The following is a 72,089-nucleotide window of genomic DNA, read 5'->3' on the forward strand; positions in this document are numbered from 1 at the left end:
TACAAACAGGAGATTCTATTAATTATTTAAGATATAAAATAGAGCTACAAAAAATTAGACCCCAAAAGGTGCAAATTAGGAGAGATAGACTACAGACTCTTAATGACTTTCAAAGATTATTTGCAGATATTTCTCATCTATGGACTATTGTTGGGGTAAAAAATGATGAACTGACTACTTTGTTCAAAACCTTAGAAGGTGACAAGGACTTAAATAGTCCAAAAGAATTATCACCTGAAGCTGAGAAAGAATTGGCCTTGGTAGAAAAGAAAGTACATGAACGGCACGTGGATCGTATTGATCCAAAACTGGATTGCATTTTGGTTATTTTACCTTCAATGCATTCTCCTACTGGAATATTATTGCAGAGAGAAGATATTATATTGGAATGGATATTTTTACCAAATAATAAATTAAAAACTTATGTGGAAAAATCTCTGACTTGATTTGGAAAGGAAAATTGAGACTTCGTCAATTAGCAGGAATAGACCCAGCAGAAATTGCCGTACCTTTAACTAAGGAGGACATTGAAAAATTATGGACAGAATGTGAACCTTGGCAAAGAGCTTGCAGTAATTTTTTGGGAGAAATTAACAGCAAATATCCCAAAAGTATCGGGAAGTCGTGGCACATGCCTTTAATCCCAGCCCTCGAGAGGCAGAGGGAGGTGGATCTCTGTGAGTTCAAGGCTAGCCTGGGCTACAGAGTGAGCTTCAGGTAAGGCCCAAAGCTACACAGAGAAACCCTGTCTCTGAAAAAAAAATTATCCCAAAAGAGATAGAACTGATCTTATCAAGAGAGCTGAGTGGATCTTGCCTCGAATTGTGCAGCAAAAACCTATATCTGGAGTTCATACATTTTATACAGATGCCAACAAACAAGGAAAGGCAGGTTACAAATCAGAAAATGCCAACAAACAAGGAAAGGCAGGTTACAAATCAGAAAATTTAAGTAAAGTGGTTCAAAGTCCTTATAATTCAGCTCAAAAATCAGAATTCTATGCTATTCTGTTGGTATTAATGGATTTTTCAGAAACTCTCAACATAGTAACTGACTCTCAATATGCTGAAAGAGTAGTATTACATATTGAGACTGCAGAATTTATCCCTGATGCTTCAGAATTAACTTCACTATTTATTCAATTACAAATCACAATCAGGAAAAGGAGTCATCCTTTATATATAACTCACATTTGATCCCATACTGGTCTGCCAGGCCCTCTAGCACAAGGCAATGATGAGACTGATAAATTATTGATAGGAAATGTGCTGAAGGCCTCAGAATTTCATAAATAACATCATGTCAATAATAAAGGTTTAAAAAAGGATTTTTCCATAACCTGGCAACAAGCCAAAGAAATAGTAAAGAAATGTCCTACTTGTTCCTTCTACAATCAAACACCATTACCAGCAGGATGTAACCCAAAGGATACTCAGAGGAATAAAATCTGGCTGATGGACATGTTTCACTTTGCAGAATTTGGAAAATTGAAATATGTACACCACACCATCGATACTTATTCAGGATTTCAATGGGCAACTGCTTTGAGTTCTGAAAAAGCTGATTCTGTAATCACTCATTTGCTAGAAGTTATGGCCATCATGGATATACCTGCACAAATCAAAACTGACAATGCTCCATCATATGTTTCTGTTAAAATGAAACAGTTTTTTGCTTATTATAATATAAAGCATATTACAGGTATGCCACATAATCCTACAGGTCAAGCAGTTATAGAAAGATCAAACAGAACTCTAAAGGATATGCTAAATAAACAGAAAGGGGTAAGAAAACCCCCCAGAAATAGACTGCATAATGCTCTATTAACTTTGAATTTTCTCAGTGCCAATGAGAAAGGAACAACAGCTGCAGAGAGATATTGGGTAATAGAAAAAACTATAGAATTAAATCAGCCTATATACTTTAAGGATGTGCTGACCTCAGAATGGAAACCAGGGTATGTATTACGTTGGGGACAAGGTTTTGCTTTTGTTTCTACAGGAGAAGATAAGCTGTGGATACCATCAAAATTTATAAAGGTTTGATTTTAACAAGAGAGACCTCTTAATTAGAGGATGTGATAGTTCATCAACCAGCATGAACATCCAATTTAAACTAACTTGTACCAGTAACACATGCCTTTTAATTTAATCAGATAATAACTTGCCAAACAGGAATATCCCCAAAATTAGTCTTGGGGAAAGGTTTTTTGTTTTTCTCTTTTAGGAGAATGAAGGTTAAGGAATCTGAAGAACACTGGACAAATGAGACAACTGAAGAAAAGGGACAAATCATCTATCCCAGGAAACAGAGTGAAACGGTGTATGGGTATATATTATCTAAAAAATTATATGTCTTCCTAAATGTTTGTTTCTGCTTTTCTTTAAGGATTTAACACTATTGGTCTTCTAATAGTCCCAGTTCAATTAAAATTTAAAGCTGACTTTGGAGTTGGAGAATGGCTCTCTCCATCTTTAAACTCAAGCATGTTGTTAAAAGGAAAATGCAAACTCCCTGCATCATGCCAGAATAAAAGAGCCATCTTCTGCTATGGGACTGGACAAAAGCCAAATTAATTAAGGGACTATTCTATTACTAATCTCAACTCTTTGATTCCATTCTGATTCTTTAAACTTTCCTTGAAGTATGAATTTTATATCAAAATTTACAAGATTAATATATATAGATAAATAGATATATATACATTTTAAACTTTGTTAAGATATGAATGGTCATATAGAGTACTAACTAATTCTAGAAAAAAAGGTTTCAATTAGCTGCATATAGATGTCTTTGTGTTCGAGTCTCTTATCAGTTTTCTGCAGGAAATCACGGCCAGGCCTAACATCAACTGAAGTCTCCAGGAAGAAGATGAGGCCCCACAACAACAACAATTCCACATGTACAATAATAATATCACTAAGCTGACAACCATCATCTACAGATCAGCTTTGAACTACAAAGTGTTCAGAACAATTTTGAGATGACTACCTGAGATGATCCAGTTTCAAAGACTACTTGAAAAAGGACTTGAGATAAACCCTGAACTTTGGCATTATACACAAACTGGATAATGAAGGATATGATTACCTTTCCTAGAATTTGACAATTAACCTAAAATTTTTCTTTCAGGATAAAGATAACTTCGCCCATACCCAGCAGGAAGCAATTTTAAGAATATGACGCCCACATTCCCAAAGAGGTGGTTTTGGGCAGGTGGTTTTTTGGTCCTTTTAATGGGTATTGGGTCTGGGTTAATTTTCATTGTTTAGGGGGGTTGGTTACAAGTTGTTGTTAAGGGTTAGGAAAAAAGCTAAGCAAAGTAGATTAGATTTAAGGTTCTTGTTTAAAAAAAAGAAAGAAAAGAAAAGAAAGAAAAGAAAAAGACAATTACTAGTTTTAATTACTTTACCTTGGATTGGATTGTTTTATATTGTATACAAATTTAAAATTGATATTGTTAGAAAATGCTATATGTATACCATTCATTTAACAATGTAATGCAATTTTCTGATCCTTGAATGTTATTATTACCAACTATTAGGATATAAAGAAATGAAAGTTAGTAGTTAGACATTACAATAGAACGTATAGTCATATTAGATATGTTTCAAAAATTGAGCAGATATATTTTAGATAGGTCATCTTCAAACCCTTCAGAGATCTACAGAATATGGCATTTAAAATGTTTTAATAACTTGGAAAATTTTTCTTTTTTGAGACATGTCGGCTCCTGGCAGTACCAATCTACTTCAGAGAAAATATGGGCATTGAAGAAACTGCATGTGGAGTTAACTTTCATTGTGGCAAAAGTTAGCCACTGGACAAAAAAGTATCCTCGAATCAACAGGACAAAATGGACAGACAGAACACGAAACAAAGGACTACTGATTCTTGCCAAAACAAGTATGGTTATGGCTTGCATCTTCTGAGGCCAGGACAATATGGCACCATCCCTGAAGTGGCCTTCGCAATCTGGGAAAGGTACAGTGCCCTTTTCTTCAAAGGTAGCTGAACAGGCAGTGGGCCTATGGCTTCTGTTGTGCAATGGAACAGCAGCTGAAACAGTTATTCTTGAAGAGTAACTAAACTCTCACCTCTCAATAGTAGACTGACATATAATAGAGGGATGTGGAGAAGAAGGGGATGCTGAGATGAAGCCATATATACACAGACAAGAAGAATAGACAGCTGAATTCAAAAACCGTCAACAATTTCCAGAATTTAAAATCCTGAATCATGACATGACACTAGTGGAATTCAGGTGTTTATGGTACATGGACTGCTCTCACCCAATGTGAAGTTGAACTGTTGACCTTGTGTACATCCTACTTCACAAATGAGTCTGTCAGATACACTAAGCCTATAGGCTGAAGATGATGCCCCAACACTTCGGAGAAACCTCAGGTGACTGTCCAGGCAGCTGGCTGTTTCTGTCAACTCACAAATTTTTTGGAAGTTGCTTGCATGCACTTCCTGTTTTTATTTTTGTTAGCTAATATTATTTCCTTCTTGGGTCTCTGAGGGAGTTGAAGATTAGTTAGTTATAGTTGAAGATTACTTAGTTATAGTTGAAGATTAGTTAGTTATAGTTGAAGATTAATTAGGATAGAAAGTGAATTAGATACATTTTGGACTTACCAAAATAGCTTATATAATGGAATTATTTTCTCTGATTTGTCAAATACAAATGGACTAGACATTGTTTAGGTATTTATTACTTGTATATTATTGTATATAGTTATTGTACTTTTGTATATAGTTTTTATGTTAATTATAACCTTTTGCTTTTTTCTTTTTATTAAAATAGAAAAGGGGAAATATGGTGGTATTTTATTTTTACTGAAATGTGATTTTAGTTGTATGTTAATAAATAAAGTTGCCTGGGGGTCAGAGCTATTAGAGCCATAGCAAGAGTGTGGCGGTGGTGGTGCACGCCTTTAACCCCAGCACTTGGTAGAAGAGCTAGGTAGAGCTCTGTGTGTTCAGGGATACATCCAGCATTGGAGACATATGCCTTTAAGACCTGGAGGGCTGTACAGACAGGCAGTGATGAGGCAGTCATGTGTTTGGGTTTACAACCAATGAGAAGGCAGTACAGAAAGACTATATTAAAGACAAACACACAGGAAGTAGGTCTCTTTCGATGAGGTAGGAGCACCGCAGGAGGAAGAGTAAAATTTTAGCTCTGAGCTCTGACCTCTTGGCTTTCTCTTTTACATCTGGTAAAGAGGCATGGTGTCTTGATGGGGGGGGCAGGAGGGATCTGAAGTGGGAAAAATGGAAGGAGAGAGTACTAGGAGAAAGAACTGAAATCTGGGGGCATCTCTGGTGTGAACTAGCAACGTAGTGCAACTGGGGAAACTCCCAGGCATCTATGAGGGTGATCCTAGCTAAGACTCCTAGCAATGGGAGATACAAAGACTAAACCAGCCATCACCTGTAACTAGACAAGACTTCCAGGTGAAGGACTGGGACACCAACCCAGCCACAAACCTTTTGACCTATAACTTTACCTGTCTACAAGATGTGCTGGGATGAAGAGGGTGCAGAAGTTGTGGGAGTGACCAACTAATGACTTGCCTTGCTTGAGACCCATGCCATGAGAGGGAGCTCACCCCTGGGGGCCAGGATAACCCAGAGACCTATGATAGAACCAAACACAACTGGAAAGCAACAGTCAATGAAATGATTCCCATGGTATTCTGCTACACTCCTAGATTTGTGCCCAGCCCAACTGTCATCAGAGAAGTTTCACCCAGCAACTGATGGAAACCATTGCAGAGACTCACAGCCAAATATTAGCCAGAGCTTAGAGAATCCTGAGGAAGAGGGGTAGGAAAGATTGTAGGAGCCACTAGTGTCAAGGGCACCAAAAGAAAACCCACACAACCAACTAACCTTGGCTCACAGAGACTAAACTGACAACCAGGAAGCCTGCAAGGGACTGACCTAGGCCCTCTGCATATATGGTACAGTTGTGTAACTTAGTCTTCTTGTGTGACTCCTAACAGTGGGAACAAGGGCTGTCTCTGACTCTGTTGCCTGCTTTTGGGACCAATTCCTCCTACTGGATTGCCTAATCCAGCCTTAATAGAAAAGAGGTACTTAGTCTAACTGCAGCTTGATGTACCTTGGCTGGCTGATATCCATGGGAAGCCTACACTTTTCTGAAGAGAAACAGAGGAGGAGTGGATAGAGCTTGGGAAAAGAGAGAAGGTGAGGATGAGGGACTAGGGGAAGATGAGTGAGGGGAAACTTTGGTCCAGATGTAAAACCAAACCAAAACAACAATAACAACAAAAATGTATTCTGCACCCAAATCATCCTAGCACAGAAAAATGATGCAGAATGAAATTGTGATGGTTGGAACACGGATCATGATTTCGTGGATAGACCATCCTAAAATCTTTTTGGTGGGAAGCAATGCAATTCAAGTTGCAGATACTGTATCTTCTGTTATGTTGGTCAAAGCTGAACTGGGGACATTAGAACAAAACAAGTCCTCAAAAACAATTTTGCTTACTCAGGAGGCTGTGGCAAGAGAATGGCAAGTCTAAGGTCTGGGCAATTTTGATGGTCTCTTAATAAAATCTGAAAACAGGAATATTATTCAGGCATCAAGGGTATGCTTAGCATTCACAAGACCCTGATATAACAACTAGAACTGTACAAAGAAAGAGAAACAACACAAAAAAATAAAAATAGACAAGGTGCCCTTGTACATTTAAATGCATATAATTGTTATATCATGCTATGGTGAGTTTGTGAATACAAGTGTGTGTGTGTGTGTGTGTGTGTGTGTGTGTGTGTGTGTGTGTGTGTGTGTGTCTGCAAGTACATAGGCATGTGTAAAGAACATTTCTAAAATCTCTCAATTAATTAAAGCAAAGATATCAAGAAAGAATTAGCAGAGGAGAATTAAGAAGTCTCACAGAAATATTTTTATCTCAGAGAAAATGGGCCACCACCCATGGCTGCTTCTCCCCAGGAGAAAACCTGCTTAGCAAATCCTCATAGGCCCTGAAACTTATAAGGCAGGTTCACAGAGACATTTTCTTTCTCACTTCAGTGAGAGAAACACTAAATATTCTAAACCGCTGCTCTAAATTTGTCAAAGAGACAGAAGAAACAACAGGCACATTAGATGCACAGTCATCTGAACAGAACAGACAGCAAGAAACCAGTCTCCTAGGGGAAAATCTTGAAAAATAATCAGTGTACAACAAATATTATTAAGTGGTAAAGGCAAAAACAGTAAAGAAGAGATAGAAAATATATATATTTTAGACTGTAAGCAGGCTAGCAAAACAAGACAAGGAAGGAACTGCAAAGGACTTAGAAAATAACTGAGTGGCAGTAAGAAGTAATTGGAACCTAGCAGAGAAGAATTGGAGTATAATGCACACAGAGTAAGCAATAAGGATGGTAAAAGAGGAAAAGACAGCACTTCTCGTATTTTGAACACTTGTTGTATTGCTCCTATTAAATTTCAAATGGAAACAAAAGTCTCTACAATGAGTAGATGTATAAAACTCATCCTTTGCCCAAGAAGCTGAGTTGGGTTTAGATTCTCTCTGGCCTTCAACCCCATGTTCTGCCCATCGCTACATTTGGTCATGAAGAAGAGTCCTTAAACCTCTTTTGAAGGGAGAACATGAAGCATGGTAATTGTTCATGGCATCACTGACCAGGCACAAGGAGGTTATAAGTTAAAGCCATGTGCCCCAGGGATCCTCTAGTTACCAAGCACAAAATGTGACTTTATCTTGAAGCTTTGAAGTTTTCCTAACTTGGGTAAAAATGATTCCCTGAGAGGGTGTGACCAGTTAGAGTGATGTGGAAGATAACAACAGTGTACAGGGGCAAATGAGTATGTAGAATAATTATTCTTGCCCAGCACCTGTGATTTTTGCCCTTTGGAAGCAAATTTCTCAATGTCTGGAGAATTTTTAATTGACTTAGTAGGGAAGGGTATAACTGACATCTAGTGAGTAGAGATCAGAAAGATGCTAGTTAAATATACTCCAGTGTACAGGAAAGCCCAACTACAGTGTTACTCTAAGCCCTGAAGTCACTAATACCACCAAAGGGAACCCACAGCATAGATATTAAATAAAACAGTATTGAAGGGTTAGAAGACCCAAGCTTGTGGCAAAGGGTTGATGTAAAGAACTGAGCTGTGAGAGAGAAATGTATCTTTATTGTTGTGGGTAAGTGTGCAGTAAGAAAAACAGACAAAGCCACAGAGACAAAGCTAGTAAGAAATCTTGTTCCATACTCTACATAATACTCTTAGATGGATTTTGTATTTATAAAGAGTGTTGAGTGAAGAAGTTGGCCCCACATGTGTGTAATTGATTTAGGGCATGCAAAGAGAGAAGAGAGGTTATATCCAGGAGTAATAAGTAAAACAAGGACATCCAGAGGAGCTGGAAAATCATAGCATGGCATGTTTATAGACATAGAAATATACTCTGAAATCTCACTGATTAAAGGTATATTCCTAGTGCATGGAGAAATCCATAGAGTGCAATAGAAGTTCCAAGTTATATTCAAATATGTATAGAAAGTAGATGCATTGAAAGGTGTCATTTTAAATTAATAAGGATATAGTGCTGCAAGAGGTCTCAATGAGGAAAAAAATAAAGCTTACTATGTTGTTGTAAACTCAAATGAATGAATGTTGTTCATACCTGCTAGGCAAGGATTCTACCACTATATCCCTACTCCACTCCTTCTGAATGTAAAGTATCTAACTACTAAACTCTAAGGTCCTAGAAGAAAGCAAGAAGGAAAAGACAAGAAGATAAATTTTAGCATCACAATCATTTGGGTATAACTGCAAAGGCTTCTTTCCAGATTTTTTTATTTAAATATAACACTGGTTGCTCCTTTTATTCTCACCCAGGTTACTGTGAATCAAAGCCTCTATACAAATTTCAAAGTTACATCTTAAAATGACTGCAGTGGTAAAATGTCAACCCCTGTATGCCCTTTGATGAGAAATGTTTCTGCAAATTCTTCCCTTTATTAAAGTAGCAAGCATACCTAGCTACTCTGAGTCTGTATCAATATTCCTGCAGTGATGACATAAGACGCAAAGACAGGGCTGAGGAATCCCCAGAAAAAGCCATTTTGACATATCCTAAAACAGCTTAAGACACACTAAAATTTACAAAAACTTCACAGTGAATATATGAAGTATTACGTCTTGTGGTGATATTTTACTTGTGCTCTAATAAATAAAGCTTACTTGGAGATCAGAGGATAAAGCTAGACACTATATTAAACATAGAAATCAGGCAGTGGTGGCACACACCTTTAATACTAGCATTTGGGAGGCAGAGATTCATCTGGATCATTGTGAATTCAAGGCCACACCAAGAACAGAGCCAGGCATGGTGGCACACACCTTTAATCCCAGCAGTAGTTAACCACAGAGGTCTGGAGGTCTGTATAGACAGACAGGAAGTGATAGAGCTAGGCAGAAAGAGGAAAATGATGTAGTAGGTGGAGAGGGGAAGTAAGAGGGCAGGGCCAGAAAGGCATATAGGTGTGGGTATTCAGGAAGTAGGTCTCTTTGGAGGTTGAGGAGTTGGTGAGGTGAGGTTGGCTGTGGCTTGTCCTATTCCTCTGATCTCTATGCAAGCTTTATTGATTAGAGCACAAATAAAGTATCACCACAACTTGTAAATTTTTTATCATATGGGATGTTTTTGTGACAACTGGAATTACTTACTCTAGAGAGTTCCTTAGTTTTCTTTGAATATTTATGAATGTCACTTCTCATAATTTGCCATTCACCTCAATTTTCCTTTAAAATTGAGTTCCAAACCAGATGCAGTGACACATACCTGTAATCCAAACACTTGGGAAGCTGAAGCAATAGGGTTACTGCAAGTTCAAGACCAGCCTCAGCTAAAAAGCAAGACTCCATCTCAATAGTAATAATAATGAAAATAATAATAATGATACAAACAGAAAGTTCTAATAAATTCATAAAGCAAACCTTGGGAACCCAGTTACCAAGTTGTCTTTCATACAACCACAAACACATACAAGAACTTGAAAGTTTGCTGCAAACTAGAGAGGTCAGGCTTTAAGATATAAGTTACACTAACACAGAGTAATCTATAACACATATTAAATACATTTGAAAATAGCCTATTTAATATTCTGTCCCAAAATTGCATGTGATCCAAGTAATTAACATTAAGCCTATTATTTAATAACCACTCCTCGAAACACTTCATGCTGGCTACTCACTTTTATATATAACTATTACCACATCATTTAAATATTAACATTAACACAAACATGTTCATGTGAAAGCAAAGTACAGCATATATCCAAAAGTGGTTTTATTAATCAGGCTTTCCCTGTTTCTAAAAGCTATCCTGCTAGCAAATGCAGCCCCATTGCCCCTCTGTGGTATCTTTCCCAGAATTTCCCAAACACCTGTAGGAAATAACCTTATTTGATTGTATTTATTGCATCATTTATCAAATTGATTTGATTATTGAATACTCTAATTTTCTTACAAACGGATTTTTAAAGAACCTCACACAATATTCACTGGATAGTGAGGATGAACTGAATGTATTACTGTATAATACAAACTTCCCAGTTTGTCAAGGACACTCAAAATAAGCTTATATGAGCAGACCTTGATCTGTACTTAATGCCATATTTCATATATTTAATACTTTTAGGATATTTGTGCTATTGTACCAGTGGATGTTCTCACCATGCATATAGTTATTGTGGATTTCAGAGTTCACAGCTGGATAAGAATGATGGCTACATTTCCCCTCCAGCACCTTCCAGCACTATGAAAGCTAGTCAAAAGGGATGAAGATCCCAGGTTAATACCAGCTTGACTTCTTTGTGTTCAATGACTCAAATATGTGGTTTTAGCAGGGTCTTACCGTCAATTTCTTATCTTCATGTAAAAGCAGTGGCAATAGCCCATAATTGGGGTCTATGGAACCTCACTGTTCAATGAATCCAGTGGAAGTAATCCACTCCTGGCATTTTAGGGACATTTATATCACAACCCCTCCTTCCAAGATTAAGGGATCATTATGAAAAAGAGGTCAGAAAGACTCTAAGAGCCAAAGCCAGTGGATAACTACAAGTATATGGTGTTTTCTGAACTCAGCAAGGCAGATCCACATAGTATACACAGTGGTTCCAACACCCTGGAGAAGACCTGTGGAAGCTCAAGCAAGACAAAAACCCAGTCTGGAAGTGAGTAGTAGGCATGAAGTCCAGCCTCTAGATGAAGGTGTATTGGTAGTTGGTAGCTTCTGGGAGTTGGTTTTAAGAGTATAGACACTGGTAGGTCTAACACACTCTAGTGAATAGCCATACACCTGAAAGTGTACATAGGCAGTACCAAGTATACTTAATAAGTCTTAAGAAAATGAATGAGGACACAAGGTCTGATGGGTGGAAAAATCCAAGATGGATCTGGGGAAAGTTGAGAGAGAGGGTTAGTATGTGCAAAATACAATGTATGAAATTCACAAAAACTTAGTAAAATTTAAAAATATATATATTCCAAGAGATGGTTTGTTCGAAGTGATTCCTAATTAACTGCTGTTATTTTTCCTCCAGAAATATTTGTACTAGAGAAAAATAGTTACAATCCCTCCTTTGATATTGAAGGAATTCAAAGGAAGCACCTAAGGATTTCTGGCCTCCTCAAATCTCAGCAGGCCATAAATGACCTGCTCAGTGTGTATTAGGACATGGACATTGTAGTCAATGGTTCATTCGCTTTTTAGTAAATGCAACAAGGTACACTTTCCATAGTGTACAAAGTGCTCAGTAAATGAGTGAGCTGTTCAATAAAGCAATTTTAGATGCCCTTGCCAAAAAGGAGAGCCACAAAAATTGAAAATGTTCCTAAGAGGGAAAAATGATTGATTTTAGGTTGGCACTGGAAACAAAACATCATGAATAGTGAGATATGCATCTTGGTAAATCTAATACATAAAAGTTATATTTTTTAATTAAGAAAGAAGCTAAGAATGTTTTTGAATATAATTTTTGAAGTATGGCATTATTACCATAAATTCCATTTTTAAACATGAAATAAACACCTAATGTTGACTGGTTAAAAGGAATATCAGAGAGACAAAGACAAGCAAAGTTTAGATAATTTTATATTCTTTGTCATTACATTGTCATTTAAAAGGTCAGCAGAATAAACAAGAATATACCAGAATTCATTTTTATATCATCACAAATTTCTCACATATCTCTTGAATTATTCTGTGCTAAATATTAAGTTATAATCTGACTCTCAAGATTCAAATTAAGCTTTAGAGCCACAAAAGAGGAGGTGTCACAGATTTTCAACCATCTATGTATTTGAAGAGATAAGAATATGTTGCACTAAAAATTAAAATCCAATCACTATACTACTTCTATACATAAATATGTTTTTTCTTTATTAAGAAATTTTTTATTCATTTTACATACCAACCCAGATCCCCCTCTTTCCTCCTGTTTCCCTCAGTCATCACCCCTAGCCCACTCCCCATTCCCTCCTCTGAAAAGGTAAGCCTCCCATGGGGAGTCAATAAAGCCTGGTGCATTCAGTTGAGGCAGGTCCAAGCCCCTCTCCTTGCATCAAGGCTGTGCAAGGTGTCCCATAAATACTTCTTAATCAGCAGTTACTGATTAATTCCATGCTAATGACAATGTAGGGATCCATGTCTGTGGGGTGCAAACACATCTCCACCATGGCCCCTGCCCCAGTAGAACTTATAATCAATTATGTATTAAAATAGCTAGAATGAAATAGTTAAACCTGTCAGCACAGCATAGGTTCTTGATACTCATAGAAAAGGTATAAATGAAAGCTTTGTGGATCCCAAATGTCAGACTTTCTCTCCAGTCCTTAGCATGGATACATAAATGGGGCTTGGGGGACCAGACTTCAGTTCCCACAGAAGCTAACTAGCTGTCCGAAGTGAAGCAGAGAGGAACAAAATAATGGCTGATAAGTCCACTTAAAATTAACTCCTGAATTGTGTGTCAATAACAGTAACACCATAATAAATTAGAAAGAAAAGAAGTGGGCTGAGCTATCTGTGTCCAAAAATAATCTTACTGCATACCTACTACATCTGTGACAACTGTCCTTATCAATGGAGGCAACAAAGTAAGTACAGAATGGGTTAAAAAACAAAACCAAAGTCATGAAACACGCTTGTAGAAAGGAGAGTGAGTTGAAAAGGATGGGAGCTGGATAAGAGAGATAATAACAGATTCCATTATATGTATTTTATTGTCAGCATTTCAAGTCAAATATTTTTTTTTTGTTTTTTTCGAGACAGGGTTTCTCTGTGTAGCTTTGCGCCTTTCCTGAGACTCACTTGGTAGCCCATCAAGTCAATTATTAAAAATGAAAAAAAAAAGGACCAAAGGCTACTATCCACATTTTGAAGCAAGATCTTGATTTAGTGAGAGAAAAAAGTAACCCAATGTTAATGTTTATCAAGGTGGATTCTCAGTAGATGGAACAGAGAAGAGTACTGGTTACTCTTTACACAGAATAGTCTAGAAACATAACTCTGGTGCTCAGAGTAACCAAAGTTGCCAAATGTTGTGAAACTATTTTCTCTGAATTAAAATGTTCTCTACAAGAGGAGAAAGTCTCAGATGCAGGAAGTTAAGAATAGTTACCAGAGTTGGGGGTCTCATAGCAGTACAAGGTTTGCAAGACTCTCCCCAAGGTTATATAATAACAAGAAAAACCCATCACAAGGAGAGAAATATGTCCAAAGGAGCTGAATACACGTGGTTCAGGAAGATCCCAGGATTGAACCTTCTTCCTACATTGTCACTCACGATGAGCTAGGTTTTCCCATGGTACAACTGTCCAAGAGTCTCCAATAAGTAAGCCCAATAAATTCATTGATTCACCAAGATATACATGGGTAGGCTTATTTTTCTGATCTGTCTTCAGTGCCCTATCTGAGGAAAACAGACATTTGTTCATGTTTTTCCAGGAAGCCACCCATCATCAGAAGATGAACATGTCAAACAAATAGGAAGGGTCATGTAAAGGCCTTGAGGTGGCAGTGATGTCAGTAACTTTGGGAAACAGGAGGAAGGCCACTGTGTTCAGACTGCAAACATGGCAGATAAAGGTAGAAATGAGGTTAAGGTGTGCACGGAATGTGAACAGTTAGTTAGAAGGAGACTCTGGCTCAGAACCAAATGTGAGTTGCCACTGTCAGGAAACGGACTTGAGATATTAATGAGATTTGTCTAGTTGAAGGGAAGGAAATAAATGTGAGATTCTCTATAATGACTTAGCTGTCTGATTTTATTATTTTGTTTTGTTTTATGTCTCTGATACTTCTTAGCACAATCAAAGAAAGAGCAATACATATTCAGAACTCTCCCCACCAAATCATCCATGGCTTGGGATGCAGCTCAGTGGTAGAAGCCTTACCTTGATCTACAGGAGGACCTGGCTGTTCCATAGCCAATAGTGGAAAAAAACAGAACCACCCTTCTTGGACCTCTTCTGCCACAAGAATGTATTCATGGAGATCATGGAATCCATCTGACCATCTGACCATCACAACAGACCCTTACCTATCTGTCCACTTAATTTTGGCAATCTCACCAGAAATTAGAAAGAATAACTGAACTAGTCACCTATGACTCTAAGTGAAAGAAAAACATCTGAAATGTCTGAAAGAGTATTTAAAATGTGTGACTAAAATGACATTTAAATCTATGGTGGCCACAGTCTGAGACAGCTTAAAGTTACAAAAAGTGTAAGAATGTGAAAATGTACATTTTCAGATGCCTGTCTGATGAAGGTGTTCAAGCATGGCTTGGGTAAGAGGTGAGACCTCATCAAGCAAGCTGATCTCACTCTACACACACACTAATTCATGAGGTGTTAACAGTGTGGGAATTAGCCCAGGAAATAGCTGCTCATTTTATTAAGTAGAAAGCTACTCTCATTATGACAAAAAATATGAACTACATCATGACAGAAGACAATCAGATAGTTATGGAGGTGGGTGTTATAAGGACAATGTGCCTTCCAAGTGTTCTGTTCTATCAAAGTTTAAAACACTAAGTAAGGAGTCAAACTTTAGCTTGTTTCTTCAAACAAGGGTGTTTCTCTTCTTCAATTTCCTCAGCTATTCACTAAGGAAAATTCCATTTCACTTCTTCCCAAGGGGTATCTTTTATAGTTGCTCATTTCTTCTAACTGCTAAATATGTTTTTCTCAACTCTGTGTTTATAGACCTCAAAACAATCACTTGAAAATTTCAAGGTACGGGAAAAAAATCAATGCATCCTCATTTCACTTATTGGAAGTCTCCTAGAAGGTCATTAGAGTGCAAAGTCCAATCTCCTGAATATCATTCCTTGAGTTCTTGGAGTCATCATGCAATTTTCTATTGAACTTGTATAAATGAAAACAAAAAACAAACCCAAGCCTGGGCATTTAATTGGATCTCATTACTTTCAAAAGGCCTTTTCCAAACTACTGCACACAATAATGCTCCCTCTTTTGAAATCCCCCAGTAACTATCGCCTGTATTTTCTCTTGTCAACTTATTTTATGTCTCATTCTTTGTATATTTTTATAATTATATAATTTCATATTTGGATCTATCCAGATTTTGAAGTCCTTTGTGATAAAACATGAAGAATTAAATATCTATGAATGCCTTGCAGTCACCCTGAGCACTCTTTAGAATATTTTATTCCACCATGAGAATATGTTGATTAGATTTTCTAGATTATACATAAAGTGAAGAGCTGCCTGTCACTAGGTACAAGTATAGTTTCCCAAGCAACAAAGACTTCCAGGAAAATATTCACCCAGTCCTGAATAAGTTCTTTTATGAAGATAGTCATAATCTTCATACAACTGGAGGCAAATGGTGTGCATTGAAGTAGAATTGTATGGAGCCCAGTGTATACACTTAGACCTTGGTGAACTGGATTCACATCTGTAGTCCACAGTTACTGTTTCTGTGACTTTCTGAAAGTTACAAGGCTTTCCACAGCTCCATATCCACATATACCCCCAATCTGTACAAAAAAGATGACACTGTCTTCTTCAAGTTATTATGATAGTGAAAAAAAACACAGTTAAAACATCTGGACATCCTGGTAGTGAGGTAGACATCCTGGAACCTACTCAGATACTAGGGTCCTCATGGGCACTATCAGCTAACACTTGACATTAGCCACATGGTCTTATGGACAGAAAAAAAAAAGCTTGTGGCTAAGCTATTTGATTTGCATTTTTAAGATAGAACAGAGCTTCCAACCCAAATTCACTACATATGTGAATCCTGTTCTCTCTCTCTCTCTCTCTCTCTCTCTCTCTCTCTCTCTCTCTCTCTCTCTCTCTCTCTTTCTCTCTCTCTCCCTCCCTCTCTCTCTCTCTCTCTCTCTCTCTCTCTCTCTCTCTCTCTCTCTCTCTCTCTCTCTCTGTGTGTGTGTGTGTGTGTGTGTGTGTGTGTGTGTGTGTGTGATAACTTTCCTCATAAACTCACCTTACTGCTTCTGTTTTGGTTTTATTCTTATTCAGACCAATTTCTCCATGTTTTATCTTATTTCATTTTATTTGCAAAGCTGTTATGCTTCTAAAGGATAAAATATTGACTAATTCCCAAAGGACTGTGAAGCTGTGTGAGCATGCATTTGATCAAAAGCAAAAGTAGAAAAGAATTCATAAGGAAAGGTATCCGTTGACTGTAGACAAATTCGAAACAGTCTTAGTAAATAAGAAACACAGAACCAAATACAGAGTTACAGCCAAAGAGATCAGAGTGAGAGCCACAACTACCTTATCTGACCACGTCACTGCCATCGCTTCCCCCGAGAGAGACCTTCTTCCTGTGTTACTGTCTTTTTATTGCCTTTCTATTCTGCCTTCAAATTGGCTCTAAACCCAACCACATGACTTCCTTGTCACTGCCTGTCTATACAGACTTCCAGGTCTCTATGGTTGGTACTGGGATTAAAGGTTCATGTTACCACACTTGGCTGTGTCCTTGACCACAGAGACTCTGCCTGCTATGTGATCAGATTAAGGGCATGTGCTACCACTGCCTGACTTCTGCTTAATGACTTGTTTTATCTCTGATCTCCAGGCAATTTTATTTATTAACATACAAATAAAATCACATTTCAGCACAAGTAAAATATCACCACAGCTGACTTGTATTAAATCTTGAGTTGATTGTCACACTATCAAATAAAAATGTGCAGCTTCAGAAGTGGCTTACAACAAGGAAATATTCTCATGTGTTAAATGAAATTGGATCATATAAGATTGCTCTTATGGCAAAAGAAAAGAACTACCAGAAATCAGAAAATGGCTTTCAATGTTTTTCTAACAATATCTCTCTTATCCATCCTTCATTCATTAATGTTCTCATTTGACTGAAATTAACAGGAAATTGGTGTTTCAAGAAAAAGGCTGAGATTTTAATTTCAGCCCTATGACTTAAAAATGACATCATCTCAGACCTGAGATATAGCTCAGAGGTTAATACACTGACTGCTTTTTGAGATGACCAAGGTTCAATCCCTAGCACCCACATGGCTACTCACAACCCTCTGAAAAAAAACAGGAACCATGGGATCTGACACCTTTTTCTAGCTTTTGCAGGCATTGTGTGCATGGGAAGCACAGATATACATGCAGACAAAACATCCATACACATTAAAAATAAAATGAAAAATTAGTGAATTTTATCATAGGAACATATAATATTATACACATGGGACTACTCAGACTTCCTAGAGGCTGAAACTTTGATATGGTATGTGATCTGCAAATTAATGGTTTTAAACCTTGAACACAATAACTTTTTAATGCTTTTATGACTGACTAATGCCTTTTATAATTTTTCAGAAGACAAAGCAAATGTTGATTTTAACAGATTTGCACTTTAAATATCTGGTTTTTATTTTAGTGATGTTTAAATAAGACAAATGCAGTAACTATTTTAAAAAATAGAGCAAATGACCACATACTAGTAAAGAAAAGATTTTAATCAGTGTTTTTTATCTTAGCCATTCTGACAAGTGTAAGATGGTATCTCAGAATCATTTTGATTTGCATCTCCCTGATGGCTAAGGATGTTGAGCAATTCTGTTGAGAATTCTCTGTTTAGATCTTACCCTATTTTTTAATTGGATTATTTGGTATTTTGATGTCTAGTTTCTTGAGTTCTTTATATATTTTGGAGATCAGCCCTCTGTCAGATGTGGGGTCAGTGAAGATCTTTTCCCATTCTGTAGGCTGCCATTTTGTCTTATTTACCACATCCTTTGCCTTACAGAAGTTTTTCAGTTTCAGGATGTCCCATTTACTAATTGTTGCTTTCAATGGGGAACACTCCTCTACTGCTGGTGGGAGTATAAACTTGCACAGCCACTTTGGAAATCAGTATGTTGGTTCCTCAAAAAATTGGTAATCAGTCTACCTCAAGACCCAGCAAAAACAGTCTTGAGCATATACCCAAAAGATGCACAATTATACCACAAGGACATACACTCAACTATGTTCATAGCAGCATTGTTCATAATAGCCAGAACCTAGAAACAAACTAGACACCCCTCAAAGAATGGATAAAGAAAATGTGGTACATTTACACAATGGAGTATTACTCAGCTGTTTAAAAAAAACAATGACATCATGAAATTTGCAGGCAAATGGATGGAACTAGAAAAAAAAACTATCCTGGGTGAGGTAACTCAGACCCAGAAAGACAAACATGGTATGTACTCACTCATAAGTGGATATTAAACATAAAGCAAAGGATAACCAGGTTACAAACCACAACACCAGAGAAGCTAGGTAAAATGGAGGACCCTAAGAGGGGCATGCATGGTTCACCCTAGGAAGGGGAATAGATAAGATCTCCTGGGTGAACTAGGAGGGACAAATGAGAACATGAGGGAATGGGATGGTTGAGTTGGGGGAAGGACAGAGAGGGAGAGTAAGGAAAGAGATATTTTGATAGAGGGAGTCATTATGGGGTTAGGGAGAAACCTGGTACTAGCAAAATTTCCAGGAATCCACAAAGATGACCCCAACTAAGATTCCAAGCAATAGTGGACAGGGTGCCTGAACTGGCCTTCCTCTGTAATCAGATTGATGACTTCCCTAATTGTCATCATAGAACCTGCATCCAGTAACTGATGGAAGCAGATCCAGAGATCCACAGCTAAGCACTGGGCTAAGCTTCTGGAGGCCACTAGAAGAAAGGGAGGAGAGGTTATAGGAGAAAGGGGGATCAATATCATGATGGGGAAACCCATAGAGACAGCTGACCTGAGCTAGTGGGGCTCACAGACTCTGGACTGACAGCTGGAGAACCTCCATGGGCCCTCTGAATATGGGTGACAGTTGTGTGGCTTGGGCAGTTGATGGGGAACCTGGCAGTGGGACCAGGATCTATCCCTGGTGCATGAACTGGCTTTTTGGAGCCCAATCCCTATGGAGGGACACCTTGCTCAGCCTTGACACAGTGGGGAGGGACCTGGCCCTGACTCAACTTCATATGCCAGACTTTATTAATTCCCCATGGTAGGCCTTACCCTCTCTGAGGAATGAATGGGGGAATGGGGGGAGGTGAGGAAGGAGTAGGAAGAGAGGAGGGAGGGGGAACTGTGGTTGATATGTAAAATGAAAAAAGAACTTTTAAATAGAAAAAATACATTTCAGTTTAAAAAAATGAAAAGATTTTCATTTATAAAAGTCAGATGCTGGAAAAGATTCACAATTAATGGCTCTCTCTTTTCAGCTATGACTTTATATGGATCAGCTTATTTGATAAATACAATTATCCTTTGATTTGAAATTTTCACTGAGGAAAATAGGAATGAACAGGCAGGGCACAGATCTTTAGAAAAATGAATTTATTCTGCACAATCTGCATTGTGAGTCCATATCTTCATATATCTATACTCACTCATACATTGTATAGCAGCTGAGTAAACTCTAATGTAAACTGTGGAATCTGGATTATGAACACACATCTGTATTGAGTTACCCATTATAACAGATGAATCTCTCTGCTGCAAGATGTTTTTTGGTAATTGAAAGGCTTTGCATCTGTTGTGTAAGGGATGTCCAGGATATTTCAGCACCATCTTCTTTGTTTTCTGTACACCTAACAATACCCTACAACATAAAGTTCATTTTCAAATACAATCTCAGTGAAAAGAGAGATTTATCTCACACTTGATGTAGCAGGACATACCCCATGTTATCTACGGGGGGGGGGGGACATCACAACTGCCCATGATTCCACCCAAGTTTTATTTCCTCAAATAGGGGGGGACATACTTTTTGAACAATCATCCAACTATATAACTGTGCTCTGTATACATTTTGATGTGTAGGCAAAAAAATGTTTTTCAATAGTCTTGATTTGAAGCTAAGCAATTACCTTACTTCCCTCAATACACTAGCTTCATCAAGATAGGGACACAAAGAGACAAATAAAGCTAGTACTGATACATTGTTTAACAAAAATGTACAAATATGTACAACTGGCCCTACTATGTGTTTATAGCACTGTGTAGTTGATTGATTCCATGGGAAAGATGTCTTTCAGGAGGGTTTTTTTGTGCCTTAGGAAAGAACAATGGCAATATTTTAAAAAATTGTTTAGATGAAATATGTACAAAGGTACTAAGAACCTTGTTTAAGCTCACTCCACATATTTTCATTGGTGCTTTAAAATCTTGTCAATCAAATAGATCAAAAGATTCAAGTCATGAAGTTAGTTGTGGTTTGCAATGTATCTTTCACAGTTAGAAATGTTTCTTCTTTCTTAAGATATTCTCTTATGAATGTATGTTAAAGATGTCTGTACATTCTCACTCACATAGTATTGATAGATTATTAATTCTTCCATGTAGGCTGCTTTTTCAAATCACTAGTAAAAACACTCTGTTCTTAATGCAGCTTTAAATACCTATGAAACATGGTCCATGTATTTTCCAATATTATATATAACAGTAACACAAAATGTCATATACTATATGAAAATTTAAATAATGAACTACTTTTGAGAATAACAGACTTCAAGTATTAATGGGATAATTGAAAGGTCATAACTTTGTGAACAGAAAGTGCCTTTCACACACATAATTAATAACAAAAGAGGTTATTTGGGACTCAAATTTTTATCAGCAACTCTAGGTTACATTATGTTACCCATATTGAAACATGATAGATATTCCTAATCAAAAGAGCTAGATTTCTCATTAAGTACTCATTAAACTTCCACACCTTAGGATAACCTTAAGAGATTCATTGACATTAATGAGAATAACTCTTATTAATGATAATTGAAATTGTATGCATGCAGCAAAGATAATATAGAAAGCTGTAAACACACACACACACACACACACACACACACACACACACAGTTAGGATGTTATATTCCACTACCAAGGTAAAAGACACAATTGTTGATTTGTTAAAATGAAACTGTCTGCAGAAATGCCATACATAGAATTACAAGTAGTTGAAAAAGCCTTTATACATTTAAAAATATTTAAATGTTTGATGATAATTAATTCAGATTTTAAAAGATGAATAAATATCTGTATTTTAGAAAAATAATTACTGAAATTATTTTGCAACAAACACAAATTCCTGAATATATTTAGTTACTAATACAGTTGATGAATTAATAAAACACTGAACTCTCCTATTCCTTTCTGTCTAACTAATTTTTAGTGTTGCTTATGCTATTTAAAATTCATCCATGCTGAAAACGATTGGCCATGGAAGAAAACATTATAAACACCAAATAAAACCTATAGTCATAAAAGCATGCCTATTTACTTCCTCTTGTTCTGAGCATAAGTTGTTTTTTAAATAAATGATTGTCTTGTGAGAACAAAGCTCCTACATTTTTATAGAACAACAAGTTAATCATTTGATGGTGACTGTGTGACCATGGAAGGTCTCAAACCTGGTCTCCATGGTGATTGTTTAACCACAGAATGTCCCTACCTGAGGGCAGTCAATGAGAAACAGTGATGGGCAACCATCCCTTTAGAAGTGAGATTAAACTATGATTTCTGGAAAGTCCCTAGAAATGAGCCAATCAGAAATCCCCTGCTATTGTAATCTTGTGGTTTTTGCCTTTAAAAGCTGTGCACAATTCAGGCTGGGCACTTCCTCCAGCCTCCACTGCATTGGATGTGTTAGACAAAGTCACTGCCTAGGCTTGTACTGTTCTTGGATATCCCGAATTAAAGCTTTGCTTTTACATTCTGGTATGCTCATCTTTGGTGGTCTCTCTGGGGGTCACAATCTGGGTACAACAGTCTAAAGCATATTTCTATTTAATGTGCAATTGAAATTTCCCTAGGCTTCTGGTAGACCTAGTCATGAATATTACTGTCTTTTGGGAATTTCTTTCTCCTTGTTACCTGAATTGTTCTGATACACTCCCAAGTTCATTTCTTTCTGAGCCCTTTTAGGGGATGAAAAAAATAAGGTCACCATCTAAGAAGAAATTATAATGTGAGGAGACCTTCTACGTACCAAATAGTCATTTGCTTCTTGCTCACTTTGAGCATTGAGAATCACTGGAATATAAAAGGCAGTTGTTCCTGAACTGACTTACCTCAGCAATCAGATCAGTGAATACTATAGCCAGATTTCCTGTATCCTGGACTACCAGCGGCGGTCAGGACAAATCTCTCCCACTTGTATGCCCCAAGTAAACACACAGAGGCTTATATTAATTATAACTGCATGGCCATGGCTCAAGCCTTTTGCTTGCTAGACTTCATATCTTAAATTAGCCCACAACTATTAATCTATGTATCACCACGTTTCAGGGCTTTACCTGAATCCCATTACAAGTTGCTCCTTGGGCAGCTTGCTGGCATCTTCCTCTGACTTCTTCCTGTCTCTCTCTTTGAATTTCCTGCCTGCCTCTAAGCTGCCTTGTCATAGGCCAAAGAACTTTATTTATGAACCAATCAGAGCAACACATATTCACAGCGTACAGAAAGACGTTATTTGTAGCTGAAAGTTTTTCTGTGTCCCACCCAGTCCTGCAGCCACTCAGACCCAAATAAACACACAGAGGCTTATATTAATTAAAACTGCTTGGCCATTAACTTGGGCTTATTACTGACTAGCTCTTACACTTAAAATCAGCCCATTTCTGTTAACCTATATGTCACCACATGTTCTGTGGCTTTACCTGTGTGCCATTACATGCTGCTCCCTGGACGGTGGGCCGGTGTCTCCTGGCTCAGCCATCCTCTTCCCAGAATTCTCCTTGTCTGTTTATCCCACCTATACTTCCTGCCTTGCTATTGGCCAATCAGCATTTTATTAAACTAGTGTACAAGAGCATTATCCCACAGCATTTTCCCTTTTCGGTTTAATTAAAAAAGGAAGGTTTTAACTTTAACATAGTAAAATTACATATAACAAAATTATCAAGCAGTAATTATAGTTACAAAATACCCTAACTGTCATCATAGGGCCTTCATCCAGTAACTGATGGAAGCAGATGCAGAGATCCACAGCCAAGCACCAGGCTGAGCTCTAGGAGTCTAGTCGAAGAGAGAGACGAGAGATTCTCTGAGGAAGGGGCATCAAGATCATGAGGGGGAAACCTACAGAGACAACCAAACCAAGCTAGTGGGAACTCATGAACTTTAGACCAACAGCTGTGGAGCCTCCATGGGACTGGACTAAGCCCTTTGCATAAGCATGATAGTTGTGTAGCTTGATTTGTTTAAGGGGTCCCTGGCAGTGGGATCAGGATTTATCCCTGGTGCATGATTTGGCTTTTTGGAGCCCAGTGCCTATGTTGGAACACCTCACACAGGGGGAGAGGCTTGGATCTGCCTCAACTGAAACCACCAGGCTCTGCTGACTCCCATGGGAGGTTTTGCCTTGAAGGAGGTGGAAATATGGAGTGTGGGGGGACTGAGGGGCAGAAGGAGGGAAGAGAGGGGATCTGTGGTTGGTATGTAAAATGAATAAAAAATTTCTTAATAAAAATAAGCAATAAAGGGCAGTTTTTCCAGTTGCCAAGACATTCTTACATATAATTAACTGAAATATACTCTGTGGGTAATTTTTGTCTAAAAAGCCTAGTTATGAAAGCTGAATAGAATCAGTTCAGTTCCTCTTGGGCAGAGCAGACCTTAAATGCAGGATGACTTGCTTCTGTGCTATTGTCTCTCATTCCCCATGAACATGTAAAGCACCTTCAACCACCACTCTAGTATGGACAGGTGTCAGGGAGGTGCACTTCAGTTTCAGTGAGGCACCTGGAATTAATTGCAGTCTTCTACTGTGATTTTCAGTGTTGAGTATGGGGAGCTTATTATTCCTTGGGAATTGATAGTGTTCTTTCCTCTATTAATACAACCTAGGATTGCATTAGCTCTTTTGTTTGCACCATCACCTCAGATAACCCTCCATATCCTATATATATATTACCAGGAGGGAATTGAAAAGAACTTTTAACAGACTATCTAATCTAACCCCAATCCTTTGATCAAATAGTCCTTTTATATAAATGGGTCATTAAAAACCCTTCCAGTTTTTGAAGAACTAAAAATAAGGAGGAAAATGTAATTGCTCCAACTTCCCTTAATTCATTCTTTGCTTGTGAATTCTGTATCTCTTAGTGAGCTACAACCATGTGTCCTACCAGAGAAATTAATATACCACAACCTTCATCCTTGAACTCAGTTGCCATGTTTCTAAGATAATCAAATGAACACTGTATGCCAGAACAGTGATACAGGTGTGTGATGGTGACCTGAAAACACAGAGAAGAGACATTGAAACCAGCCTAACTCAGACAAAAGACCATAGAGCACTACAGAAAATCTCATTCTGAGTTAGATCTTAAATACAAGTGAGAATCTTCCCATTTCATACTGTTTTGTACTTTGAACAGTGTTACGGTGCTAGAGAAGCATATGTAGGAGAAAAGAATGTAGAAGAAGAGAGACTGGACAGGATGATGCCTGGATAAGTCATCTAGGGCTGCTGTTCACAAGTTCAGCAATGAGAGAGAAGGGAAAAGAAGTTGGAGGTGTGAGAGATCCACAGAGATGTCAGGCATGGCGTATAGATAATAATAAACCCTCCCTGTCTTGCTTCAGCCAGGAGATTGTTATTTATTATCAGATGAGAAGCAGAAGCAGAGGTTTTGTCAGCAGGGCAATAACAGGTGGAGTATGACTTGGATTTAGTGTAAGATAGAACAGTGTAAAGGATGTCTATGAAATATAAGCCCAGCTGGTTCCCAGCCTTCCCCAGAGGTCAAAATACAGCATACAGCTCTCCATCTGCATCAATAAAGCCACCCATGAGGGAATATGCTTGATGTGGATGAGATTACCCACAGGAAGTACATGGTGTGGAGCAGAAATGAAAAATCAGCAACACCTGGGGAACAGAACGATTGCCTAAGGAAGAGAAGGCTACAGACCAAACTTGACAAGCCCCTGAAAGTTAAGGACTGAATATGTTTTTCTGCTGCATAACAAAGGCAACTGAATAGACATGGAAATGAAACATAGGGAGGTCAAAGTAGTTATTCAGTCAAAGTTTCTGTATTTATCTATATTTCTGAACCCTTCACTGTCTCAAAGACTTGAATTACAAAATGTGTACTTTATTCCCAGATAATGCATTTTCTAAGAAATCATCTAAACTATCATTAAAAACAACAAAAAACCTTTTTTGTGTATATTTTTCATATTTAAGGTACCCCTTGACATTAAAATTATTTTCCAAAATTTTCCAGTAAAGCTTAGAGGAGGCTGTGTTCAGATAGGGACTTTGAAATAATGTATGGAATCTTTGCACAATGAGAAGCTCTAAATACTAAGTGTTCCAGATTCTCATCCCCCAAATGTCCAGGAATCCTAACCTGTGCCAGCTTTGCATCTCTGCCATATCCAGGAACCTCTGGCTATTCCAGCCTTGGACCCTGTGATGTCCTAGAAGCCCTAACTGTGCCATCCTCCAGTTCCTACAATGTCTAGCTCTTTGCAGGAACTGCTGTCCAATAAGACTCTTGTTTAAAACATCTGTTTTGGAGATAGACATAACAATACATACCTTTCATCTGAGCACTCTGGAGGCAGGAGTAAGTACATCTCTTTAAGTTCAAGTCCAATATGGTCTACATGACAAGTTCTAGGACAGCCAGGGTTACATGGTATGGTGGTATTCTATTTGTACTGAAATGTGATTTTAATTGTATGTTAATAAATAAAGTTGCCCGGGGGTCAGAGCTATTAGAGCCATAGCAAGAGTGTGGTGGTGGTGGTTCACACCTTTAATCCCAGCACTTGGTAGAAGAGCTAGGTAGATCTCTGTGTGTTCAGGGATACAGCCAGCATTGGAGACATATGCCTTTAAGACCTGGGGGGCGGTACTTACAGGCAGTGATGAGGCAGTCACGTGTTTGGGTTTACAACCAATGAGAAGACAGAACAAAAAGACTATGAAAAGACATACACACAGGAAGTAGCTCTCTTTCGGGGAGGTAGGACCACCGCAGGAGGAAGGGTAAGATTTTAGCTCTGAGCTCTGACCTCTTGGCTTTCTCTTTTACACTGGTTCTGTGTTTCTTATTTAATAAGATGGTTGGTTACATCTACAACATGGTGACACCCCACCTCAAAAAAGGGAAAAGAAGTATGGGGGAGGGAGAGTAAAAGGAGATGAGAAAAAGGAGAAGGGGAAGAGGAAGAAGAGGAAAGAAAAGAGGGAGGGGAGGGAAGAGGACAGGGGAGGAGAGGAGAGGGAGGGGAGAGGAGAGGAGAGGAGAGGAGAGGAGAGGAGAGGAGAGGAGAGGAAGAAGGAGGGGAGTGGAGGGGAGAACATGAGAGGAGAGGGGAGGAGAGGAGGGGAGGGGAGGAGAGGGGAGGGGAGGAGAAAGGAGAGGAGAGAGGGGAGGAGAGGAGGAGAGTGGAGGAGGGGAGGAGAGGGGAGGGGAGGAGAGGAGGAGAGGGGAGGAGAGGAGGAGAGGGGAGGAGGGGAGGAGAGGGGAGGGGAGGAGAGGAGGAGAGGGGAGAGGAGGGGAGGGGAGTGGAGGAGGGGAGGGAAGGAGAGGGGAGGGGAGGGGAGGAGAGGAGAGGGGAGGGGAGGGGAGGAGAGGGGAGGGGAGGGGAGGGGAGGAGAGGGGAGGGGAGGGGAGGGGAGGACAGGAGAGAAGAAGAGGACAGGAGGGGAGGGGAGGACAGGAGAGGAGGACAAAGGAGGGGAGGGGAGGGGAGGGGAGGGGAGGGGAGGGGAGGGGAGGGGAGGGGAGGGGAGGGGAGGGGAGGGGAGGAAGAAATATCTCTTCTGTAGTAACCTGGACAAAAAGACTGAGACATTTCTTTTTTTTTCTTTTATTTTATTTTACAATACCATTCAGTTCTACATATCAGCCACAGATTCCCTTGTTCTCCCCCCTCCTGCCCCCCTCCCCTTCCCCCCAGCCCACCCCCCATTCCCACCTCCTCCAGGGCAAAGCCTACCCCAAGGACTGAGATCAACCTGGTAGACTCAGTCCAGGCAGGTCCAGTCCCCTCCTCTCAGATTGAGCCAAGCGTCCCTGCATAAGCTCCAGGTTTCAAACAGCCAACTCATGCAATGAGCACAGGACCCAGTCCCACTGCCTGGATGCCTCCCAAACAGATCAAGGCAATCAACTGTCTCACCTCTTCAGAGGGCCTGATCCAGTTGGGGGCCCCTCAGCCTTTGGTTCATAGTTCATGTGTTTCCATTCGTTTGGCTATTTGTTCCTGTGCTTTATCCAACCTTGGTTTCAACAATTCTTGCTCATATAAACCCTCTTCTTTCTCACTAATTAGACTCCCGGAGCTCCACCCAGGGCCTAGCCATGGATGTCTGCATCCAGATTCCTCAGTCCTTGGATGGGGTTTTTGGCATGACTATTAGGGTGTTTGGCCATCCCATCACCAGAGTAGGTCAGCTCCGGCTGTCTCTTGACCATTGCCAGCAGTCTATTCTTGCTTCCCACTTTAAACAACCAACCTGGTCCTTTCACCCTTTCACATTTTTATGAACCATTTTTTCTAAAACCAAACCATTAATATTTCTATCATGAGACATTTCTGATCCAGTAATATAGAATTGCTGAAGGAGGGCCTTAAAGGACCCAAACTTTAACTCATTCTTCCTTTCAAATACACCTGTTTTTCTTTTTATTTCTCTATTTTCCTTATTCTGATTCTCTGCCTGTCATTTTCTGGCCCATAGTCTCTTCTCTTCCTTGTGCTTGGCATGCTAAATATCTGCCTGCATCTTAATCCCATTTCCTTTTCAACCTGGATGTGCATGGAATCAAAACATATTTTTGCTCTGTCAATATTCTTTATGTTTCTTTTATTTAAATGTAGACATCATGAACATTGTAGAAGCTCAGGATAGTGGGAACCAGACATGGTGACACAGCTGTCTGGAGTCCAGCCTCTGTCACTGATCGCACAGGCTGCAAAGTAGCTCTCGTAGCCCAAATCTTCTGTCTACACAGCGCAATGACAGGAACTCAAAGCACCTCTGTCATCACTAAACTAGGTAAAAGACATGCACATATATGCTACATTAAATAAGCTAAATATAAATGCAAAGTATAAAAAAAGACAGAATATTTTGAATTTCTCCCAAACTAAAATGCAATACAAACCGAATTGTTTTGTTATAAAAAAAAAAGAACATTTAAAATAGATATTTCATTTTTAAATTAGAAAAATAAACGTGGTAGAAGCATCCTAGTATACTATTCAGTATAAGGCCAGGGCATATAAATGTTTGGAAACTTAAATTTCCCATCCTCAAATAGGAACCTGATTGACTGTTAGTTGAAATTTAATGCTTAACTGAATGTGTCTCCAGGTTCACAAGCTAAGAAACAAAAGACCCAAAGGAAATATGGCATCTAGCAAGATTTAAAACAGCTCAAGCATGGTTGTACCAACAAGATCAAGTCATTACATCAATATCCTGGCCCCACTAAGGTTCCTAAGCTCCAGAGCTGCCCAGGCCTCCTTGCAAGTCCCCCTCTGTAGACCAATGCGCTGATGTTAGAGCTTTTGGTAGAAGAGCAATATTGAGCACTTGTTTCAGGAAAGTAAGTATGAGATATCAGATGAGATGTTGTGAAGGCATCAGGGAAATACCATGAACTTTATAGAGAAGTGGGATTGTGATAATCACTCAGGCCTCCAGCAAAAAGGAAAAAGGAGTATGGGGACCCAATTTAGGATTAAAAAACAGTGCAAGTTGATTTGAAGTCAAAAGGACAGTGGAATTTCTCCAAACCACTTCAGGCATGGCAAAGGCTGTACCGAGCCAAAATTGTGAGGACTGTTGAAGCTCAGTGGCCACAATAGATGGGTCAAGGACTCGGCGCCATTGCTCCTTCATGGCCGTGAGACTCAGGGAGCTTTGTGACCTTTCAGAACCCAGCTTTCTCTTCTGTAAACATACATCCTTGGTCACGTACCCATAGTCACTCTTCCGTCAAGGTTGCAGGAAGAATTTGTCTTGATAAGCTCATAGAAGACAGTTGTTCTTATTAAAAGGGCCGATTCTGGCTTTGTATCTGGTTTCCCTAGCTGTGGCTCCCCTCTTCACTGCTCAGCTGTCCTCTAAACCCATAAGCTTTCATCATCTCTTTCTTGCCACCAAACTCATACTTCTTATCTCTATATGTTCCCATACTTATCAAAACTAAAAAAAAAATGCATCCTTTATTATTTTTTGTATCTCTACTTTAGCCCTTGTGCCATAAATGGCAAGAAGGCAGTAGTAGTCGCCACCTAGTTCAGGTTTGACACACTGATTGAATTTAACTCAGTATTTGGCTGCTGAAGGGCTGGAGATCTAATAATAACATCCAGGATTATAGTGACAGATAAGTACATAATAGTTGGATTCCTTCATGACAAATGTGCATAAGTGTTATAAATGTTTAAATAATTTCATGAGATGTATCTTTCTGTGACTAATTATTAGAGGAATTTCAACCAAGAGATCATTAACCGGGACTATGATCTCTTCATGGTGACCACTCTGGGCCTCAGTTCCATTATGCACAAAATGGAAATCACAATGACAACAAACACAAGAACATGGTAGAAACTGTATCATATAGAAATCATCTTAAAATATATATTTATTGAAGAGTAAACATTTTTAAACCAAATGTGACAGGTAATCTCAAAACACAGAACAAATTAGGTGCAATTTTATGGATTGTACAATCTGCTTGGTACCTGTACTTCGAATTCAAATAGCCCTTTTTAATAATAATAAAAAAAAACCAGAAACCAGATATTGTGGTAAATGCTGAAAGATCAAAGAGACAAAAGAACAAGTCACAGCCACCTCTTACCTCTAAGATTCCTCAACCTGAAAAGCTTCACCTGAAAGGACCTTAGTTCCTGTCTCCTCACACCTTATATACCATTCTCTGCCCAGCCATCATTCCTGGGATTAAAGGCATGTGTGGTTCCCAAGCAAAGGCATGAGATCTCAAGTGCTTAGATTAAAGGTGTGTGCCACCACTGCCAGGCTCTGTTTCTTTCCTAGGCTAAATCAATCTCATGTAGTCCAGGGTGGCTTTGAACTCACAGAGATCCAGATGGATCTTCTGTCTCCCGAGTGCTAGGATTAAAGGTGTGTGCCACCACTGCCTGGCATCTACGTTTAATCTAGTGACTTGTTCTGTTCTTTGATATTCAGGTAAATTTTTTAGAGCACTCAATGTATCACCAGAGGTGTCCTGAAGATTCCAGGGAACACAGTGGGTCATCATGTCAAAACTTGCTATGTCTAGACTATTACTCATTAATAAAACATAGAAGGTACAGAGCAGGTATTCATCCACTCCTTTCTCGCTGTACACAACTGAAGTTACTTAATAACTTCTAGACCAAAGGGCAGGGGAGAAAAGGAAAGAGGAACATTCCTTTGTGGAGTTTCAAGTCCTCATCTTAGGACTGTAAAAAGAAATAAGCACTGATATTGGCAATTTTTCAGAGCTTTAAATTGTTGATATTGTGATGAAATAGAGATTTATGTGACTAAAGACAAAGGCTAGACATAAAGGAGGGAACTTGTATAAAGTATGATCCAAATCTGTAGGTAAAAACACAAAACTAAACTTACACAGTTGAGGTGTAACAGTCCCACCTAGGAGTGAGAGCTGGTATTGGATAATACTCTATGTTGCAGAGCTACCACCCCAACCCCAGTTAAAAAAAAAAACAGCCAACAAGAAACATTGTTTTAGTTACTTTTTTAGCTTTATCATGTTATAATTGACCTAAAGCTACACATATCCATAATGTACAATGTGTTGTTTTGATATGCATTTACTAATTGCCATATTGAGCTAATTTGCATATCTATCATCTCAAGTGGTTAGTGTGTGTGTGTACATGTGTGCATGCCTATGCGCTGAGGATATTGAAGATAAAATCACTCAAATTTAGGAGTGCATAGTACAGCATTTTTATTATATTTTTATTACTAAAAACAATTTTCAAATTTAAACATTTTGATCATTTCTTCTACTCCCCCAAGTCCTTCCAGATCCTCTCTCTCTTTCTCTCTCTCTCTTTCTCTCTCTCTCTCTACCTACCCAACTTTAAGTTCTTTCTAACAAAAATACATAAAATCCCAATACAATAAACCCCCTAAAACAAAGAAAACAAAATAAAACCATACCCAAAAAAGAAAGAGAGAGGAAGGAAGGAAGGAAGGAAGGGAGGGAGGGAGGGAGGGAGGAAGGAAGGAAGGAAGGAAGGAAGGAAGGAAGGAAGGAAGGAAGGAAGACACCAAACTGTAACCAAATAAAAGCACACACATGGCAGGGCAGTGGTGGCCCACACTTTTAATCCCAGCACTTGGGAGGCAGAGGCAGGTGGATCTCTGTGAGTTAGAGGCCACCTTGGTCTACAGAGTGAGTTGCACAACAGACAGGACTACACAGAGAAACCCTGTCTCATAAAACAAACAAAAAAGCACAGAGAGAGAGAGAGAGAGAGAGAAAGAGAGAGAGAGAGAGGGAGCCTATGGTATGGTGGTTAGCTACTCCTGAACAAGAAACCTGTCTGAGAGTGCTTGAGGTACCCAGTGTTACTCTATTGGAGAAATCTGAATATCCCTCTCCCAGCAGGTATAAATGACAGTTGAGTTGTTAAACTTTACCCTAATGGTTACATTTTCATCCATTCATTCATTTTTTAAACTATAACAAAATAAAACATAATAAGATAAAATAAAAACAATTACATCAAAGTTGGACAAGACAAATTAACAGAAGAAAAAGAGCCCAAAAGAAGGCCCAACTCATTCCCACACTCAGGAATCTCATAAAAACACTACATTGAAAGCCATAATTTATATGCAGAGGACCTGGTACAGACCTGTGCAGGCCCTGCAGGTGATGCTTCAGTCTCTGTGACTTCATATAAGCTTTGCTCATGTTAACCAGACTGAAGTAATCCAGACTCAGAAAGACAAACATGGTATGTACTCACTCATAAGTGGTTATTAAATGTAAAGCAAAGGATAATCAGACTATAATCCATAGCCCCAGAGAAGCTAGGAAACAAGGAGGGCCCAAAGGGGGGTGCACAGATCTTTCTGCTGTCTGCTATAGAGAGAAATGCCCCAGGCCAGTTATCAAATGCTAAGCAATGGTAAAAATGGACTGAAAACAATCAAGTGGCATGTTGGAGCTCCAGTCAATATCATAATCCAAGGATTTCTGTATCATATCTGAGAAGACTCCCATTGCCTGGTAAACAACAAGCAATTGACATCACTCCAGGTTCACCATTATCTTTACTAAAAGCAAATAGCATCAAGCACATCAAAACTCAGAAGTGAACATAGGAACAGGTAGAGTAAAAGGCCACAACACCAACAGAGGCAAAGTATACCCAGTAATTGAAATGAACTATACCTAGGCAAACTGGGTGTTTTAACAACCCTGAATAATGCTGATGGTGCCATCCATGTTATGACAGGGTGACCCCTATGTTCACTTGCTCTATTTCACCTTCTCAGTTAGAAGAAAACATTGAAAGCTGCCCTCAGGAACGAAAAAAGGGGGGGTGGCTAAAAACTCCAGCTACAAATGGCACCCAACGTGTTGGCAAGAGTTTCCACCTAAAACAAATAAAAAGATTCTAAAACGGAGCTTAAAACAGTTCCTAGTTGTTTCTTTCAAGTTAGTGGCAGCCTGCGTGTTTGACCTACTATCTACTATGGTGGGTTCCTGGTGTGCATGCTCGACCTGCAGTATGGTGGGAATGAGGCCTCAGCAAATGGCACATTAAGCTGTGTGGTGGATTTAGCCTTTGCTAGTACAAAACAAAAAAAGAGGTTTCTGGGCTACATGCTAATTTGATAAAAGCATAGACCCACAATGGCTCCCAGAGCTGGCAAAAAACATACCACCATCATGATGGGAAGCTGAAGTGGGTGGAACCAGCAGCCACAGAGCCGTTTCAGTCTTGGAATGTTGCAGTTTAAAGCAATAGGCTCAAGGTAATATAAAAAAATAAGCCACATAAAGATGGCTACCACACAGAGAATCTGGATTATGTTCTCTTTAATATTCATAACTGAAGAAAAACATTTGATTGCAAAAGCTGTTAAGTTATGCCAAAATGTTTATTTTAAAGGTACCTTGACTTCAAAATTTGGATGTAAGGATATGTTGCTTTGGAAAGGAGGCTCTGCTTTTGTTTCCACAGAAAGCCAGAGGCTATGGATTTGTTTCAGATTAAGATACATCAGGTTTGACCAGCCAAGACCCCCTAAAAGGTCTCTGATGACACCAAGTCTCAGATGATCCAACATCCAGAACTGTTTCAAGGCAACTGGCTCAAACGATACACCCTCACAGACTACTCCACAATCCTAAAATTTTCTTTATGTCCCCATAAGATATAGCACCCCTCTCCAACAGGAAGTAGTAAGAAAAGCTACGCCCAAATTCCCAAATATACCAAGCTGACTTTGGAGATGTGTAAAAGTTAAAACTTTCCTCTTTAAAAAAAAAAAAAGAAGAAGAAAAGAAAAGGAGAAGTGCTGTGGGATGGTCTGTATGTCAAATTACTATGATTGGTCAATAAATAAAACACTGATTGGCCAGTGGCTAGGCAGGAAGTATAGGCGGGACTAACAGAGAGGAGAAAAAAAAGAACAGGAAGGCAGAAGGAGTCACTGCGAGCTGCCACCATGACAAGCAGCATGTGAAGATGCCAGTAAGCCATGAGCCACATGGCAAGGTATAGATTTATAGAAATTAGTTAATTTAAGATATAAGAACAGTTAGCAAGAAGCCTGCCACGGCCATATAGTTTGTAAATAATATAAGCATCTGTGTGTTTATTTTACAAGTAGGCTGTCAGACTGCCGGGGCTTGGAGGGACCCGGAGAGAAAACTCCAGCTACATAAGATGAGCAGTATTGAACACAAAAGATAGGCATGAACTCTTCTTTTTTATATGTGGGTTGGCAACACATAGTAGTATGAACTAAGGCCAATATTATGAGTAATTTTACAGTAGGATGTATTGGATCAGGACCATGGAGCACTCGTTACCTTTCAGAAAGAAAATAGAGATGCCAGGTGCAGAGCAGGTAGAAATGAAACAGATACATAGGACATGCGCAGCCAGACTAATGTCTTCATGGTGATTGTTTTAGTTTTCTTTCTGTTGCTGGATACACTATAACTAAAAGCAATGAGGAGAAAAAAAAATTTATTTGTTTTACAGGTTGAAGTTGACCATTAAGGGAAGTCAAGGTAAAAATTCAAGTCAAGAAGCTAGAAGGAGGAACTGAAGCAGTGACCACAGAGGAGCAATACATACTGGTTTGCAGAGCTAGCTTTCTTATATACCTCAAGCCTACCTGCCCAAGGAGAGCACCAGCCACAGTGGATTGGGACTTTCTTCATCAATTAACAGTCAATAAAATGTCCACAGACCAATCTGATGGAGGCAATTCCTCAGTTGAGGTTCTATTTAACTGCTTATGTGTAGCTGAAAGTTTTCCTGTGCCCACCTGGCTCCCATGTCCTCATGGTCCTGCAGCCTCTCAGACCCAAATGAATACATAGAGGCTTACATTATGAACTGTATGGCCTATTGGTTCAGGCTTTTTGCTAAGTAGATCTTACATCTTAAATTAACCCATTTCTATGAATCTATACTTTGCCATGTGACTCATGGCATATCAGTATCTTTACATCTTGCTTCTCATGGTGGAGGCTGGCAGCATCCTCTCTGTTCTACCTTTCAACTTCTTCCTCTCTAGTTAGAATGTCCTGTCTAACCCTATTCTGTCTCACCTTTGGCCAAACAGCTTTATTTATCAACCAATTAGAGCAACATATTTTTCACAGCATAAAAAAAGACATCCCCCATCACTTATGTCAGTTGATAACCAAGATCAGTCATCTCACTGACCCTAGCAGAGATTATATTCCCTACCTTCCAGCTCTTTAATTTTTCTTCAACTGCATAATCAATGGAAATCTTCCCCATCATTGAACTTGGATCAAACATCCATTTATGTATTTACTCAATAGTGTTTGTGGACCCAAGCACTAAACACAACAGAACAACAAACATACCAATAATTTAGTGTGTGTAGAAGTTGCATTCTGTTGAGTATGAACTAAGAATAAATAAGATAACATAAAAGAGCTTTGATAAAGTTTCCAGTTATATTAAAAAGGAGGTAGCAAAAAAGAAGAAAATAACAGTTATTACACCCTTTGTAGAAGTGAGAGATTATTTTAGTTAAGTAAAAAGATAGCCATGTGAGTATGAATAGAATGCACCCTCAGCAAATAAATCACTCTGTGCAAAGGCCACATGATGGAAATTTGTTCAAGAAAGAGGAGGAAGATCAAGATGACTGAGGAAGAATAAGGGAGGGGAGCATGATGGGAGGTAATGTCACAGAGGAAAATGCTGTGGAACAATCCTTTTCTATACTATGAATATGTATTACTTTCATTGGTTAATAAAAAGCTGACAGGCTGATAGCTGGACAGGAAGTTAGGTGGGATAATCAAACTGAGAATGATGGGAAGAAAGAAAGCAGAGTCAGGAGAGACAACAGCCAGGAAAAAAACTAAAAAAAAAACTAAACAAAGGAAATTATATTCAGGAATCTTGTTCTGAAAAGAAAAAGGAGAGGTATAGAAATGATAGGATAGAGTAGACTATTGAATCTACTTTAAGCATAGAAACAACTATTAAACTTACATATTTTACATTGATATGGATTTTGATTTATTAATACAAATTTAAAGATTATTTTGTTATACTATATGTATATTTCTACTCTTGGTTACTGTATTATGTTTATGTAACTCATTTAAAATGTTATATATAATTAAGAAATACAGATTAATAGTCATATATAATAGCAAACTTATAGTCATGTTAGGTTTTCAAGGTCATACAGATAAATTTCAGATAGACAATCTTCACAGAATTTTATATTTAATGCCTACAGAATATGGCATTTAAAATATTTTAATAACTTAGACTTTTCATGACTGTGAGACACATCTGCTCCTGGCAGCACCGATTTACTTCAGAGAAGGTCATGGGCATAGAAGAAACTCCTTATGAATTTGGCTTTCTTTATGTCAAAATCTAGCCATATGGGCAAAGAAATTGCCATTCCATCAATTGCTGACAATAAACTGTTCAAACTAGACCAGCAGGATGCAAGAAAGGTGACTGCTGAACTTTACCAAGACAAGGTAGGGCAGTCCTTCAAAAATCCCCTGCTTCACAAGAAAGTCTGTCACATATGCTAGGCCTATAGGCCAGAATTGGATGACCAACATTGCAAAGGAACTTTGGGTGATGGTCCCTGTCATTACCCTGATGTCCCTGAACATTTCACCCTTCTGGGATCTTTGATAGAGTTGAAGATTAGATAGTTATAGTTTTTTGTAGTTATGATAAAAAGGTAAATTGCATATAAAACTTTAGACTCACCAAGATAAGATAAAAAAATAGAGTATTTTCTCTAATTTTACCAAATGCAAATAGATTGGGTATTGTTACTGTAATTCTTACTTAACTGTTCTTGTTGTATATAGTTTTACTATATTAAGGTTAAAAACTTTCTTTTTAATTAGACAAAAGGGGGAAATCCTTTTCTACATTAGGAATATGTATTACCATCATTGGTTAATAAAAAGCTGACAGGCCAATAGCTGGGCAGGAAGTTAGGTGGGAAAGCCAAACTGAGAATGATGGGAAGAAGGAGGGTTGGAGTCAGAAAAGACACCAACCAGCCAGCCTCCCAGGAAGCAAGACATGCTAGATGAAAAGGTAAAGCTAGGAGCCACATGGTAAAACATAGATTAATAGAAATGGGTTAATTTAAATATAAGAGTTAGCTAGTAACAAGCCTGAGCTATTGGCTGAGCATTTATAATTCATATTCAGTCTCTGAGTCAGTTCTTTGGGACCAGGTGGTCAGGATGAGAAATGTCCAATTACAGGGAAAGGGAAGTAATTTTGTAGGGCCTCATAAGACATCATAAGAACATCATCTTTTGTCCTGTTCAGTGGAGGGTGACAAGTGATTCCTATTTTATGAGGGCTGTTCTGGCTGCTATGTTGAGAACAGTGAAGAGAACAAAGCTGTTAACAAAGGAATTTTAAGGAGGCAATCCAGAACCAGTGCCAGTAGCTCAGCATAGCCAGAGCTGTACAGATACATTGGATCCAGATGGATCCAGATCTTGAATACATTTTCACAGGAAAGCTGTATCATTTTCTTTAAAAAATTGTTTTTACGGTTAGCACACTAAATATTGTTTGGTTATGATATTTTCAAACATTATGATTTTGTTGCTCCTGCTCTCATTTCTCTCCATCTCCCTGTCCCAATTGGACCCTTTTCTGCTTCATGCTGCAAGTATTCTCTGGTCTGTTGTCCCCTTACCTCTTCTTCAACACCTTATTTTCCCTTTTGTGGTCTCCTTTCTAGTTTTGTGACCCATACCCATATTTGTGTGTGTGTGTGTGTTCATATGTGTGTGCGTGTGCACACTAGTATCTATAGTAAAGGAAAATATGATGTTAGTCTTTCTGAATATGGATTACCTTTCCTAATATAATACTTTCCAGATCCATCCATTTCTCTTTGCATTTCATAATTTCATTTTTCTTTAGACCTAAATAAAATGGAACTGATCAGATTTTATTTACATATTTAGGAATATATATATATATATATATATATATATATATATGTGTGTGTGTGTGTGTGTGTGTGTGTGTGTGTGTGTGTGTGTGTATCTGATTTAAACCCAACCCTATGTTAAGCTTTGAAAGCAAATAAAGATGATTGAAAGCAAGCATCACAAATCCTTGGGAACTGCAATCCCCCACATATAAGTATAGTTCTTGCCCCTCATTAAAAAAGTGTATTTTTCAGCAGACCATTTCAGAGATATACAACTGTTCAAAATGAAGACAATGGGTGATTTGGAGTTCCCACCCCTATTGGTACATCATTAAATAAATGTTCCAGAGCATAAATAAATGTAACACATCTTAAAATAATATCCCACAACAGGATGGAGAGGAATCATTAATTTTGTTTTGTTAAATGGAAATGTTGTAGAACTATTTTCTAAATATTTACATTTATAACCATAGATTAGCATGTCACTTAGGCTTCTTTTATCAGTGGGCAACAGTTGAATACAGAGAATCACAGCTGTTCAAAGTGTGAGAATAAGTGACTATTGAGTACTCAGTCTTCAATGGGACAGTTATATGAAATGAATTCCACACAAGTCTCAAAGAACATCAGAGAAGAGAGAACAGAAAGAATATAGAAGATGGACATAAGAGTGTGACATCTCTTATATTTTTGGTTGTGAGCCTAGCCTTTAACGGCTGAGCCCAAGAAAGACACAGAGAAATGGATGAGATCTACATGAACACCCTGGTCATGAGTGGGAGCAATGAAGGGCAATGGGGGAGGGAAAGAGAACAGGAGATCCCACCTGGATCAAGAACAGAGAGGGAGAACAAGGAATAGGAGACCATGGTAAAGGAAGACCACATGAGAAAAGGAAGAAACAAAGCACTAAAGAGGCTCACAGAAATCCACAAAAATACCCCCACAAAAGACTGCTGGCAATGGACGAGAGACAGCTGGGACTGACCTACTCTGGTGATGGGATGGCCAAACACCCTAATAGTTGGGCCAGAAACTCCATCCAAGGACTGAGGAATCTGGATGCAGACATCCATGGCTAGGCCCTGGGTGGAGCGCTGGGAGTCTAATTAGTGAGAAAGAGGAGGGCTTATATGAGCAAGAATTGTGGAAACCAAGGTTGGATAAAGCACAGGGACAAATAACCAAACGAATGGAAACACATGAACTATGAAACAAAGGCTGAGGGGCCCCCAACTGGATCAGGCCCTCTGAAGAGGTGAGACAGTTGATTGCCTTGATCTGTTTGGGAGGCATCTAGGCAGTGGGACTGGGTCCTGTGCTCATTGCTTGAGTTGGCTGTTTGAAACCTGGAGCTTATGCAGGGACGCTTGGCTCAGTCTGAGAGGAGGGGACTGGACCTGCCTGGACTGAGTCTACCAGGTTGATCTCAGTCCTCGGGGGAGGCTTTGCCCTGGAGGAGGTAGGAATGGGGGATGGGCTGGGGGGAAGGGGAGGGGGGGCAGGAGGGGGGAGAACAAGGGAATCTGTGGCTGATATGTAGAACTGAATGGTATTGTAAAATAAAATAAAAGAAAAAAAAAAAGAAATGTCTCAGTCTTTTTGTCCAGGTTACTACAGAAGAGATATTTCTTCCTCCCCTCCCCTCTCCTCCCCTCCCCTCCCCTCCCCTCCTCCTCCCCTCCCCTCCTCCTCCCCTCCCCTCCCCTCCCTCCCCTCCTCTCCCCTCCCTCCCCTCTCCTCCCCTCCCCTCCCCTCTCCTCCCCTCCCCTCCTCTCCTCTCCTGTCCTCTCCTGTCCTCCTGTCCTCTCCTCTCCTCCCCTCTCCTCTCCTCCCCTTCCCTTCCCTCCCCTCCCCTCTCCTCCCCTCCCTCCCCTCCCCTCTGAATAGGCGAGACAGTTGATTGGCTTGATCTGTTTGGGAGGCATTTAGGCAGTGGTACCAGGTCCTGGGCTTGTTGCATGAGTTAGCTGTTTGAAACCTGGGACTTATGCAGGGACACTTGGCTCAATCTGGGAGGAGGGGACTGGACCTGCCTGGACTGAGTCTATCAGGTCAATCCCAGTCCTCAGGGGAGACCTTGATCTAGAGGAGGTGGGAATGGGGGGTGGGCTGGGGGGAAGGGGAGGGGGCAGGAAGGGAGAGAACAAGGGATCTGTGGCTATTATATAGAATTGAATAGTATTGTAAAATAAAAAAAAAAGAGTGTGACATTTTGTTAACAGGACACAGTATTTCACTCTTGAGGTCATGACAGTTATGGTTACCTGCACAAGATCAGTCCAATTAACATTCTAGCAGGGATGATCAAGGAGCATGTGGGGTTTCATCCTTAGCTAAGGATCTTTTGGCAATTAATGATTGCTGGTAGAGGGAGAGTGATTTTCCCTTTACAGTGTGGTTGGTGATAGGCTGGCCAGGCTCCTGTGCATGACCCCACATCCATGTAAATGCAGTCAGTACTGATTTGGCTCAGTAGATGATTAAGAAAAAAAGGAAGAGAATGTGGTAGTGGTGAGAAGGCACATTATAGGATGGTCCCAGAGAGATTTTGAGGAAAGATTTGGGTTGAATACATTTAAGATATACAATAACATGTATAAAATTGTCATAGAATGAATAAGAAGTATTCTAAAATCTAATAAATACAGTGTTGAGAAATTGAGGGAGATAACTAGTCTACCTTTAGCCTTCACATACACATGCACACATACAAATATGCACACGCATACACACACACACACACACACACACACACACACACACACACACACACACGCACACACACACACACACAGAATAATCAGGACAGAGTCCAGAAGTATCTAGTTCCTGTATTTGGGAGTGCTTCATAAGTTTCATGGCTTAAAAGAATCCAAAAAAAGAACTACTTTACAGTCTATTATGCCACCTGCATTTGTGACAGGTAAGATGGCTTCCATTTATCCTAGGCTTACACAGTTGTTATAACTGTAGATCCCAGAGAAAGGGGAGATTTTCCCATTCTACCCAAAGAAGTCCCAAGGACTTCTTCAATTGGGCCATTCTCCTCTGTGGAGGGAAAGAAGAAGCATTCAACTTATTGAATTCTTGAGAAACAGGTCCACACTAAGAAAATAATGTAAATGATAGGAGTTGGGAAGAAAACACATACTAGCCAAATACCATGGAGATTAACCACAGTCCCCAGCTTCCCACAATGCATAGGAGCTCTTTTTGTATGCTTAAAACTCTAGTCCAAGTTGAGTTTCTTTGCTCTTGGGCTCAGTTCATCTGAATCCCTGTACTTACATGTTGGTCATATTGTCTGATCATTGTGCATTTCCTTGGCTTTTATTCCTGTTCCATTTAGCTTCTCTTCAATCTCTTAAGCTTGTATCTCTGGCAAGGAAATAGGAAGGAGCCTCCTCTCCTGTCCCTGACAGAGGGGACTAGAAGTTTGGGAACTAATAGAGACATGCCCTATTCTGGATTATTTGACAGCCAATGGCAGAGTAAGTCTCTTCTGCCAGAACATGGTAATAAAGTGTCTACAAACTGAGTTTCTACTGATATTAGAGCTGGCAAGCTGTACCCATGTGTGGACTCCTTTGCAGTTTCCAAATGGAGGTTGTTATGTTCGCTTTGGCAACACATATGCCAAATGGAAGGTGTCAGAGCACTGGTTTCTCTTTATCCAACTAAATTCCATTGGTACTTGAATTCTTTTGTAACTATGGAATGAGGGTAATGGGATTACCTCAATTCTAAGAAAAAGTACTAATAGTAAATAAAAGGTAAGTTTTAAAGACTAAAACACCAAAAACATTAATTAATGTCTATAGCAAAAATTTCTCCAATTAAATATACAGCATTCTTTTGTTAGTGATGTTATTAGGGCTTTGAGACAGGATCATACACTGCAGGCCACTCTGGCCGGGAACTTAATTTGTGTGTAGCCCTGGTTGACCTCAAAAATCATGGTTCTCACACTTCAGTCTCTATGATGCTGGGATTGTAGACATTCGTCACCACTCCAAGCCAGAAACACTTTTAATACTGTAAAACTATGGTTTTAAAAGTACTACTAAATTGGCAAATAAAAACATTGGTGATGAAATATGGCACAAATATACAGGTACTTGATTTCATCACATGTATTAAAGCTTCTTAAAATATTTTTTATTGTAAAATATATCTCCTTTGGCTTAAAAATGCTTAAATATATAGAAACCAATACAAATAGAACTGTTAACTATTAGAATTGCTTTTATAATTTTCAAACATCTTATGTGCATAAGTATAAATATACAACTACATATATATATACATATATATACATATATATACATATATATATTCCATAATGGGTTGGTTAAGAATACTATCCATACTCTATTAAATTTTATGCAAATAATAAAAGTAATGATTATATAGGTTATAATGTAACTTGGTTTTAATTTGATACAATATAAAGGAAAACTGTATGCACATCATTAAAAGTAATAACGGGTTATGTGCCACAACTGTTATAAAGGAAAATATCATTAAATACAGATCAGTAGGTAAACATAACTGAAAAGTTTATATCCTTGTTTCTATGTTTCACTTTTTAACAGCGGAAAGAAGAAAAAGGAGAGTTATTCAATGTATCCACATTAGGAAGGCTTGCTCAACTGCCTACTTAACTATGTAAGAAAGAGACTGAATTTTGTTGAATTGTTAGTACTAAGAGGAAGATATAACTCCCTGTCTCGTGCTGAGGCCACAATTTGACTCATACACATAGACACAGTGAAGAATGTAATAGGACCCTAGATCTTAGCTCAACTGATGCCACATTAGAGGCACCATTCTGACCACAGCATGTAGACCCCAACCCGTGCCAAACGAGAACAAAGATCTAACCCATCATAGTCCATAGTTCTAGGAAAGTTTCTAAATGTACTAACCTTGCTTTCCTGTCTTCTGTAGCTCCACTCATTGCTTACTTATTGCTAACTGTTCTTGCTAATTGAAGTGTGTCAAACTAGGGTGTGTTTTTTGGTTTGTTGGTTCATTGGTTGGGTTTGGAGAGTTTTAGGTTATTTTTTGTTTTGGGGGGGTTTTTTGTTTTGTTTTGTTTTGTTTCATTAAAAAAAAAGGCATGACTTGAGCAAGTTTCCTGTTCAGCCCGAGGCTAACTGGCAAAAGTAAAGACTTTCTTTTGTTTCAAGTGTGTCTCTGTGTTTTTTTGGCAAAGATATGTCTTAATACAGTGGTCAGTGGAAGTTATAAAACCAGAAATTTACAGGGTTCAAATTTAAGCCCAGATGCATCCAACAGCAAAAATCCACATTCGTTCTGCTAGTTCACACATCTTTTACTTTGAAATATCAGCATAGCATAGCAAAATTGACTAAGACTATGACAAAGCTCTCTTTATCACAAAAATAGGAATCATAAAATTTTGCCTCAGAGTCACAAAATCAAATTCTAGGAAGTTCCCCCTAAATATAAAAAAGTATAATAGATTGGGTATGGGGGTGGTAGGTGATTGACACATGAATGGAGTGAGGATGGTGAGAACAATTGATTCCTCAGCAGCACAGAAGCCTTCAAGTAGAATTCCTTATTGCTAAAAACACTTGAGAAGCAATGTCACTAGATCTCCCCTTAAATGTGAATTCTGAGTCTCTATTAACACCCACTTCTAACATTCACCACTTGAAGCTAATTTTCAAATAATGGGACAAATGATGGCCAAATTGAAACATCTGGAACAAATGGAACAAAAAGATGGCCAAATTGAAAACATCTATCGGCTATAACCAACCTGAAGCCACTGGCATAAATATTCAGGTACAGACTAATATTCTTCCTCACATAGCAAGTGGTGGTCCTATCTTCCTGCATAGTACAGGCATGAGGAATTCCTATAAGATCCATCCCAACATCACTGCCATGGACAGAAAGGCAGCACTGAGATAATCTTAGCTGAAGTAAACTAGGTTGGCATTGGCCTGTCATAACATAACTGTTTAGAAGGAGAAAGAGCCAAGAAATTGAAACTTCATCCCTTGTCAATCATTTCCAGCCCCGAATTACTACATCCAAGTATTGGTGATGTAACTATGATTTAGTACCACCTCAGTGATCCTAAAAGTGACAATATGCTGAAAAACAACAATTCATCCCTTAGAAATACATAACCTGAGTCCCCTTTCAATTAGCAAACAAGGAAAGGGGAACACCACAACTGTCTAAAATGCATTTGTAGTTTGAAAAGAGAATTCAGAGCTTCTTTGGTGATTTATAATGGAATTACAGCATGAACTATCTAATCAGACTGCCTGGAATCACATATCACCCATAATTATGGGCATGTTACTGAATTTGTTTGTTGGTTCTGTTAGTGATGATATGTGGAAAATAGCATTTACTTTGTACTGTAGTTGTGAATTTCATATCATGGTTGAATATACCACAGGGAGTGTGCTTTTTCATGTTATCTTCAAGACAAGGTTTCTCTGTGTAGTCTTAGCTGTCCTGGAAATCTCTGTAGACCAGGCTGGCCTCAAACTCACAGGAATCAGCCTGCTTCTGCCTCCTGACACCTGGGATTAAAGGTGTGTGCCACCACCAACCAGCTCATGTTATCTATTTTTAAGTCTATAAGAAAGCACTTGATTAAGAATAATATAGGAAAATAACTAAAAATGTGGTCATAAATATTAACAGTAAATATTAATTTGCTAGGTCAGGAAACATTTCTAGCAAGTTCTTTTCGAATCCATCAAGAGTAATTCAAGTATCCCTTCAGGAGTAATTGATAGCAGTCATTAGAACTCTGTATAATTTCAAAGCAGATACTTTTGTTTTAGGTATTCAGAATGAAATAATAATAAAATAGATGAGGATGGAAACAGTTATAGATACTTGCAGTATTTTTCCCAGCTTAAAAAGTTGATGAATCCAGGACTCTCTTTGAAGCAACATAAAATATCAATTCAAGGGAGGGATGATAAAAATTTATTTTAAAGCATCCTGTCATATACATTCTAGAACTACTAAGATGCCTTTCTTCTCTCAATAACATGAGTCAAAGGCCTCGGAAGCCAGCATGAAAAATGTGGAACAATCCATCCCAGGAGCAGCACCTGATAGGGGAAAAGAGGATTTCCAAATCAATTTGTCATGATCCAGTATGGATTAGGCAGTTGATTTGTTTTGACTTTTCTCATTTTCTAAGTGCCAGTTTGGCACAGTAATCTCTCTGTGATACATACATGGAATGGAATATTATTATTATTTATTTAAGAAATTTGTAGCCCCCTTTCCTCAAGGGGAGCCTTCTGAAAGCAGAAATATTTTGAAATCCAGCTTGAATGTGGTTTCACCTGATAATAGTTTAATCTCATCTCTTTACTACCACTGTGGAAAACTACTCTCTTCAACCTTGGAGGGTGTAGGAAGATCTTTTTAAATTTATGTGGATGATGAGCCTCCCAGAGCTGGACTTGAACACTCATGCCACACAGACAGTGAGAGGTGGCCATTTGTTTTCTACAAACTTTTCATACTAATATAGTTGGATCCTTTCTTATTTTTTTTTTTACTGCTCAGTTGGGGCAGAATGGGAATTTATAAACTTTTGCCCAGGATTACTGAAAATTGAAAGAGGTAAGATGCGGTCATTGGATGATCTGATTTGGAATAAGATCAGCCTGAATTTCAGCCTGTGAATTCATTCGCTGTTTAATGTTAAACAAGATAAACAAATTCTCTGAATTGCAGTTCCCTCACACATGAAACAGAGATGATACTTGTCATTAACTACAGTGAAGTTTAAATCAGGAAATACAAGCAAATTAGCCAGTATGAGGCTGACCTAAAGCACAACCATTAACACTGGACCTCCCTTTGCTTCTTCACAGCATCCCTAGAATCTCATTCTGTAAGGCTTGTTTCAAGTGTTTTGTTTTTGTTTTCGTTTCTGTTTTCGTTTTGAGTCTATGTAGCATAGCAAGACTTCTCAGAGCAATCTTCCTGTGCTGTGGGATGGTCTGTATATCAAATCTGTTGCTCTGATTGGTCAATAAATAAAACACTGATTGGCCAGTGGCCAGGCAGGAGAAAATATAGGCAGGACAAGGAGGAGAATTCTGGGAAGTGGGAGGCTGAGTCAGAGAAACTGCCAGCTGCCACCATGACAAGCTGCATGTGAAGACACCGGTAAGCCACAAGCCACATGGCAAGGTATAGATTTATGGAAATGGATTAATTTAAGCTATAAGAACAGTTAGCAAGAAGCCTGCCACGGCCATACAGTTTGTAAGCAATATAAGTCTCTGTGTTTACTTGGTTAGGTCTGAGCAGCTGTGGGACTGGCGGGTGACAGAGATTTGTCCTGACTGTGGGCAAGGCAGGAAAACTCTAGCTACATTCCTGCCTCAGCTAAGTGCTGGGATTACAGTTTTTACTATTGTGCCTGATATGTTCTGAATCTTAAAAGGGAAATGGAGGAGCTAGACTGATGAGTTGTATGATACAGATTCATATCATCCTCCAACATGTTCTCAGCCCTTTAAGATAGGACTTTATATAAACAGATTGCAGAGCTTAATAGAAAGTATAATACTTAAAAGAAGACAAGAGGGAGGAAACAGCAAACTGACTAAATAACTGACCGATTTTATATGGAGATGGTGATGGTCCATTTCTTCACAGAAGAGAGTATGGAATGTTATTAGACAACATATATGTTCAGCGTACTAACCCTACTTCCTTGGGATTCTACTGGTATAAGTATAAGCTTGGTATAAACATCAACCCACACAACACTTATGATTTCTTCTTGTTCTTTACATTTCTTACTGAACATTATTTATATTGATAACTTTTTTAATATATTGACTTATTTGTACATAATAATGTTGTTTATAGTTTGACACTACACAAAAATAATGGTCCAATAATACCCAGATGTAGTGCTTATCTGTTTGCAGAGAGGACACAAGATGGAGGAAGGGAATGAGTCAAATGTTATGTTTTCCAGCTTCTAAAGTTAAGGTAAGCAAACTTAGTACACACCGTGTGCCAGCTCATCTGTTTGGTAGCCAGAGTGAAGCTTTGGCAACCTAGGATCCTCTCAAGTGTGAAGCAACACTCTCTTTGGCAAGGTCTGGATTATAAAAGCCACTGCTTGTAAGGTATCTGTGCATTCAGCTCCAGGATGAACATTTCCCATGGACAAGCAAACTTTCTTGGGAAAGTGTTTCTGGTATTTGCTTCTACAATAGAAGCAGCTGTTCTCCATAAACTCTCAAATGGGAATTACTTAGCAGAGACAGGGAAACTGAAAGCTAGACAATTAGAGGATATGATTAAGGTTGATGATTGAATTATTTCTATTTCTAGCATTTATGATGACCTCAAACACCTCACAGACATTCACATAAAGTCTTCCTTACAGCCTCCACAGTGGCCAGTTCCAGGACTGTGAGTCTTTAGTGAAGCATATAAATTGCTTCAAATCAATGTCTATAAACTTGAACTTATCACTAAAATGATGGATGTCTATGTCTATGATGGAATTGATGGAATGGCGATAACTAGCACACAGTCTTCCTACTACGGTGGCTGGACACAACTCAAGCCACATGATTGTTCTCAAACTGAACATCCATTAGGAAATTGCAGAACTACCCTCTCCATGCACTTGAAGCCTGTAGCATCAACACACACACACACACACACACACACACACACACACACACACACACACACAAGTTCACATGCACATAATAGAAAGTTTCCTAAGTGACCAACTTTATAAATTATAGATAAGGAGAATTTACATAGCTTATAAGAGATTTCTATACACACAAGATGAATAGGCATGGACTAGGCAGCCTTAGTGCTGATCTCTAAAACAGGACACCATGACCAGCTTTCATTAGAATAGGTAGGAAAATATCACACTTTACACCTACTGTCCAACTCTCTGCCAGCATCTTGAAGTTCACCTCTTCCTGGCTACCTTGCTTTGCCCTGCCATGCAGGTAGTATTTTCATTTGGTTGGAAAAGATAATTTCTCCATGCTGCCAATATATTCATCATACATAAATTTTAATGAGATGGGGTCTCATGCAGTCCTTGTTTGCTGGAAGTACAAACTTGCACCACCTCACCTGGGTTTTTGTGGTGCTGGAACAAAACCAATGGTGCATCCTGAGCCACCATCACCCAAGCCCATAGAATATCCTTTTAAAGGTTTTCTAAAAGGGCTCTGAAGAGGAAGCAGGGGCCTGCCCAATGCCATGACAGACTGAGCAGAACAAGGAGACTCACATATAGGTAGACCCAGGGTGGACCAACCCTGGCTCCACAAGGGCCCACCTGGCACCTTGTGGTGCTGGGCAAACAAGCACTATTATGATGAGCAAACATATGATATGGTATGGTATGATATGATATTATATGATATATGATATGATATGATGATGATTGATATGATATATGATATGATATGATATGATTGATATGATATGATATGATATGATATGATGATATGATATGATATGATATGATATGATATGATATGATATGATATGATATGATTGCAATGCTATGCTATGCTATGATATGATATGATATGATATGATATGATAGGAGAGAGGGAGAAAGAGAGAGAATGGTTCATTCCCTGTGGACAGAGGCATATCTGAAGAAGTGAAAGTGGTGAGGAAAAGACTGATGTGGGTGGCTTGATTGTCACCCAGGTCATGGTAATGTCCCAGCCTGAGCTGCTGCAAGGGCCCATATGTGGGTTCATGGTTTGTGTTGATGTCCTTGGCTCCTGATACCACTGAAGCCTGAGAGGATAGGGCCATATAGAGGTGGCTCCCAACTGGCTGCAACACTAGAGAGAATTGGTCCTGCCCCTCACCAGCTGAAGTACTCAGGAGAGAGGATCCTACACCTCACAGGGCAGCACAATAGAGCTGGCCCTGAGGTCATGAGAATGGGAGAGTAAGTTGTGTCTGCCATGTGGTGAGGGAAAGATGCCTCCCCTCATCCCTAGCTACCCACAGCAGGTGGGAGACCTGACCCAACCCCTCACCAGCTGCAGCACTAGGGAAAATGAACCTCTGCCTCACCTGGGCACCACAGGAGAGTTGACCCGGTATACAGGGGCATGGGTGAGGCAACCCTGAGGACATGAGAGGGGCATAGCTGGTCCACCTCCCTCAGCTCTGGTACCAGTGGTGAGAGTAAGAGAAAGATGCCCTTGGCACATGAGACCACTTCCTAAATATAACACCAGTAGCACAGACACTGAGAACAACAATTAATAAATGGGACCTCCTGAAAATAAGAAGCTTCTGTAAGGCAAAGGACACAGTAAATAAGACAGAAATGACAGCCTGCAGAATGGGAGATCTTCACCAACCCCACATCTGACAGAAGGCTAACCTCCAAACTTTATAAAGAACTCAAGAAACTAGACAGAAAAACATCCAACAATCCAATTAAAAAATGGGCTACAGATCTCAACAGAAGAATCTCAAGTGGCTGAAAGACATTTAAGGGATTGCTCAGTCATCAGGGAAATGCAAACCAAAACGACTCTGAGATACCATCTTACACCTGTCAGAGTGGCTAAGATCAAAAACACTGATGACAGCTTATGTTGGAGAAGATGTGGAACAAGGGGAACACTCCTCCACTGTTGGTGAGAGTGCAAACTTGTACAGCCACTTTGGAAATCAGTTTCTCAGAAAATTGGGAATCAATCTTCCTCAAGATTCAATGATACCACTCTTAGGCATATATACCCAAGGGATGCTCAATCATACCACAAGGCACTTGTTCAACTATGTTCATAGCAGCATTATTCATAATAGCCAGAACCTGGAAACAACCTAGATACCTCTCAACCAAAGAATTGGTAAAGAAAATGTGATACATTTACACAATGGAATATTACTCAGCTATAAAAATTAATGACATCGTGAAATTTTCAGGCAAATGGATGAACTATAAAATATCATCCTGAGTGAGGTCACCTAGACTCAGAAAGACAAACATGGTATGTACTCACTTATAAGTGGATACTAGAGGTAAAGCAAAGAATAATCACATTACAACCCACAGCTCAAGAGAAGCTAGGAAACAAAGAGGACCCTAAGAGGGACATACAGATAACCTTGGGAAGGGAAACAGAGGAGATCCCCATGAATCAATTTAGGACTGGGGGGCAATAGAGGGGAGAGGGTGGGGGATCAGAACATGAGAGAATAGGATGATTGAGCTGGGGGAGGGACAGCGTGGGAGAAAATGAAAGAGAAATCTTGATAGAGGGAGACTATGGGGTAAGGGAGAAACCAGGTCCTAGGGGCATTCCTAAAAATCCACAAGTACAACCCCAGATTAGACTACTAGCAATAATGGTGAGGGTTCCTGAACTGGCCTACCTTGATAATGAGATTGGTGACTACCCTAACTGCCATCATAGAGCTTTCATCCAGTAACTGATGAAGGCAGATGCAGAAATCTACAACTAAGCACCAGGTCGAGCTTTGGGAGTTTAGTCAAAGAGAGGAAAGGGGGATTGTATGAACAGGGGTGGGGGTCAGAATCATAATGGGGAAGTCTACAGAGACAATTGAACCAAGCTCAAAGGAACTCACAAACTTTAGACCAACATGTAGAACCTGCATGAGACCAGACTAGACAGACCCTCTGCATACAGGAAACAGTTGTGTAGCTGGGTCTGTTTGGGAGGCCCCTGGCAATGGGATCTGGATCTATCCCTGGTGCATGAGCTGGCTTTCTGGATCCCATTACCTATGGCAGGACACCTTGCTCACCCTTTATATAGCGGGGAGGGACTTGGTCCTGCCTCAACTGAATATACCAGGTTTGGCTGTCCCCTCATGGGAGAACTGGCCCTGTTGGAGGCAGGGAGAAGGGATAGGGAGGAAGATGAGGGAGAAGTGGGAGGAAGTATGGGAGGATTTGTGGTTGGTATGTAAAATAAATTTAAAAAAATCAGATGGCCAAACACCCTGGCTGTCATGATAGAACTCTCATTCAGTATCTGATGGAAGCAGATGCAGAGATCCATGGCAGAGCCCCAGGTGGAGCTCTGGGAGTCCAATCAGTAAGAGAGAGGAGAGATATTGAGACCATGATTGGAAAAAGTACAGGGACAAATACCCAAACTAGTGGAAACACATGAACTGTGAACCAATGGCTGAGGAACCCCCATGGAACCAGACCCAGCCCTCTGGATAAGTGGGACAGTTGATTAACTTGAACTGTTTGGGAGACCCCCAGGCAGTGGAGCCAGGACCTGTCCTTGGTGCATGTGCTGACATTTTGGAGCCTGGAGCCTATGCTGGCACACTTTGCTCAGTCTTGGTGTAGGGAGGAGGGGACTGGACCTGCCTTGGCTGAGTCTGCCAGGCTGGGCTGACTCCCAAGGGGAGACCTTGCCTTGGAAAAGGTGGGAGTGAGGGGTGAACTGGAGGGGAGGGCTGGGGAGGAGGAGGGAGGATGAGGGAATCCATGGCTGATATGTGAAATCAAGTTAATGATAAAATAAAAAATATATTTAAAAAAAATTTAATGTAAAAAAAGAGAGAGAAAGAAAGATGTCCTCCCTCTCCCCCTCTATTCCTGAGGTGGGTGGGAGAACTGGCCCTAAGGTCATAAGAGCAGGAGAGCTGCCCCTACTCCTCACCAGCTGCAGCACTCAGGAGAGTAGCCCCTGCACCTTGCCTGGGCAGCAGAGTAGAGCTGGCCCTGTTGGCAGAGGTGTGGGTGAGCTGGCCCTGAGGGTATGAGAATGGGATAGCTGGTGGTAACTCCTTTTTCTGCCATGTGGTGGTGATGGTGAGGGTGAGGGAAAGATGCCCTGCCCCCTGTGGTGGGCAAGGGCGTTGACCCTCCTCCTTACCAGCTACAGTAGTTGGGAAAATGAGTCCTGCATCTCGCCTGGGCATCACAGTAGAGTTGACCCTGTTGACTGGAATGTGAGTAAACCAGACCTCAGAACATGAGCATGGAATGTCTCGGCCTGCCCCTCGCCTCTCTTATGGTGGTATGGGCAGGGGAGAGATGCTCCCCTGCCCCTCACTGTCTATGGCAAGTGGGAGAGCTGGCCCTGAGTTTATAAGAGCTGGCCCTGCCCCACACCAGCTGTAGCACTTAGAAGAGTAGCCTCTGCGCCTAGCCTGGGCAACACAGTAGATCTGTCCCTGATAGTGTAGGTTTGGGAGAGCCTTCCCTGTGGATGTGAAAACAGGAGAACTGGCCCTCCCCTAGCTCATTGCTGCAAGGGGTGAACTAGCTAGGGAAATGCTGGAGAACTCATTCAGGTAGTGAGGACAGAGGAGAGTTGGAGGGAGACCAACCCTGCAACTACCCAGGCCCAGAACCAGGGTTATGACTTATCCCACCCTATCTAGGATCTGCTGGAGCACATGAAGACGCAAAGCTGCAGGATCTCCATGACACAGGGTAACAACAGGATATCCAAGAGGAGTCCCAGTGAGGGCCCAGCATTGATAATATAGCAGAAACCAGAGGCCTTGAACCAGACCAGTGACTCTTTGCAATAAACATTTGCAAGTTGAGACTGATTTTTTTCCCTTTTTTTTTCTCTTAAATTTTATTTTATTTGGGGGGTTGAGGCTGCGAGGGCAGAGAGCAGATATGAAGAGATGGGGAAATAAATGGGAATGAGATGCATGATGTGAAAGACACAAAGAATAAATAAAAAGAAAGTTAAAAAATGAAAAGATTCCCTAAAATACCTAGGACTTCAATAAGGCTAAACCAAGCAGACAGTATAACCAATGCTAAAAGGATACAAATATGATTAAAATAGCAAAGAGTTTTCAAGGCTCACTATCCCAAGAGAGCCAGTTCCTTTCATTTTGTTTAGGCAGAGTCTTGAAGGCAGTCAAGGGAGTAGGAAGAGGCAAAGGAGGGATTCTATATGTTACCTGGGCCTGAGGAAGTTGCCTAGATGGAGGACAACCAGTGGAGCTGACTAGGTGTAATGTCTTCTATTTGGTTCTACAGCAGAAACATGGACAAAGATTAGAGAAAATTTAACTTATTGGTCAAGACCTGGCTGTGCACATCTGACATTATGGAAGACTGCTGTTTGGCTTGGTTCCTAAAGGGAGTAATGTGACTACCTTCACATCTGAATTATAGACAGTAGGCTGGCTGCTAGGGTGAGTGAGATGTTGTCTTCTGAGGCTGTTTGTTGAAGATCTATATTTGCATATTGTCTCCTCACTGTTTGTATATTTAGTGGCCAGATTTATTGTATTTAGAATGAACAGGTAAAGGCACAGAGGAAACTCTGTCCTTGTTTAATAATAGTCTCAAGTTTTATACTCTTCTTCTGGAATATAAGAAATTCATAATTCTTTATATAAATGTTTCTGATTAGATGAGAATTATAGACATGTACAGGTGTTGTGAGTATTGAATGTCTCAATGACAGAGCCAGAGCACTTAAAGTATGATATAAAAGAAAAGTTGATAAAGTCATGGATAATGTAATGTGTGTGTGTGTGTGTGTGTGTGTGTGTGTGTGTGTGTGTGTGTGTAATGATATGTTCATCTATAGATCAAAAGAGACCCTACATTCTAAGAAAAGAATATAGAACTTGATAATAATGTTGAAATTCAAAAGTCAAGGGAATTTTTTTTTATTTTCAACAATAGAAGTATCATATTGGTGCCATATTTTTTCTCCAAAAGAATAAATTGAGTGAATGAAGGAATGTCTGCACAGGTGGATAGGAGCTGACAGAGCACCCTACATCCAACAACTGTTTACTTATGAGGCACCAAGGTTGTCCTTCAGCCTCCAAATATATTCATATTATATATATTATATTATATATAATATATATTATTATATATACATATTCATGAACATCTACATATATGTACATGCACATACACACATGAAGGAATAATTTAAATTCATTAACAAAATGAGAAAAATGTAAATATTTGCTGAAAATATTCTGCAATTGGATTTACCGAGGGAAGAGTAACACATTATTCTGTTATTCACTTGAAAAACATCAAAGGTAATTGCCAGTGGAGTTAAAAGCAGGACAGGACAAAGACCTGTTTCCTAATCACTACAACTAAATCATCAAGATATGGGAATCTGCAAAAAATAAAAATAGCTAATATTTTCTTAACTCTCACTATATGCGAGGTGATAAAAGTGTTTGCTTCTAATTTTCCCCATTTATTATGTAAAATTATATGAAGTATATGCTATTCTTGGTTTATTTTGAGAGACAACATTAATGATGAAAAGATTCATTAAATTTTGCAAATACAGAGAGCTGGCAAGTTTCAGAATTGGTGCTTGGGCGCAGAAGGCAGCTTCTGAAGCTAGTGCCTACTGTGGTAGTTCCAATGAAAACGCCCCATAGGCACATAAGAACCAGCACTATTAGGAGGCGTGTTCATTTGGAGTAAGTGTGGCCTTGTTAAAGATTGTGTAAAGATGGTGGCGTTGAAGTTTCAGAAGCTCAAGCCCAACCAGTGTCACTCTTTCTTTCTGATACCTGCTAGCAGATCCAGGCATATATCGGCTCCTTCTCCAGAACCATGTCTGCCTGCACACCACCATGCTTCCTACCATGATAATAATGGACTAAGCCTCTGAAACTGTAAATCAGCCCCAACTAAAGGTTTTCCTTATTAAAAGTTGCTGTGGTCATAGTTTCTATTCACAACAATAAAAACCCTAGCTAAGACATCTGAGCTGATGCCTTGCCAGGAGCCCTGACCTTATTTCACATAAATATTCAACAACTCTGTAAGACAAGTAGAGAGTTATAATCCCAAAAAGAAGATAGACAAGGAGAGTTAACTCAAGTAGCAATCATATAATCACTTAAGCACCAAGGGTTATGCATTCGGTTTTGTGTTTATCCTCTTTCCCATCATTTCATTTGGATCCTAAATTAAGTTATTCAGAAAAAGAGAGAGGGAAAGGAGAGAGGGAGAGAAAGGAGGAGGGAAGAAAGGGGGAGAAGAGAAAGGAAAGGTGACAGGGAGAGAGGGAGAAGAAGCGAGGGAAAGAAGGAGCTGTCAGTTAAAAAGATATAGCTTATAATGGCTTATAAAGAAAAAGAAACAAAAAGCTCCACAATAAATTAATGCCAAAGTATCCCACATTAAATGTATTCAATGCATTAAAGCTAAAAGGAGATGAATCACACTAAATTGGTCACACAAATTTAATCTATAATAAAGAAAAATAGGTATAAAATCACACTTCGCATAATGAATGTCATGGCTAGATTATACATTGGGAAAAACTAACATTTACATTATATATTATACACAGAAAAAAATTATCCAATATTCTAGTTAATGAGATTGGAATTATCAAAGACAGATTATCAGATTATAAGACTGTTTTATAAATTATTTTATTAATATAATACAAAATTTTAGATAGTTTTTGGTTTAGCTTTTCAAAGATTTTTCTTCTTTTTAAGAATTTCATACACGAGCCGGGCGGTGGTGGCGCACGCCTTTAATCCCAGCACTCGGGAGGCAGAGCCAGGTGGATCTCTGTGAGTTCGAGGCCAGCCTGGGCTACCAAGTGAGCTCCAGGAAAGGCGCAAAGCTACGCAGAGAAACCCTGTCTCGAAAAACCAAAAAAAAAAAAAAAAGAATTTCATACACGAATACCAAAAACACTACATATGTACATATGTCTTCCACATTACATTCCCTTTTTCCACTCCCCATATCCCTTTGTCACGCCCTTCTTATTAATATGTTGTGTGTGTGTTTTCTTTTTTTAACAAAATAAAACTTAAGATAAAACAAAAACCATCACATAAGAGTTGGGCAAGTCAGACCAACAGAAGGAAAAGAGAGGTAAAGGAAGGCACAAGAATCAGACCCGCTCATTCACATATTCAGGATCCCCAAAGAAAGTACTAAACTGAAAGCTATAATATATATGCCAACAACTTTGTGCAGACCCATGTCGGACTTATGCTTGCTGCTTCAGGCTCTGTGAGTTCATACAAGCTTTGCCTAGTTGATTCAGAGGGCCTTGTTCTCCTGGGGTCCTCCGTCCCCTCTGGCTCTTATGCTCTTTCCACCTCCTCTCCTGCAAGATTCCCTGAGCTCTAAGGGGAGGGATATGATAGAGACATCCCATTTAGAGCTGTGTGTTCCAAGGTCTCTCTCTCTCTCAGCACAATGTCTGGCTGTGAGTCTCTATATTTATTACCCTCTGCTACAGAAGGAAGCTTCTCTGTAGATGGCTGATTAAGGTACTGATCCCTGAGGACATCAGAATATCATTAGGAGTCATTGCTATGGAATGTCTTCAGGAATGGGGTTTTGCTGACAGTTTGTGGATAGCAATCCATTGTCTTGGCAATAGCTTTTGTTGTTTGGGAATTTCCATGGGACCTGTTTTGCCAACAACTCAATTAGACATAACCCAGTCCTGGAAGCTTTGTTTAGTGACAAGAGATGGCCAGAGGGGACTCCATCTCACTCATTATTTGGAGACTTCATTAGGGTTGCCTTCACATAGTTTTGCAAGTTCCCACTGTACTAGGTTACCACACCTTTCCTCAAATGTCCTTCAGTTCTAGCTATCTCTCCTATATTCCCTCCTTGAACTCCATCTCTCCTCCCTCTCCCCACCTGATCTAGTTCTCATACCCCAGGCCTCAGTCCCTCCATAAAATCTACTTCTCCCTCCTGCTGACATCCATGTGTCCCCTTTAGTCCTTTCCTCTATAATTAACCTTTCTGAGTCTTTGGATTGTAGCTTGGTTATCATTTATTTAATAGCTAACATCCTCATGTAAGTGAATACTTGCCATATTTATCTTTCTGAGTCTGGGCTACCTCACTAGTGATGTTTTTTCTAGTTTCATGCATTTGCCTGAAAATTTCATGTTATCATTTTTTAATAGCTAAGTAATACTCCATTATGTAAATGTACTATGTGGTGATATATTGTATACTCTAATAAAATTTACCTGAAGATCAGAGAACAAAACAAGCCACTAGATTAAACATAGATGCCAGGCAGTGGTGGCACACACCTTTAGTCCTAGCACTCAAGAGACGGATATCTGTCTGGATCTCCGTAAGTTCAAAGCCACCCTGAATACATGAGATTGACTCAGTCTAGGAGAGAAACAGCCAGGCAGCAGTGGCACACACTTTTAATCCTAGTACTTGGGAATCACATGCCTTTAATCCAACATTTGAGATCTCATGCCTTTGCTTGGGAAGCACACATGCCCTTAATCCCAGGAAGTTATGGCTGGGTGGAGAAAGATCTATAAGACATGAGGAGACAGGAACTAGAGGCTTTTTAGGCTGAGTTCTAGAGGCAAGAGATGCCAGTGGCTTATTTCCTTGTTTCTCTGATCGTCAGGGAAATTTTATTAGGTACCACACTTTCATTATTCATTCTTCTGTTGAGGAACATCTCATTTGTTTCCAATTTCTGGCTATTACAAATAGAGCAGCAATGAACATGGTTGATCAAATGTTTTTGTGGTAGGATTAAGGGTCATTTGGGTATATGCCCAAGAGTGGTATAGCTGGATCTTGAGGTAGATGGATTCCCAACATTCTGAGTAACTGCCATACTGGTTTTCATAATGGTTGTACAAATTTGCATTCTCAACAGCAATGCATGAATGTTACCCTTATTCTACATCCTCACCAGTATGAGCTGTTAGTAATGCTCTTAGCCATTCTGACAGGTGTAAGTAAGATGGAATCTCAAAGAAATTTTAATTTGTGTTTCTCTGATGGCTAACGATGATGAACATTCGTTAAGTATTTCTCAGCCATTTGAGTTTCTTCTATTGAGAACTCTGTTTAGGTCTGTACCCTGTTTTTTAATTGGGTTACTTATTTTCCTGATATCCACTCTCTTGAGTTCTTTATATATTTTGAATATTAGTCCTCTATCAGATGTGGAGTTGGTAAAAATCTTTTCCCATTCTGTAGGCTACTGCTTTGTCCAAATGATGGTGTCCTTTGCCCTACAGAAGATTTTCAGTTTTGTGAGGTCCCATTTATTAATTGTTGATCTTAGAGCCTGTGCTAATGGTGTTCTGTTCTAAAAGTCTTTTCCTGTGCCAATGAGTTCAAAGCTATTCCCAACTTTCTCTTCCATCGGGTTCAGTGTATCTAGTTTTCTGTTGAGTTCTTCTATTTTGAGTTGAGTTTTCTGCAGGGTGATAAGCATGGATATATTTGTATTGTTCTACATGTATCTGTCCAGTTTGACCAGCACCATTTGTTGAAGATGTTGTCTTTTTTTCCAGTGTGTATTTCTGGCTTCTTTATCAAAAATAAGTATGTGGATTTATGTTTTAGCCTTTGATTCCATTGATCAGCATGTCTGTTTTTATGCCAATACTATTTTTATTACTATTACAATTTATTACAGTTGAAATTGGGGATAGTGAAACTTCCACCAGTTCTTTGATTATTCAGGATTGTTTTAGCTACCCTGTTTTTTTTTAATGTTCAAAGACATAATAGACAAAATAGAGAGGGAACATACTGCCAAATAAGGCTAGGCTACCAAAAAAATAGTCACAACCTAAGTATACTGACATTTTTTGAGACAATAGGAAAAAAATCAGTAGAATACTAACCCTAAGGAAGAAGTTTTGATACCAATAATAATTTAACCACAGAATCGGTGATACAGAAATAAAAGGGAACAAAATAAAATGTTAATACAGGAAGAAACTGAAGTTAATATATACTATGATAGTATTCTGAGAGAACAAATTAAATAACAAAAAGAATTAGAAAGAAAATCACAAATCTCAATATTTTGTTTATTTACATAGTAAGAATTTTTCATACTTCAAATACTGGACAGTTATTATGGAACATCTTTAAATAACTAACCCAGGGTTAAAAGAACTAGAAAATATTAACATGTCTAAAACCATGGAAAACTTGGGGCAAAGAACACTTGCAGAACTGTGTCTGCCTGAAGAGATAAATTCCTTCAGACTTCAGCATGTTGGACCACTCTGGCCATTTTCACATCTTTTCCACTCTGAGAAAAAGGTCAGCCGAATAATTAAAAATTTAATTAGAAACAAACTAAGATCCCAGTAGACAACTGAAAATAAACATGGGAAATGGGTGAGAGGAAAAATACAAATTGCTAATTATTGGGAAGCAGAGGAAGAATTATGAGTAAAAATTAAATAAATGAATATTAGATTATACAATGCTAACCTTGACCTGTGGAATTTACAATTGAAGAAACAAAAAGAGAAAACAGGTATAAATATTCATTTTAAATGAGCTACAATGCTGTAAGAGTGACTCCTAGTTATAAACAGCTATTTTGCTCTTGAATTAGGACTCAGTTTCCCTCATTTATTACATTTGCTCTTTAGGTTTATTTAATTTCTCAAGTAGACTCATTTCTAGATGCTCCAGCATCAGCCTCCAATGTGTTGAGATTAGAGATGTGTGCACTATGCCCAGCTTTCAACAATTGCTGGATAAGGATGGAGAAACCATGTACCTTCAATCATTCTTAAGAGTGAATATGCCCTTCCATGTGCTTTAAATCTCTGCCTCCTCAAGCAAATCTTGGAAGTGTAGCTTTATTTTTCTTGTTTGAAGAAAGCAAATTACAAAGAAAATTCCCCCTGCTTATTCTGCATTTTAATGAAAGGCAAACAATGCAAATAATTCTCTGAACATATTTCAGTGTTTCCACAAATTATTTAAACTCGTCAATTATAAAAGTAAGTCTTGCAAGTTTTATTTAATCAATTTGAAGTGTCCCTGAAGGGACACTCTTGTATATTGCTTTACCCTATGGGCAAGGTAAAATGACAGGTTGACAAATATTCAACATCTAAGTTTTGAAAATATAATATGAAGAACTAGTCAGTAAAATGTCTGCAACAGCCACGAGGACCTGAGTTCAAATACCTTACACCTACCTAGCACAGCCACCCCACCTGCAACCATAGTGCCGGAAGGCAGAGGCAGTGGGACCTCTGAGGATCTCTGGCCAACCAATATAACTAAATCACTGATTTCTAGTTTAGTAAAAGACTTTGAAAAAATAAAATGGAGAATGATTGATGAAGATGTGTAACATTAATGCCTGGCCCCCACAGGCATGTGCACATATATAACAACATATACATATGGAGCATACACACCCAAACACACACACACACACACACACACACACACACACACACACACACACACACAGTGCAATTTCGTTTTTATTTGGACTTGAAAAAAAAGTGGATTTTAAAGGGTTAAATGGTGTTAAATTTTTAAGGGTTAAATAGATTTTCCTATTCATTTGTTCAAAGAAAGCAAATAAAATCAGTTGTATCTCAATTTTACATTATTATTGTTAATGTGATGATTGATTTTGTCTCTTTTGAAAAACAAAATGGTTGTCATTATAAATAATCTTTGACTATGCATATAAATAAAAAGGAAGAAAAATAATAGAGGATCTAGTAAAAGGCAGTTGAGCTAAATTATGGTCTAAAATCAGGCTTTCAGCACACACGACTTAAAGAATTGATATAATTGTTTTATTCTCTTATTAAAATACGGGCAACAAATCTTTCTGATCACTACAATAAAATAAAGTATAAAATTCAGTTGACAAGTCCTGACTTCTCCTCCAGTCCATTGGCCCCATCTTTTTGATTTGGTAATTTTAAACGGAAATTTCATCATTTTCATAGGCATTTTCTATTCTTGGGAGTCTTAAGGGAATATCATCAAAATTTTGCTTCCCTAGTCCCCACAATTGTAAGATTACTTTGGGGAGATTATTTCTTAGAATAGAAATTTCATTATTTCCATCTATTTTCAAGATAATTTTTTTTACATCAGAGGCAAATTCCCAATCAAATTAATCACTGTCTTCACTTTTAGGATCTGAAACTTGGAAGAACAGTACAATTTACTACATATTTATAAAGCATTAGTTGTCTAGTCAAATTGATGACATATCTTCTCTCTTTTAACTATTCTCTCTAATAAACTGTGTTTGCATTGCTCACAGGCTTGAATTAGTCAAAACTGTGAATACTTAATCATCAAAGTAATTTTTTATTAGTCACTTAGAAATTCAACCAACAGTAAAGCCATTTATAATTTTTATTGTCTTCCATCATGCAAAGTCTGCCCATGGCCTTATTCCACCTAAACAAAGACCACAGTACATCTTCCTTCATATTACTGTGTCCAGGCCTTCTGAGGGTGGGATTCAGGCCCACAGATGCTTTGAATTACTATGTCTAAACCTTCCTTTCTATGAGCTGAGTGCCAAATCTTTACAATTCCTTATACTAGCTGGGTTTTTTTTAAACATTCTTTCTTCATGAACACTTTCTGTTGCCAATATTTTTATAGAATCAGAGATCACGTTTTCTGTTGTACATGAGTTATTCTGGTGTTTGTATATGAATTGAGGCCGTGGTGTGTAGCATGAAATGTTAGAAGGACTTATTAATAAAAACAAACCTGGAGCCAGGTATTGTGGTGAATGCTTAAAGATCAGAGAGACAGAACAGGCCACAGCTAACCTCACCTGGCCAACTTCTCAGTTGATCCTGTTTCCTCAGACTGGAAGCCTCTGTGTCCTCATATGAATGGATCTCAGCTGAACTGCTGCTCAGAAGCCTAAAAGCTTAATCAGGCTCTAGTTCTTGGTTTTCACGCCTTATATACCTTTCTACTTCCTGCTATTACTTCCTGGGATTAAAGGTGTGTGGCACCATGCCTGACTATTTCCATGTGGCTTTGAACTCACAGAGATCTAGATGGATCTCTGCCTTCGGAATGCTAGGATTTAAGGTGTGTGTGCCACCATTTTCTGGTCTCTATGTCTGTCTAGTGGCTGTCCTGTTCTATAACCCCAGATAAGTTTATTATGGTGCACAATATATTGGGAGACACAATATATCACACAATGGTGTCTACCAAATTCCACAGTGGCCTGTGTAAAGGAGCCTATACACTCACAAAATAAAACCTTTGAATGCTAGTAAAGAGGTGTCCTTGTTCCTCTCTCTCTGCCAGTGCACCTATTCCATGCCTCAGCCTCTGGATTTCTATGCAGCAGTAGTGAATTGTGGTGGTATTGTGTTACCCAAATTATTGTGCACCCTAATAAACTTATCTGGGGTCAGAGAACAGAACAGCCATTAGATACAGAGGCCAGAAAATGGTGGCACACACACCTTTAATCCTAGCATTTCAGAGGCAGAAATCCATCCAGAGCTCTGTGAGTTCAAGGCCACACTGAAAACAGCCAGGCATGGTTACTCAAGCCTTTAATCCCATGAAGTGAGCCTTTAATTCCAGGAAGTAATGGCAGGAGGCAGAAAGGTATTTAAGGCATGAGGATGAGGAACTATAGCCTGGTTAAGCTTTTAGACTTTTGAGCAGCACAGTTTAGCTGAGATCTATTTGGATGAGGACACAGAGGCTTCCAGTTTGAGGAAACAAGATCAGCTCAGGAATTGGTGAGGTGAGGAAGCTGTGGCTTGTTCTGCTTCTCCAATCTTCCAGCATTCACCCCAATACCTGGCTCCAGGTTTGTTTTTATTAATAAGAACTTTTAAGATTCCTGCTACAGTGAATAGCTGTGTTTGACCTAAAGATACCCTGAGAGTTAATTTTTTCTGTTAAAGACCTTTGGATAATTTCACTCTTTTAAACTTAATCAGTGTGGGTCCCAAATTTTGCTTTCAGTACAATTTCCCTTATTCCTCAAAGCTCCTCTATAATCACTGAATACAAGGTCCAATGTAACAACTCCAAACAAGCTTTGTTGTTAAAATCATTTGAATTAGTATGCAAGCCTAATCTAGTCCATTAATAAACTTAGTCTTCATGGATAGTGTTCACAACCCATATGACATCATGGACCTTGAGGATGTAACATCTGAGAGTCTTACAGAATTTTTAATGCTTGGGACAGCAGATTTTATCAGATATTCTGTCTCTTGGTTTTGTCATAACCCTTCAGGACAGCACAGAGGACATCTCAAGACAACCAGAAAAACCAAAATATATCAAAAGAGACAAGAGTGTTGGTAAAGGATACACACAAGAGACTACAAGCAACATAGTATAGGCTTTCTTAGAGTGAATAATTTTTTTCCTAATACATTTATATACTTAGGGAGACTCTTCTAACTACAATACAAGAAGTAATGAGTTCAGTTCCACTTTCAGACAGAAAACACAGAGTGTGGCTAAAGGAAGAAAGAACTGTCTTTTCTCTCATGGAACTAAATTAATATGATGACTCGACAATTCTGAAGAAACCAGTCCATCTCAACTACTGGCAATGACCTTGGAAATGGAGATGGCTGCTTTTCTTTCTTCAAATTTTCTTGATTGAGTCAAAGAGAAAAGGAAAGGATAAAAGTGAAGGTAACTTCCCTTTAAGAGTCCTTTCTGAAAAAGAACCTACTCCACTTATGATCTTATAACACTGTCTAGAATTTAGTTATATGGCCATGCCGACTGTGAATGAGGCTTTGGAATTTTGTGGTTTTCCCCTAGGAACTTAGCATTTGAAAGTTTTATTATTAAAAAGGAAGGAAAATGGGTGTTGAGGGAAAGCTATCATTGTCATCTAGAGAACCAATTATTAAATAATGGTCAGAATAATTTAATAACATTAAATCTGACTGCCTCCTCTTCCAGCTTTGCCTCTGGGATCTGACTATTTTTGTTCTAAAAAAACATGATTGTGGAAAAGACAACATTAAGTACACTATTAACATTTATCATGAATATCATAAATATAATGTAACCCCCTACTAAAAGTCCTATGTACTACATTCCACATTGAACAGTGTTAAAATTCATGAAAATTGATTACTTAAATTTAAATAATATTTCATAAATACATAAAAATATTCAGTTCTGTTCTGACTACATTCTAACATTGCCTCGGGAGTTAAGTTTGTTGCTGTTATTTCTTCTCTATCTTTTAAAGATTTCAATGTCTCAGATGTATCTCAGACTGGAATTTGGAGGGTGTAGAAAAGGAAAGTGTAACTCTTTTAAAGGCTCCCTCCAAAGCACAGGACTCCACCCAGTTCCTGCCACAGAAGTTTGAGAACTTAAGCACTGAACATTTTGATTCTGTTGCTTTTAACTGCACTCAAGAGTAAAATGCAATTAGGAAAACCTGCGAAGTGATTCGTCTCTCTGTATGTGGAAGACTTTTTTGCTAAATAAAGTCACTAAGGTGGATTAAATACATTTCCTGATGGCTCTGAAATTACTCACCCTCTTTTTCTTTCAGGATAATTATATAAAGCAATTACAATGATATAATGTGTACAACAAAACACATTTTAAGTTCAGAAGAAGAAAAGGCCAAAGCATTTAATGTTTTAGAAAATATACAATGATTTAATGCAGAGATCGGGGTATAACTCAGTAATAGATTTGTCTGCCGTGTATAAGGCCCTGCATCTTTAGCACCACACCAAAATTAAAATGGAATACCGAAAACAAAAATAAATAATCATAAAGACTCATCAGTGGCTTCAAAAATCTATTTAGTACTCTCTGTTGGTACAGATGGCTACATATTACAAAGCTATCAGCCATTGTTTCTGACAATGAAGTTTCTTGGTAATTCAGTTTTGCCAAGTAAAGGAGACAGGTGAAGAATGAAGAAGCTTCTCCTCTAAAAAAATTACTAGGGGTAATGTCCTGTGACATGGCACACAAGAACTGGACATCTGAGTCTAGAAATGCCCCGTTGGCACGACATGACTTCAGACTCTGAGACTCTGAAGCAATATATCATCTGGAGTGTCCGCATTTGACAAGTGCTGCCCAGGTCCCCTTACCTCTCCAGAATCCTGACTTTCCACCCAATAGTTGCCCTACTTATAAAGATAATTACTAATTCAGAGCTCTTGTCCAAATCATCACATCAGTCCTCCTTGACCATCAACCATCCTAGAATAGCAACAGTGACTAGAGGGAAAATCCTCCATTTGAACCTTGCATGGGTCCCCTGATGATTCAAAAACATCCGGCCAAGGGAACATGATTAAAGTACATCCACAGCTATGCACTTAACCTAGAAAGCACCTGACATAAAGGCCTCCCTCAGTGTCCTCCAGTGAAGACCACTGCTGAAAGCATTTGAGACTTCCAAAGTATAGAGCTTTCCAAAAGTCCAAAGAACAAAACTGACTTCAAAGCTGTTGATAGAGGTGCTGAGGGTCCATGGGATAAAATTCCCTAAAACTGAAAATACTAAGAATTCATAGTGAAAACTATGTTGGTATTCTAGGGTACTTGTGTATATGAGGCAGGCCAATATTGTTATAATGAGGTACAGCAGATAAAATGAGGAGGCTCTGAACCATAGCTTTGGAAGTAGAATTAAAGAGATTAGGTGTTTTATTTAAAATCTAGCACCATCATGCTAGGGACTCTGATAAATGCCCTGAGGTTGACTAGAAAGGTATTAAGGGGTCTCATGAAAAAAAATAAATAAATAAAAAGCTCTAACACTTCAGCTACACAGAGACAGAAGCAGATAAAAGAATAACTGACAGTCACATTCAAGAGAATTAAGACAATAACTTTGGCTAGCCATTCTTCAAACATTCCCTTTACTGCTCTGAATATTCTAAGGCTAGCTGCTCACCCAGCATTCCCATTATTATTCACTGAAGGTTCTCATGTGCTCACTAAGAATAGTTTCACTCTCCTCCCTTTTTTAGGACAGAACAAAGGCTCAGCAACATCAAGAAATGATTGTGGCCTGTGGGAGGTAGAACACCATGAATTTCTCACCCTATCTCAAATAATAGAAAACAAAACAACTCTGAGGAAAGCAGTCTCCTGGTCCTTTCTAGTTCTCTAGTCTGAAAGACAGGTAGGAAGTGAGAGCTGAAGCCACGCTCTAATAGCTATGAGGTTTTCAACAGAAAACTAAAGCTAGAAGACAAAGATGAGTGAAGGGATAACAGGGGTCTAGGATATGGGGATATCATGAGACACTGACTGGATCACCCTATAAAGAAAAAATAAGCCAACATTTGACTGAACCATTCTGCATGCAGATTACAGCCTTTAATAGAACAGGAACACAGTAATGGCAGCCCAATGCCTCCATGACTCATGAAACCTGAGGAATCTGTAAACCTGGAAATCTTGTAAGCAGGCTATTTTCAGTAACCAGTGTCTGCTCATAGCACCAATTATATACCTCACAGGGACAACATAATCTCCATTGAAATTTAAAAACTAAATTTTCATGTAATTGTAAGTATTTATGTATATTTGGGGTCTCTTTTTACCCTGGTACTCTATTCCTTTTGACACATTTCACAAACTCTAGTGTCTATTGTGGTTTCTCTAGTTTCCCTATTTGTTTAACTTAACAAATCTTGGAAACTTCTCCAAAGATGAAAACAATATAAATAATAATAAGTAAACAAATAAATAAATGAATAATTCAAACTTCCTTATAGGAGCCTGATGGATGTGGAAGGTAAATTTGGAAAGTGCTTCACCCAGCCTTACCTGAGCAGCAGATGTTTGTGCCTTGTTGTAAACAATGCAGCAAAGACAGAAAGAACTAAAATTAGAGCTGCACTGGAGCTCTGACATTTCAGATGATATTAAAACCACAAACTGGCACTTATAAATGATGAGAAACACACAAGAGACAAACACATCTGCTCATTGAAGTTTGAAATGTAAAATTAAAGAGTCAGAAGATCCCACGGAGCCTGGACTGGCCATCTTCTGTAACCAGGCAATGCCTCAAGTGGAGGGGCTGGGACACCAACCAAGCCCCAAAACCTTTGACCTACAGTCTGTCCTGCCTGCAAAGTGTTCCAGCAGCACAATCTTTATCAAAGATACCAGAGAGACTTCATCCAGAAACTCATGGAAGCAGATTCAGAGTCCCACAGCTAAACAGGCTGAGCTTGAGGAGTCCTGTGGAGGATGAGGAGGGAGAACAAAAGGAACCAGAGGGGACAGGGACACCTTGAGAACTTGGCCCACAGAATTAACTGACCAGGACTCATGGGGCCTTGCACAGATCAGGGAGCCTGTAGGTATCTGATCTAGATTCTCTATATATACAACATGATTAAGTAGCTTGGTGTTCTTGTTGGACTCCTAACAGTAGGAATAGGGTCTATCTCTGACTCTTTTGCCTGCTTGTGGAACCCTTTGCCTCCTACTGGATCACCTTGTCCAACCTTGATATTATGATATGTGCCTGGTATTATTGTACCATATTTTGCCATGTTTGGTTGATGTTCCTGGGAGGCCTTCTCTTTCCTCAGGGAAGACAGAGGTGGTGGATCTGGGGGAGAGGGAAAGTTTGGGATAGAGCCTGGGGAGAGGGGAGGGAAGGGAAACTGCAGTTGGGATATAATATATGAGAGAAAATTTTTTAAAAAGACAAAAAGTGTAAGAGCTAGTCAGTGGTAGGCCTGAGCTAATGGCCGAGCAGTTTAATTAATATAAGCTTCTGAGTGATTATTTTATACATGGTTGTGGGGTTCATGGGCCTGGGCAGGACTGGAGAAAACTTCAGCTACATATGAGACATGATGATACTGAAAGCAAAACAATATTTTATAAAAATTACCTAGAACCTACTTAGCATCTCCAGCCAAAAATACTGTGAGGCACCTCAGTCTTAGAAAAAGTAGACATCGTTTTAATGGAAAGAATATTTATCTGTGGCTACATTGAATAGACAAAGAAACTTCTAGCAACATGCTACTTTGAGAAAAAAGACAGGACAGATTTTAGAACCCCAACTCTTCACAAAACTCTGTATGTATTGACTGCACTCAATATAATTGCTGAACTATAGATTTTACATGCAAGGACATACTATAGCTGACAGGGATGGGTTAAGGAGGATTAATTAGATGCTCTCTGTAAGCTGCATGGAAGCTAGGTACTTAAATTAGTAGTAGTTGTATGGGTATCATTAGCAGTCTTTAAAACATGGCTCATCAGTCTTTGAGGAAAAGATAGATTCAAGACTGAATTGTCATTTGTTGGGGATTTCTGATGATTGACATGAGAATTACGAAGCACAACAAGGTAGGAAGATATTGGCTTGCTCTAAACAAAAAGGTTGCCAAAAAAGAGCTCTGCCTGGCTCCTGGTCCCAAGGAGGAAACTTCTTTAAAAAAATCAAAGAGTGGTTTGGGGGTCTAGGAATATAACTCAATCAGGGGATTACCTATCTAGTGTTGCTGGAGAGCTTCTCTCCAGATCCCACCAAGCCCCGCAGTCCCACAACCCACGTATAAAATAATCACTCAGACGCTTATATTACTTATAAACTTTATGGCTGTGGCAGGCTTCTTGCTAAGTGTTCTTATATCTTAAATTAACCCATTTTTATAAATCTATACCTTGCCACGTGGCTCGTGGCTTACCAGCATCTTTATACACTGCTTGTCCTGGTGGTAGCTGGCAGTGTCTCCCCCTCATTCTTCCTGTTCCCTCAATTCTCCTTTCTCCTTGTCCCACCTATGTTTCCTGCCTGGTCACTGGCCAGTGTTTTATTTATATAGAGCGATATCCACAGCAATCTAGTATCCATGAAGCCTTTAGTTTAATGACTTACATCTTCATAAACTGGATTTGTAGGTTTACACCTGTAATTCCAGCACTCAGAAGATGGAGGCAGAGGCAGAGTCATAAATTCAAAGTCATCCTCACCTGCATCATGAGGTAGAATCAATCTACTCTGGGATATGTAAAACCCTATATCAGAGAGCGAGTGGGGGAGAAAGAAGAAGAAGAAAAGAAGAAGAAGAAGGAGAAGGAGGAGGAGAAGAAGAAGAAGAAGAAGAAGAAGAAGAAGAAGAAGAAGAAGAAGAAGAAGAAGAAGAAGAAGAAGAAGAAGAAGAAGAAGAAGAAGAAGAGGGATCACATGACTATCATATCTGGGTCCCAATGTGACAGCCTCATTACAACAGTCGGTATAGGCTGAACAAAGTTTTCCAGCTCCAAGAATCACGCTGACAACAGCTTGTTTTCCTGAACCCATCCTGTGCCTGTCCAGTGTGGTTTATTCTCTCAGTGACACAACACAATTACTATAAGGTGAAATTGGTTGTCCTCATTTTTATAAGCAATCAGATGTTCAGAATAATTCAGCCACTTGAATCATGCAAAGGTCTCTGATCAAGGATGATAAGATCTTGTCAGTTTTGGTTTTCAGTTTCCTTCCAAGTCACAGGGAATCTGACAGCTTCAGGCTGGTCCCAGGTTCTTAGAGGAGCTGTATTGTTGCAGACAACATGAATGTAATTTTGGTCCTTTGTACTACCCTTGTTCTTAAGGAACTTCTGATTTCAGATCCCCAAATACAACCCACATGAGTCCTTTGTTCTTTGATGACAAAGATTCTCTGATGATAACAGTCTTCTCAACACTGCTATACAGTGCTAAGTGTTCTACAAATGATATTGTAGACAGAGGTCTTCAGAAGACTATGGCAGCCCTGAAAGTCCTACAAACACTCAATGGTCCATAAAGTCAAAGCTATTTTCCTAAAATTGTTTTCTTGTTTAATGGTTGCTTACCTTAAATGACAAGCTCATTTGCTTAGTTTTAAATAAAAAGTATTAGAAATATTCAAATGTGAAAATGTTAATATGTCTCTCTGCCATTTATTCCATGAAAACATGGCAGTTCCACTCACAACTCAGGGGATACTTTTTACTTTCTTGGAGAAGACAAGTATAGGAGGCATGTAGGTCTTTGTGCTCATACACAAGCACTAGGGACACCATGAATGTTAAACACACATTGTCTCTTCAAAGAAATAGGTGTATAACATGTCTTCTGCCAAGAAAGCTGGGAATAGATGTGATTAATAGACCCTTATCTTGAGCTTGTTTATCTCAATCTATAGCACTAGTCTCCCTTATCGTGTACTTTGTTTACCTTGAGCTTGCTTTCTCAGTTAATCTATAGAACATATCTTTATGGAAAATGACACTTGTACTTTATAAGAGTTTTGATGTAATCAGGTCTTAAGTTTTGTTATGCACACAGAATTGAGTCAAAAATCACCAAAAAAAACCACCTTTTTCCAAGTTGTGCTGTGCTCAAATATGCCTAAAATAAGCTACCAGTGTCAGACTCTCAAAGTTTGAACCAACACTGTCTACTGAGTAGTATTGAACCAGACTTCCTTCTTACCTCCTTTGGGTCAATACTTTGCTAGCTGTACTGTTTGCAGATACCCCATCAGACCAGTGCTGTGAGAAGTCAAAGATTCATAACATTCCTACTTCTTATTTGATCACATAGAATATGTTTAATATACTAAAGGACTGAGACTTAATAAAGGCTTCACTTTTATTGCTTCACTGTGGACCTGTTTCAGTGGAAATTTTTGTATTTGTTTCTCTGTGTTTATCATGAATGCATGACAGTGGAGATCCTGGGAACAATTAGTGCAGCTTGCTGTCACTACCTTGGTCTTGTTTTACCCATCATTGCTTCTGCAACATCAGTGCAAATGTCAACATGGGGGGGGGGGTGAATTCATTGTCAGTGATAAAATTTGACCTTTCTAGAGAAAAATGGAAATTTAGGAAGCTTAACTCACTCTTGGGAGCTCTTCAATTCTTACAGATTTTTCTGATGAAATTAGTGGTGATATTAACAAATGTGATTTTTGTGTTATAGTATGAAAACATAACAACAATTAGAAACCTTCAAAACTATGAGGACTGATATTTAATAAATTAACATAGTGATATTATGAAATATTGCATGAGTAAAAAATCTGCTAAAGTGCAAGGTAACTGGATTTTGCTGGAATAGACTACAAGATGCTCAGTAATGTTTTCAGATTGCTCCTACAACTGACCTTTTAAAAGCTGCCATTTGTCACACCTGTCAAACTTTGGTGTAGTATCAAAGAAATAAGTCTATAATTACTATCGAAATACTCCTTCATGCCAGGCTGTGATGCCACACACCTTTAATACCAGCATTCAGGAGTCAGAGGCAGACAGATCTCTGTGAGTTTGATGCCACCCAGGTCTACAGAGTGAGTTCTTGGACAGCCAGGGCTACACAGAGAAACCATATCTTAATAAACCAAAGAAGAAAAAAAAGAAAGAAAGAGAGAAAGAGAGAGAGGGGGAGTGAGGCAGGGAGGGAGGAAGAAAGGGAAGAAGGGAGGAAAAAGAAAAGAAGAAATACTCCTTCATTTTGAAACTAATTCTGTGTGGAAATAGTTATTATTCAAATACTTCAAACACAAGAGCATATTATAACAGATTGAATGCAAAATCAAGGACAGCCAGCTCTCACACCAAACCAGACACAGAAGAGATTTCAGAAGCATGAAGTTATACTATTTTCTCACTAAGATTTTGTTTAAATAAATATAGTAGTTTTTAATAAAGATATCAGCATATGATGAATTTATTGTTTTTGTTTTTCCATGTTTTGAGACAGGTTTCCTCTGTGTAAACAGTTCTAGCTGTCTGGGAACTCACTTTGTAGACCAGGCTCTCTTCAAACTCACAGAGATCTGACTGCCTTTGCCTCCCAAGTGCTGGGGTTAAAAGTTTGCGCCACCACCTCCTGGCTTACTGTTGATATCCTAAATGAACCAATACGTATGCTTAAGGTTTTCTCAATTTTAATTCCCAGTACAGTAAATATCAATAGCTAGAACTACACATAAGAATA

At 39.0% G+C, this 72,089-nt stretch overlaps 2 long non-coding RNA genes across 2 annotated transcripts; both read left to right on the plus strand.

The window, feature by feature from the left end:
• The first annotated feature begins 25,954 nt into the window (after positions 1 to 25,954).
• On the plus strand, positions 25,955 to 52,909 carry LOC121823456 (uncharacterized). The gene is made up of 3 exons (XR_013045442.1): positions 25,955 to 26,180; positions 47,249 to 47,329; positions 52,736 to 52,909. It is a non-coding gene; the product is annotated as an uncharacterized LOC121823456 (long non-coding RNA).
• A 10,227-nt stretch (positions 52,910 to 63,136) lies between these two features.
• On the plus strand, positions 63,137 to 64,603 carry LOC143269131 (uncharacterized). The gene is made up of 3 exons (XR_013045499.1): positions 63,137 to 63,488; positions 63,579 to 63,779; positions 64,351 to 64,603. It is a non-coding gene; the product is annotated as an uncharacterized LOC143269131 (long non-coding RNA).
• The last annotated feature ends 7,486 nt before the right edge of the window (positions 64,604 to 72,089 follow it).

The sequence above is a fragment of the Peromyscus maniculatus genome, chromosome 17 (assembly GCF_049852395.1).
Source record: "Peromyscus maniculatus bairdii isolate BWxNUB_F1_BW_parent chromosome 17, HU_Pman_BW_mat_3.1, whole genome shotgun sequence".
In the NCBI taxonomy this organism is placed as follows: Eukaryota; Metazoa; Chordata; class Mammalia; order Rodentia; family Cricetidae; genus Peromyscus; species Peromyscus maniculatus.